Source organism: Hibiscus syriacus, unplaced genomic scaffold (assembly GCF_006381635.1).
Source record: "Hibiscus syriacus cultivar Baekdansim isolate YM2019G1 unplaced genomic scaffold, ASM638163v2 tig00111438_pilon, whole genome shotgun sequence".
In the NCBI taxonomy this organism is placed as follows: domain Eukaryota; kingdom Viridiplantae; phylum Streptophyta; class Magnoliopsida; order Malvales; family Malvaceae; genus Hibiscus; species Hibiscus syriacus.
The window spans coordinates 31,806-103,894 of NW_024063093.1; the positions used below are offsets into that span (position 1 = coordinate 31,806).

The window sequence follows — 72,089 nt, forward strand, 5'->3', positions numbered from 1 at the left end:
CATTTAAAAGGTCATTTTTGTTTTTTTGTATGTCTTATTTTGATCATTGATTCTGAAAGAGTTACACTTTCATCACTTATGTTATTGATTTATTATATTTTAATCATTGAGCTTTTTATCTCTCGTTAGTTCGATGTTGTGACATATTAGTAAAAATAAATAAATTTTAATTTGATATATAAATTTGACTTTTTAAACTTTAACTTATTCATTTTTCACATTCTTTTAGAAAAAACCCTAAAAACTCAACCGACCAAAGTTTTCTAAAATATCTATTTTAACCGAGTTGACCCTTAAAGAGTTTTTTTTGGGCGTTTTGCCTCTCAACTTTAAAATATTTACATTATTTGCCCCAATTTTTAACTCTATTAAATTTCTTTTGACCAATCAAAGTGTCATGTGACATTTTTAACCGACTGATTTTAATGAAAAGGAGAAATAACATGTTAAATCTTTTAAATTTTATTTTTGTTTAGTTTAATCTCTAAAAAATATTTAATCTAAAATTAATCTCTATTTATTTATAGTTAAGTCCATTTAACATATTAGTATCATCCAATAATATTAGAAAAAAAAAATAGGAAACAAAAATTCAAGTAGAGAGAATTAAACTTGGATATCATATTCATAGGAGATTAACCCAACATCTAGTTATTGGACCAAATCCTAAAATTGTTATATACTAAATAAAATTAATATTTAACTTAAAATAAGATTGAAATTAATTATATTTAATATATGTAGACACCCGTTTTTGTCCGGGTCTTTCCTATCTAATTTAATTTTAATTTTATTATTATTATTATTATTATTTATTATTTTTATTATGTTTATTAATTACATATTACAACATTTTGTGCAGGCCATCCACTTAAGCCCAACTACAATCAAAACCCAGACCCGGTCCAACAACCCAGTAGATGACCCGAACCGGCCCACTTGACAACCCAGCTAGGGTTTCATCTCAATGTTCCAGCCGCCTCATTTCTGGCCATTGGATCTGGACCCATCCAACGGTCCAGATCACGCAGAGCTTAGGGTTTGAAACCCTAAAATATCATCAGCTCAGCCGTTTGGCCTTCCAGCTCCAGCCGCCGCTTGACTCTTCAACTTCCCAGCCGAGCCTCACCCCCGACAGCCTCTGACGCCGGCCGCCTGCATCCACAGTGATTGAAGGGCCATCCATCAGTCTTTCCACAGTGAAAAGCAGAGAAATAAAATGAAAAAATCACAAGAAATCTCATCAAAATCCCAAAGTAATCGGGGTTGTCACTCAAGGCTAAGCATAGGGAATTATTCCCTATCATATCTAGCAGCTCATCGAATCCATCACAGGCATCAATAAAAGAAAATGAAGACAGAGGAGAGGGATTCATTCAGTGGGGGTTTGAAAAAAACATAAGAGGGAGAGAGAGAGACATTCGGGGGGGTTGGAAATAAAAAATCCAGAGAGTTTCGAACCCAAAATAAAAAAAAGAAAAGAAAAGAGAGAAGAGGAGAGGATCTCACCACGGTTTGGAGGTCGAGAAGCCCGACGGTCGTCGGTTGTCAAAACTTTCGAAGGTAAAACTCTCAGATTTAGAGAGCTAGGGTTACCTTTAGGTCGAGATAGTTGGGGATCTAGGTGGAGAGTGAAGAGAGGAAGGTTTTGGAGGGTTTTCTCCATCTCCGGCCACCGTTCGTCGCCGCGAGCACCGCCGCGGGCGTAGCCGGCGGTGGACAAATCTCTTCTCCGTTGAGAAGGTTGAGAGAGTTTTCTCTCTCTCCCTCTCTCTGTTTTTAAGCAATGAAAGAAATGAGGCATAGACCGAATTTTGGCTTGATTTTGGTCATTTATACGCGGACCAGAACGGCGTCGTTTAAGCCAAAGGGGTTTCCGTGTTTTCATATTAAGGGATAATCCCACTTTTAGTCCTTTCTGCTTTGTAACCTCACGGTTTAGTCATTAAATAAAATTATATTTATTTTATTTCGAGCCTTAATGTTTCAATATTGGTATTTTGGTCTGGTACTTGTTTGTTTTATTATTATTATTAATGTTGAACGTTGGCCATAGTATTTATAATTATTTCAATTTAGTCATTGGTTATGTGTTGTTTATTTCTTGTGAATGTTAGAATTTGGCCATGATATTTATGTTTCTTATATTTTAGTCACTGTTTGGTATTTGGTATAATTACTGTTTGAATCTTTAAGTTTCTGTTTATTCTAAAATTGACCACTGATTTTGTTCTGTTTTATTGTAGCCATTGATTAATCTAGTTTCTCTATTTTATGTTTCTGATACTGTAGTTTCAATTTACACAGTTTAGTCACTTGTCTATAAAGCTTAGTTATTTTATGTTATTTGCGTTATGGTTTGCCATGTTTGCATGTTTACATTTTAACCCATGTTATAATATTAATGTACATATTATGTTCCAAAGGTATTTGTGCATGTACAAATTTATTTATTTTTATCTTTATTTCATTACATACGCATGTCGTATCATATATGTCTATATACATATATTTATTAAATTTATTTTACCCTTGTATATTCGTATATATATATGTACATATATTACCAATGTTCGTTACATATTATTTAAATTGATTTATTTTAATTTGTAAATTATCTAGTTGTCAATATTTTATGTTGTTCATTTGAATATTTTCAAGAACAAAGATTTGTAGAATGAGCGTGGAAAGTACCACTTGATCGAAGTGATACAATCCGATACGACATTCGAACAAAGGTGAACTTGAAATAAAATTGATTTTATTTTTGCTAATTAATTATTTTATTTTAAGTTGAACAATGCGATGCATATTACTAAATAGCAATGTACTTTATGCGAAGATCGATTTTTTATTTTTATATTCGATTCACGTTTTTAATATAAATGAGGAGGGAATATTCTTTTATTGATAAGAAATAGTTCGAGTTAGTTTTCCCGATGGAGGATTGCTAATTTCAAGATTTCCTTTCGAGTTAAAGAATTTTCTCTAATTAAATAATTCGAAGCAAATTAATTAATGTTCGATAAATGGATCATAAATTAACTTTATATTCGATTTGTAATTTTCACCATTATGACAATGTTTAAGCGACACAGTACCAATTTTGGGCGCTGTGGGGTGCTAATCCTTCCCCACGCGTAACCGACTCCCGAACCTGTTTAAATCGAATCTTTGGTAAATGCATACTAGTTTTCGTCTTAAAAAAAACGATTTTTCTTAAAATTGTTTTAAAAAAAGACATTTTTAGGTATTCGACCTACCTAACCCAAAGGTCGATGGCGACTCTATTCAATTTATTCCAAATTAATTCCAAATCACCAATTTTTCTAAAATTAAAGTCATAATCGTTTTAAAAATAATATTTAATTGTTTTACCTAAAAAAAGGGTTATGACAGCTTGGCGACTCTGCTGGGGACCTTTTTTTTGAGAGTCAGGCTGTATGTCGTTTACATATTGTCATCTTGGTGGAAATTATGATTTCTAGTTTTTAGTTAATTTATGATCCATTTATTGAAGTTTTAATTGCTTCATTTTTAATTATCATACTAACACTTTATCTTTTTGCTTTCAGGCTGTCCAAATTTTTGTCGAGTTTTTTTTCTTTTCATTTTGAGTCAAAGGTAGGTATGTTCCTCCTCACACACATCACTCGCATTGGCATAACATAAGCTCTAGACACGAGCTTCGATCCAAATTAGTTGGGGTGAATGCTTTACTCTCGTAAGAATTTATTCTTCGTATGAGTTTTAGCAAATAACCCATGGGATACATACCTTATACCTTCGTAGGGATTTATTCCTCATATGGGTATAAGGCAGTGAATCCCCTCGAATTGAACTCGTCCCGTTTGAAACCTGTAATGGGTGAGGATCGAGGGTTTGGCAGCCCAAGGGGGCACCGACATCAAGGACAATTCGAGTTCTCTTTTCCTGTTAGAGCCAAAACCATGCATATAGTAAACCGTAGAACAATCACCCTAGGTATAAATATACCGAACCTCTTTCCGTCAGTAGGTACCCAAATTAGGTGTACACAAAGGAGGAGCGCTTCTGAACCTTTCATTTTGTTTTAAATTTTCCTGTTGAATAAAAGCATGCAAACTAGATACCATGCAGTTAGGACCAATTTCTTGAAAATAGATCATTGTGGGTAGAAAGCATGTCCGGGTAGGATTGCTATCTATTGAAAGCATGTTCGAGTAGATATCATGATAGGGTAGGTGTTATATTCATCTCTGAATAATATTTTTATTCGTATCAATTATTTTACATATACTAACTCGTTTTTATCTTTTGTTTTTTCACACTAACTTATTTATTTTGTTCGTGTCATTTTTTATCATTTGTGCATTGCATTGCATCATCATAATGCAAAAGTGTTGATCCGTAAGGGGATATTCGAGAGAAAATTTTCACAAGAAGAGGTGAAAATTTTCAATCAAGAAGTCGCATACACAGACATGCACCGAAGGCTAAAAAAGTTCAGAATACAAGAATGAGACTTGTTCGAAGATCGTGCAACATTCGAGATTAGAGAGATGATCCATTGAGCCAAAGAGTAATCCAGCAGTAGATTCTCATCTACAATCATTTCATCGCTATCCATCAAGGAGCGACGCACTGACTTCAGCACTGTTGGGGGCATTAATGGTTTCAGATTACAGAACGCTTGAGGGGCATCATTTTCAAGGACGAAGATCCGAGACGAAGCATTGATCTACTTCAGACTCAACCATCTAAGCGAAGTCAAGTCTTTAAAGTGGACTGTCTTGTAATGTGAAAACTTTTATCTCTGGTGAAAATTGTTCTAAAATATTCATCGTTGGGATTAATATTTTTGCATCTGCATTTTCATCATTGCATTTTATTCAACATTCATTTAAGCATTGTTACGTGCATTAATCATACCTTGTGGGAAACTTTGAGGAAGCGCTTCTAACTGTGCAACTGCATTCACACAGTATTGAAAATGGATGCAAAATTTGAGGAATTGAAGAAAGAGCTGAACGAGAGTTTGCAAAAGTTGCAAGCAGAGTGGGAGGTTAAAATGGAGCAGATGCAAAAGACCACCGTGGATCGTATCTTGCAAAACCAAAAAGACCTAGTTGACCAAATGGTAGCAAAGATGGCTGAGCTCAACCAAGAAAAAGGCAAAGAAAAGATTTCATTGACCCGTGAAACAGTTAAATGTGTGAAAGCACAGGCTAGTTCGCAACCAATTATCTCGCCCAACAGGATTCCTAGTCACCTAGCGACGAGAAGAGCCAAGAACGAGATCCCAGATAATTTGAAACAGTGGTGCAGAGAGACATTCCATGGAATGAGAGGACAAAACTCTCACAACGGGATGGATGCAACAGAACTAGTACTAGTTCCTAACCTGGTGCTTCCGCCCAAATTCAAGATGCCCGAGTTTGAAAAGTATAGTGGAACCAATTGCCTTAATTCACATCTCACGATGTTTATCCAAAGGATGACTGGATACACCAACAATGATCCGATGTTGACCCACTGTTTCCAAGATAGTTTGATTGGACCCGCTTCTAGGGGGTATAATCAACTGAGTCATACTCAAGTCCGCTCCTGGAGGGATTTGGCTAGTGCTTTTCTGGGCCAATACAAGCACATGATTGATATGGCCCCCGATAGAACAATGCTTCAGAATATGAAGATGAAGAATTATGAGAGTTTCCGACAATATACTCAACGATGGAGGGATGTCGCATCTCAAGTGCATCCACCAATGACTGAAAGAGAGTTCATCACTCTATTCATCGATACATTGAAGTCTCCATATATCGACTACATGATAGGGGTTGCCACTAAGAGTTTTTCTGACATTGTCATGTGTGGAGAAATGATCGAAAGAGCAGTCAAGAATGGCCAGATAGGAGGCACTAGTCATTCCGACAATGAGGAAAGAGAGGATATTAACATTGAAGGATCTTATCTAGCTAATCTGGGGACCAAACCTCATAAGGCATTCTATCGCATCAATCCAATCCCAATGACATATGAAGAATTGCTCCCAATGCTAGTTGAGAGGAACCTTGTGACTCCAGTTCAATCCAAACCAAGAGAGACCCCATATCCTGAAGGCCATGATATTAACGCCATATGCAGCTATCATGTTGGGAGCTCGGGGCATACCACCGAGAACTGCAAGACACTAAAGCACAAAATCCATAATATGTTTTATTCAGGGGTATCCTAATACTAAGCCAGAGAAGTCATTGCATCAACCACTTGTATCCATAGAGATTGTTTTGTTTGAACTCGTTTTTGTTCTTTCTTCAATATTTGCTTAAATATTTTTAATCTTTGATGACTGAAATGATGTTACCTTCTAAGGTTAAATAATTGAACAAATTTTAATCTTTAGTTCTTTGAATATCGAATGAATTACATATTCTTTTAATTCTTCAAGAATTATAGATTTTTGACATATGCCAAGATTAGACCTATTTTATCCTGTCTAAAACCCTAAAATAAAATCTCTCAATTTTTACCCGAAATAATTCCTGGTCACTACCAAATAACCAATTTTTGACATTCTATCTCTTTGAGACCTTGAAATATTCTTTCCACCTTGAAACACTGTATTTATTTTTTGAGACACAAAAGTCATACCCATACCTTTCTTTGAGCCAATAAAGTCACCATCGTCTTCTTAGACGTAAAACCAACATTTTCTACCAATAAAACTTACAGACATTGAGTACAAGATGTTCACTTGAACATAAACCTTCCTACAAAGAAGACACAGTGTGGGGCATCTCGCATCAATTTTCTGAAGACGAGCATGAGCAATTGAGACATGTTGAGAGCAAGAAGCGAAGAGAAAAAATAGAATTCATTCAAAATAATTCTATCATGCATTAATTACTGTTTTCATTTAAATAAAAATTAATCCTGAAAATCTATCCCCCTGGGGATACCTCTTCTGCAAGGACCTCTGTGTATGAGATGATGAACGGCTTTCTTTCTTTATCCCTTAACAAAAGGAGAAAATATCCCTTGTCCCCTTTGAGCCTGAATGATATTTTCTTTTGATTCAACCCTAACCAAGGATCACCCTCCATATTGGGGGGCAAGTTGGAGGAAATCTGCTCGTATGAGTGAAGACCATTGATCCAGATAAGATACCAAAAGGTGAACCAAATACATAGTGCAAAGATCATATTAAAGCGAAGAGAAAAGAAGAGCAAAGAGCAAAGAGAAAAATCAAAGCAAAAATCAAAGAAAAAAGCAAAGAACAAAAAGAGGACAAAGAACACAGACAAAGAGTCTCCTGACTCAAATGACGCATTGAGCTTCAAACCGTGAGATTAATCAAACACAATCACTCTAGAATCACTTGACTCGAAGATCATAAAACATCAAGAGAAAGACATGCGAGTAGATTCAAATTGAGCAAAACAAGATCGAAGGCATCAGAGTTAATTGATCCTTGGTTCAAATACCCTTAAAACACATGTTTGGGCCTTTTATCCCTTTCTTTCATAACCCTGAACCATGACCTACATTACGTGCCTTACAAGTCCCTTCTAATCATACATGGATTTCTAAGCGGAAGAGACTATCCTCATATTTCATCCCGCCTATCAGGATTAATATTTTACTTATAAAGATTTTCTAAAATCTTTAATGCATGATAGAGAAAAATAACAAAGGGGGGTTAAAGACGTAAAATTTTGAGTAACGTCTTGAAACCAAAGGAGGATTCGAGTTGAAAACCTGAAAGGGTGGCTCGAATATGAAGATTATTACATAGGAGACGATTGCTCAAATCCCTTGATGAGGCATCACACAACATGAATGAGAACATGAGAGTTGGGAGTCAGAGAACACTTCCAATAACTGAGTACAGAAGCTACTCCATCAGATCAGAGAACATCAAATAAATGAGAACACTATACTTTTGACCAAAAATAACCACTTGAGACTTTTTTATCCTTCCTTACTTAACCATCTCTCAAAGATAGCATTGATCTTGACACTTGTCAAATAGCTATAACTTATTGAAGGATTAAAAGAGTAATTAATTCTTTGATATCCAATGAACTCTTGTTTTATGATTTGTCAATTGTGAAACCTTGAAAGGAGCAATATTTTCAAAACTTTTGATTAAACATTTTTCAAAACTATTGATATTTTCAGACTTTTGAAAATAAAAGAAGAAGAAAAACATTTTCAAATAAGATAATCTCTCTGGAGGCGTATCTTGGAATTCAAAAAAATATATCTATCTGAAGCTCAAGATCGAAGCTGGGGCAAGAGAAAGCCAAATTGCTGGGGCAAAATTTGATGGGACAAACAAATGGTCTCAGGTCAAGGTTTGCAAGAGTACACCATGGTGAAAACGGACAAGTTGAATCAATGATAGAGTGAAGACTGCTCTCGCGATCATTCTCCTTCTAGATCGAGAAAAGTATACACAAACATACATCAACTCATACATACATGTACACATACATACATAATATATAAAATTTACATCAAATCATCATATATATTAAAGACATTTTTCTCCTCACTTGAGGACAAATTGGACAAAAAAATCAAATAAATTTCATCTTGACATCCATCATAACATCCAATATAGTCAGTCAAAAATGCATCATTTTGACCTCTCAGGAAATCAAAGCTCGGAAATGACCAGATGTCTAACTTGCAGAAACAATGATTTGGGCTTCCTGAAGTCAACAATCAAGACATTTCCTCAACGTGCATGAACAAACAGACTTTTTATCGCCTTTGAGGGTGTTTTTCTTGAAACAAAATTTTTGTCTCACTTGAGATATTTTTCCACAAATTTTGAGAATTTTAAAACAAATTTTTGTCTCGCTTTAGACAATTTCTTTCAAAGCAAATTTTGTCTCGATTGAGACAGCTTTCTAAAAAAAAAATTGTCTCGTTTGAGACAATTTCTTGAAAAACAAATTCCGCCTCACTGGAGACATTTTTCCTTTGAGATACAAACCTTGAATTTGATTCACTTAAAACAAAATTAATCTCACCTTAGATTGTTGTTTCTTTCAAAACAAATTTCGTCTCGCTTGAGACCTTTTCCCTTTGAGATCCAAATTTCGAATTTGTTTCACATTAAACAAAGTTGATCTCACTTGAGAATGTTTTCTCAAAAACAAACTTTGTCTCGCTTGAGACAATTTCTCTAAAAACAAATTTTGTCTCATTTGAGACTATATCTTAAAGCAAATTTTGTCTCGCTTGAGACATCATTTTCTCTCATAATACAAATTTCAAGGTTGTTGTACTTAAAGCAAAATTAATATCACTTGAGATTTTCAAAGCTGATTTGTCTCGCACGAGACAGTTTCCCCTTTAAACAAATCCTGAAATTGTTTCATTTGAAACAAAATAAACACTTTTGAAAACACCTTTGAGGTTATTTCCATATAAACAAAATCGACAATATTTGAATCTTTTAAAACGATTTTTTTGTCTCTCTTGAGACAGTTTCTCTTGAAAAAAATCTTTGAGTTTGTTTCTTTTGAAAAAAATCTTTGAGTTAGTTTCTCTTGAAAAAAAATCTTTGAGTTTGTTTCTCTTGAAAAAATCTTTGAGTTTGTTCCTCTTGAAAAAATCTTTGAGTTTGCTCCTTTTGAATAAAAATCTTGGAGTTTGTTCCTTTTGAATAAATATCTTTGAGTTGTTTCTTTTGAAAAATTTTTGAGTCTATTTATTTTGAAACAAAGTTTTGTCTCTCTTGAGACAATTTCGTGAAAAATCTTTGAGTCTGAAACAAATTTTTGTCTCTCTTGAGACAATTTTGTGAAAAAAAAAATCTTTGAGATTGTTTCTTTTGAAAAAAATCTTTGAGTTTGTTTCTTTGGAAACAAAATTTTGTCTCTCTTAAGATAGTTTTCTTTAAAAACAAAAATCTTTGAGTTTGTTTCTTTGGAAACAAAATTTTGTCTCTCTTAAGATAATTTCTTTTGAAAAAAATCTTTGAATCTGTTTCTCTTAAAATGAATTTTGTATCTCTTGAGACAGTTTATCTTGAAGTAAATCTTTGAATATGTTCATTTTGAAAATCTTTGAGTTTGTTTCTCTTAACAAAATCATCTTTGAGTCTATTTCTTTAAAAACAAATGTTGTCTCTCTTGAGACAGTTTCTAATGAAAAACTAACTTTTGAGATTGTTTCATTTGAAACAAATTTGGTCTCACTTAAGATGTGATCCATCTTTGAGTCTGTTTCTTTTGAAACAAAATTTTATCTCTTAAAGACAATTTCTTTTGAAAAAAATCTTTGAGTTTGTTTCCTTTGAAACAAAATTTTGTCTCTCGAGACAACTTCTTTTGAAAATACCCACATTTGAGATCGTTTAGACAATTTCTTTTAAAACTACCCACCTTTGAGATTGTTTTTATTAAAACAAATTTTGACTCTCTTGAGGCAGTTTCTCTAGAAATACAAAATCTTTGAGTTTGTTTCACTTGAAATAAAACCATTTTTGAGTCGTTTCACTTGAAACATTTTCTATTGAAGCATTTTCTCTTAAAACAAGATCATCGTTGAGCTTGTTTCTCTGGAAACAATGTTTTATCCCTTAAAACAATTTCTTTTGAAGAAAAATCTTTGAGTCTATTTCTTTGGAAACAAAATTTTGTCTCACTAAGATACCATTTTATGAAAAACAAAGTTTTGTCTCTTATGACAATGTCTTTCAAAAAAAAAAAATCATTGAATCTCTTTCTTTGGAAACAAAATTTTGTCTCTCGAGACAGTTTCTTTGAGAAAAATCTTTGAGTTTGTTTCTTTGGAAACAAAATTTACCATCTTTGAATCTGTTTCCCTTGAAACAAAATAAACATCTTTGAGATCGTTTCTCTTGAAATGAATTTTGTCTCATTTGAGCCAATTTCCCATGAAACACCGATCTTTGAGAACGTTTCCCTTAAAAACAAATTTTGTCTCGGTTGAGACAATTCCCTTTAAGCGCCGTCTTTGGGTTGTTTCCTTTGAAACGAATTTTGTCTCTTTCGAGACAGTTGCTTTTGAAACACATTATCATTGAGCTTGTTTTTCTTGAAACACATCTTTGAGTCTGTTTCTTTTGAAACAAATCTTTGAATCGGTTTCTCTTGAAACCATAATCCCTAAAGATGGCCAGCCGTCCTCATCACGTAGGAGCCGTGTCATCCCCTGACCAGATCTCCTCATCACGTAGGAGCCGTGTCAACCATAGATAACCAGCCGTCCTCATCACGTAGGAACCAAGTTATCACCACTCCTAAAGATGGCCAGCCGTCCTCATCACGTAGGAACCGTGTCATCCCTCAACCAGACCTCCTCATCACGTAGGAGCCGTGTCACCCTTAGATAACCAGCCGTCCTCATCATGTAGGAACCGTGTTATCACCTTTAGATGGCCAAGAACTCTTCATCATGTATGAGCAGTGTCATCCCTTGACCAGATTTCCTTATCATGTAGGAACCTTGTCGCCTTTAGACGACCCGAACTCTTCATCACGTATGAGCAGTGTCGTCCCCAACAACCAACATTATCCAATTTCTAAGTTTAAAAGGGAGAGAACCTGACAAAAACGTGATGTCTTGTCGTCTTTGCCCTATTCTTGTTAACACCAGAATGTGCAAAGAGGGGCAGCTGTAGACACCCGTTTTTGTCCGGGTCTTTCCTATCTAATTTAATTTTAATTTTATTATTATTATTATTATTATTTATTATTTTTATTATGTTTATTAATTACATATTACAACATTTTGTGCAGGCCATCCACTTAAGCCCAACTACAATCAAAACCCAGACCCGGTCCAACAACCCAGTAGATGACCCGAACCGGCCCACTTGACAACCCAGCTAGGGTTTCATCTCAATGTTCCAGCCGCCTCATTTCTGGCCATTGGATCTGGACCCATCCAACGGTCCAGATCACGCAGAGCTTAGGGTTTGAAACCCTAAAATATCATCAGCTCAGCCGTTTGGCCTTCCAGCTCCAGCCGCCGCTTGACTCTTCAACTTCCCAGCCGAGCCTCACCCCCGACAGCCTCTGACGCCGGCCGCCTGCATCCACAGTGATTGAAGGGCCATCCATCAGTCTTTCCACAGTGAAAAGCAGAGAAATAAAATGAAAAAATCACAAGAAATCTCATCAAAATCCCGAAGTAATCGGGGTTGTCACTCAAGGCTAAGCATAGGGAATTATTCCCTATCATATCTAGCAGCTCATCGAATCCATCACAGGCATCATAAAAGAAATGAAGACAGAGGAGAGGGATTCATTCAGTGGGGGTTTGAAAAAAACATAAGAGGGAGAGAGAGAGACATTCGGGGGGTTGGAAATAAAAAATCCAGAGAGTTTCGAACCCAAAATAAAAAAAAGAAAAGAAAAGAGAGAAGAGGATAGGATCTCACCACGGTTTGGAGGTCGAGAAGCCTGACGGTCGTCGGTTGTCAAAACTTTCGAAGGTAAAACTCTCAGATTTAGAGAGCTAGGGTTACCTTTAGGTCGAGATAGTTGGGGATCTAGGTGGAGAGTGAAGAGAGGAAGGTTTTGGAGGGTTTTCTCCATCTCCGGCCATCGTTCGTCGCCGCGAGCACCGCCGCGGGCGTAGCCGGCGGTGGACAAATCTCTTCTCCGTTGAGAAGGTTGAGAGAGTTTTCTCTCTCTCCCTCTCTCTGTTTTTAAGCAATGAAAGAAATGAGGCATAGACCGAATTTTGGCTTGATTTTGGTCATTTATACGCGGACCAGAACGGCGTCGTTTAAGCCAAAGGGGTTTCCGTGTTTTCATATTAAGGGATAATCCCACTTTTAGTCCTTTCTGCTTTGTAACCTCACGGTTTAGTCATTAAATAAAATTATATTTATTTTATTTCGAGCCTTAATGTTTCAATATTGGTATTTTGGTCTGGTACTTGTTTGTTTTATTATTATTATTAATGTTGAACGTTGGCCATAGTATTTATAATTATTTCAATTTAGTCATTGGTTATGTGTTGTTTATTTCTTGTGAATGTTAGAATTTGGCCATGATATTTATGTTTCTTATATTTTAGTCACTGTTTGGTATTTGGTATAATTACTGTTTGAATCTTTAAGTTTCTGTTTATTCTAAAATTGACCACTGATTTTGTTCTGTTTTATTGTAGCCATTGATTAATCTAGTTTCTCTATTTTATGTTTCTGATACTGTAGTTTCAATTTACACAGTTTAGTCACTTGTCTATAAAGCTTAGTTATTTTATGTTATTTGCGTTATGGTTTGCCATGTTTGCATGTTTACATTTTAACCCATGTTATAATATTAATGTACATATTATGTTCCAAAGGTATTTGTGCATGTACAAATTTATTTATTTTTATCTTTATTTCATTACATACGCATGTCGTATCATATATGTCTATATACATATTTATTAAATTTATTTTACCCTTGTATATTCGTATATATATATGTACATATATTACCAATGTTCGTTACATATTATTTAAATTGATTTATTTTAATTTGTAAATTATCTAGTTGTCAATATTTTATGTTGTTCATTTGAATATTTTCAAGAACAAAGATTTGTAGAATGAGCGTGGAAAGTACCACTTGATCGAAGTGATACAATCCGATACGACATTCGAACAAAGGTGAACTTGAAATAAAATTGATTTTATTTTTGCTAATTAATTATTTTATTTTAAGTTGAACAATGCGATGCATATTACTAAATAGCAATGTACTTTATGCGAAGATCGATTTTTTATTTTTATATTCGATTCACGTTTTTAATATAAATGAGGAGGGAATATTCTTTTATTGATAAGAAATAGTTCGAGTTAGTTTTCCCGATGGAGGATTGCTAATTTCAAGATTTCCTTTCGAGTTAAAGAATTTTCTCTAATTAAATAATTCGAAGCAAATTAATTAATGTTCGATAAATGGATCATAAATTAACTTTATATTCGATTTGTAATTTCCACCATTATGACAATGTGTAAGCGACACAGTACCAATTTTGGGCGCTGTGGGGTGCTAATCCTTCCCCACGCGTAACCGACTCCCGAACCTGTTTAAATCGAATCTTTGGTAAATGCATACTAGTTTTCGTCTTAAAAAAAAACGATTTTTCTTAAAATTGTTTTAAAAAAAGACATTTTTAGGTATTCGACCTACCTAACCCAAAGGTCGATGGCGACTCTATTCAATTTATTCCAAATTAATTCCAAATCACCAATTTTTCTAAAATTAAAGTCATAATCGTTTTAAAAATAATATTTAATTGTTTTACCTAAAAAAAGGGTTATGACAATATATTTTAAAATTAATGAGATTAAATAATATTTAACTTAAAGTGTTATCTTGTTTACTCTAAAAAGTTACACAATTGGTAATAGTTTTGGTTACAATCGATAACGTTACATCAATTTTTTACAACTTTTTAAGTTGCAACCATAATTATGTAATTTACATGATTTGCTATGGATAGCATAATATTTTAGGTTTCAATATAAAATGTTACTCAGTTTACTCTAAAGAATTACAACACTAAATAATATTTAACCAGCTTATATGCAATTAATTAATGATTTAATGGTAAGCTTTCTCTTCGTGTTTGATGCATCAGCTTATATGTATACATCGAATAACAACAGCAACCTTATTGAAGTTCAAGGGGCCAAAGAAGCCATTATTATAAGCAGGGACGGTCATAGAATTTTATATTAAAAAGAGTGAATTTATAAAATTTTAGAGAGTTAAAATAGATTTTCAATGGAAAATATATATAATACATAAGAATTTGAAACTTTTAAGGAACGATCGCTTCCACCCGCCTCCTCTCAGTTTATCCCTGACAATCAGATTTAGTGCACTCACATTCACATGTAACTTTACAATCAAACCCTGAACCACACGAATAGATGCAGTCCCTCGTACAAACGACGGGGGCCCAAATACATACTCCATCATGCTCATTACCAATACTATCATCATTATCATCATCTTAATCCCTATGCAACTCAGTTCAATCTTAAATCGATCGTCTTATCATAATTATGATTATCATGAACATGGGTTGTTCTAAGTTGAGTTTTTTTTTTTTTACTTTCTAAGCATAAGATATAATCTCAACATAATATCTTAGTATCTTGGAATGTTGCTTGTAGAGCAAGGGATGTTTTTATTTGATATTTTTCCAGGAAAAAAAAAGGATTAGGTTACATATATTACCCATACAATTGTATTATCATGTTACAAACTTACTGCAATTAACTAGTGGTGTGCGTTCTCTTCTTTCCTGATCCATCAGGCTGTCGAGGAGGAGCAGATGAAGGCCGAGGAGAAGTCCCATAACCTGCATCCACATAATGTATTTTAATATATATATATATATATATGTTTCAAATTACCCAGAAATAATAATGTAAATATACCTGGAGCATGAGTGGAAGCCTTTTGAGAGTTTATGGGGCCAAAGAAGCTAGCAGTGGTAGATCTAAGACACCTCCATTCACACTTGACGTGACACCCGAATCCTGAACCACATGAATTGATGCAGTCCTTCATACAATCGACCGCCATCACGACCGCACCGTGCTCCGTCATGCTTATCGCCATTACTATTATAATCGCCTTTATCCCCGCAGTCGACATTCCTCTCTTCTTCTTCTTCTCCTAGTCGTCTTCGATGTTAGAAAGCAGCTATTGGTTTGGTTATAAAGGAAAATTAAAAGGCTGGATTTTGTTAACCTTTGTGTTTGCATTTTGGTTATCTTTTAAAATTTGATGAAGACTAAATTTAAACATGGTTGTTTTTGTTCTGTACCCATATTTAGTCATTTTTATTGTTAACAAAATGATGAGTGTTGAGAAAAAAAGTGAATCCTTTTTTTTTATAATTCAAGAAAAAAATGTAAACAAGGATTCAAAATTGTGGTCCTAATGCAACGTAACGCTCGCATCGCAACAGAAATATACGATGCAATACGATATCGACAGATTTAGCTGCTCAAAGGATCAGTGACTTATGTTACACGAATATATATGGGGAATTGACCATGTCATTTGTTCAAAAGTCAAAAGTACTCGTTTCCTTGTTTAAAAGAGTTTGATAACATGGTTGCATTTTGCAATGGATGAAAATATAGCCGAAGGTCAGGAAATGCAGCAATGGCAGCCGAAACCAGTGAAGATGCAGAAGATGATTGCAAGTCAAAGATGGCACAAACTATCAAATAACCAAAAGTTATGTTACTCAAACTCGAATATAAATGTAAAAATACGATTATGCGACCAAAATAGTTATTTTCATTCCTTCTAAGCTTCCCCTTGGAAGGTTTATATATGTCTGATTACATAGTATTCAAGAAGAAGAAGAAAGTCCTAGCAACATATTTGAGACTAGCTTCTGCTTCATACTAACAATTCCATGTCCCTTCATCCCAACTTGGATCTTCTACTTCATTACTTATGCTGGTCCCGGGAAACGGTTCTTCGAATCCTTCGTTCATCCTTTCCGGTGGAGGGCAGCCCTGATACGAGTTGTTTTCGTGACAATGCCATAAGAGCTTTTCCCAATAAGGATCCTGCAAATTTCAACATCAAGAAATCAATTATTTCCATGAAAATCCAAGCTTGAATAATGGGGGTGGGGGTTTATGTGTTTTATACCTTACAAACGATGTGTGGATTTCCGATAATGACGAGCAACGATTTAGCCCGGGTGATTGCAACATTGAACCTTTTCGGATTACTGAGAAAACCCAGACAGTAAGTTCTATCGAAATCATTATGTTTGATTGTCGATCTCACCGTAGATACAATAATGACCTCCCTTTCTTGGCCTTGAAATTGTTCAACACTGCCAACTTTTACATCTATCAAGTCCCAGGTTTCGAGCACTTTCTTGATCTTGAGGACCTGCTGACGGTACGGTGTTATTACTCCAATATCCGACTCGTTTAGATCAGTACTTGCTCTTAACTTATTGATGATGTCAACGACTTTGCTTGCTTCGATTCGGTTAAACCATGATGGATTATTGCCTTCTCTCTCATCACATCCTTGAATGCCGAAGAATAGGACTGGAAATTCCTTATTTGGAAAGAAATCGACATTTGACATTATCGAGGAAGAATCTTCTTCTTTACATGCAATCAACTCGCCTTTGTAGAAAAGCCTTGAAGGGAGATCTAGAATTGCCGGATGACAACGGTAATTCCTAACCAACTTCGTTACATAATTGTTATCTTCATTGCAGTAGGCTTCACACTCGAAAAGCCTTTCGAGATAGGATTTTCCCAATCCAAGAGACTCCGCATCTTTCGAGAATACTACAGGACCAAGCTGCTTTGGATCTCCAGCAAGGACAACAACTGTTTCCCTTCTGCTAAAGTTAGCTATAGGAACCATGCTTTCTGGTTCCGAGGCTTGGCCAGCCTCATCAAGGAAAATGTGGGAGAAATGACCACGATTCACCCCTTCTGCATAAAGTAAAGTTGAACTCGTATAAGTTGATATGATGATTCTATAACGCTTGAGAGCTTCCAGTGGTGGACACTTGAAAACGGACAGTTCGAAGTAGGTAAAGCGAATATAATCTGGTGGAACATCCTCATAGGAGCGACTAGTGGCGTTTAGCCTAAATATTTGACTCTCTTTAACCTCCACGTTCTCATTACTGATAAGTCTTTCTAATATGTGGTCTGCAGCACTATTTGAAGCTGCACATACAAGAATCCGACCATTTTTCCTTCTAGTATATATCTGTAGAATTGCTTCAACCAAAGTCTTGGTTTTACCAGTGCCAGGAGGGCCATAGATCACATAGGGAGGAGCTCCTTTGCAAGCAAGTATCATCTCGACGGAATGCATCTGTTCCTCATTCAGAGAACCGGAACAAGACACAATCGGAGGACTTTTAACCAACATCCTTTTGTTCAATTCCGATGGAAAGAGAAGATTGTCTTGTAAAGACTGTGCTGCTTCAATAGCTTGGTACAACCTCCTCATGCCAACCCGGTTATATGTAAAGTGAACATTGTATAAGTTTCTGTCCCGGTGAAGGGTGTGAAATTCTTCTGCAAATCTCAAGAGCACTTCATCAGCTTCAACACGATAGATGTAGCCCTGAAACATCCCCAAAACGAATCCACCAAAGTTCAGATCAAAGAATGCAATAACGATAACAGTGAATACGGAAAAAACAGCCGGTTGATTTTTGGCTATAACTGCTATAAAAAACATCCATTGAAATCGATTACCATCTCAGATATTGGTTATTTGTTAGCATCCCAAAATGAGTTTAAACATGCATCACCAATCAAAGTTTCTCAATGATATTGAAACACTCAGACGAGTAAATGCTTCTCTGGATTCAATGTTTTCTGTTGGAAGAAATAGCATACCTGATATACGCGACAATCTGAATTGTCGGAGGCAATCTTTGCAAAAATAAAATCACCATGTACGAGTGAAGGCCTCCTCTCAGCTAATCCAGGGACCTCGAGAGCTACAAATTGCCGTCCTTTCGTCCTCATCATGACACATTCCATGTTATGAGCCCTCATTTCTTCCTGCAATGAAGTTAAAAATCAACATGAAAAAGGACCACACAATATTATCATCTTCGATAAATCAACCATTAGTAGCTACCTCTAAATGCAGTTCTTCCATTACAAGCAATGTACTGAAGAAAGCAGCATAATTCTCCTTTGTCAAACCTTCTGCAAGAATATCAGGCATATGTTTATTCTCTATTAACTCCCTGATATTTTTCGGGATCGGATATTCAGCAATCTTGCATTTGTATCCTCGTTTTGTTGGCTTAGCTGGGCGAGAGGAAACAACATACTCATCAACAGCAAATTGGTTTCTTCTTCTTGGAGCTCTCCTATAAGGCATAGTAGAAGCCAGAGACTGCGAGATGTTATCTTCAGCCAATAGAAAGACTACTCGTTCAATCCTATTATCATCTACATCGAAGTGTACTACAGTTGTGTGCAAACCCATGTCATTCGGTTTGCAAGAGAGCCAAATGGTAAGTGTCTGTCGGGATTGAAGTACTCGATCCTCGAGAGAGTATCCCTCTAAGAACCCTTGCCTATTTTCTGACTGTGAATCAGCTGAAGGCGGTTCCATTAGAGACAAAGTAAACGAATCTGCCGGATTTGAGCAGAATATCCTCACTCCCCAGAGTTCTACTGGCTCATCGGTGGTGTTCTCTAATGTAATCGGCCACTTCGAAGTTTGTCCAACAAGAATGGATTGAGGCTTCCCTTGACTGAAAGGAAAGGGAACTGAGATAATAACCGGATCCCCTTCATTTATGTCATAACTTTGAACAGACTTATCATCAGCAAAATCAATAAATCCGATCTCGCCTTTATCACTTATGACCGAGCATTCATCATCCCAACCATCATTCCAACACGAACTCATCGCTAATGGATTTTGATGCTAGCAAAGATGATGACAAGTATCAAACACAACGCATTGTAAACCTCATTACCATAACAAAAATCTATAGACACACAAGATTACAACATCCATATTCCACTTAATCACAACCCTGGTCTTAGTACCCTAGACAACGAAGATCATTATCTATCACGATGCAATACTACCAACATTACTTTCTGCTACAAACATTAATCTGCAGCTCCTTGAAAGGAAACAAAATTTGGCAAACGAAACACGATATCGCATTGCAGGCCTATAAACAAAAACTACTAAAGCAAATGGGAAGATTTATATATATATAAACATATATCAAAACCTGATTTAAGCAGCAATTCCTAGTGGAGACAGTGTACTGTTTACATTGTTAACCTAATTCAAGTAAGGTATTTAGTATTTACAGTTCTTTCATGCATCATAAAAAACGATCAAACAAGTATACAATTATAGATACTATTCTAAGTTTCAACAGAGTGTAATCCATCAATGCTACAAGATGTTCTAAAAGGGGAAAATAGAAGTCATACCAAGCAGGAATAATATTTTTTATATACAAATTAAAAAAATTATAAATTCTACACACATACACACACAATTCCCTCTTTGACAAAATAAAATGGACTTAATCATTAATATAATAAAATTAAACATGGAAGAATTCATATCTAAAATAAAACAAAAGGAAATGACAAGTAGTAAAGTACACACCTTTGATTGAAAACACAGCAAAGTTGAAACAAAAAGTAAAGAAATTTGTGAACTTTATGTTGAAAAAAAAAACCCCAGTTTACTGAACAAGCAATCTACGCTAAAGCACACTTAAAACTGGGGGTTTTAAGTGAGAATTTACTGCTCTCGAGATTTCTTCAGAAGAACAGAGTGCAAGTGGAAACTGATGAAAAAATATATTGTTTTTTTAATATCAAAAAGATGACTTTTGCTTTTCCAATTGCTGCAACTTAGAAACGAAGTTATTTTAAAAATCAAATAAAAAAAAGATAAAGAAAAAAGTTTTCATCACGTCAAAACTGTGGCATCTTGATGAGACACTACCAGGTACGAGATTAGGTTTACCCATAGTCTTGTAAGAAATGGGTCGGACCCATATATTGTGAAGTTCCAAGCAGATTGTGACACGTCAGATTCCCAAAGAGATTGCTGAAGAAAATGATGACGTGGCAAAGCATGATTGAGCTCTTGGTCTTTAGGTCAACAAAGGATAGAACCAAACCAATATTTCTAATTTTTTTCCAATTATAATCAAATTTTAAGGGTAAAGTATAAAAATGTCCCTTGGTTACAGGATATCATTTTTTTGTCTCTTGACTATCAAAAGTTACAAAATTGTCATTTGACTATTCATTATGTTCCAAACTTATTCTTTTCTATTAAAAAATTAACGACAATCTGAGCTAGACGTTAACTTGTTGACTGAGATATGATAAAATATGATTCCATAATCTCAAACAACTGTCATATTGTAGTCAGCATGTTAAAGTCCAACTCAAAAGACTATTTTTAACGAAAAATGACAAGTTTGGAACATAATAAATAATCTGGTGACTATTTTGTAATATTTAATATCTAAGGGACTCGATAAAACAAGTCTTTATAGTCGGGATACCATTCTGTAACTTTTAATAGTCAAGAGACTCAATAAAGTAATATCATATATTCGAGGGATCATTTGTATATTTTACCCTTTTTATAAACACTTGTATTTGATCTATTAATGAATTAATTTAATATAATACTTGGGAAATTATTATGAGAGTAATGTCTCAATTCAGTTTAATTTATTTATAATATCAGAATTCAAATATATAATTTTAGGACAAGTTTAGAGTATACGTCGCACACCTAAACACACCATTAATATGACACATTGATGCATACCACTAATTAAATTATCTTCATTAAATAAATAGAAAAGAATATAATTACCTATACACAATTAATCATTTATTATTATTTAGTTTAAATTTTAATAGTAATATAATTAAATTGTATTTTTATTAAAAATTATATTTAATTTATAAATTTTTTTATATTGAAACACTTAATCTATATAAGTTTGTAAATGCATCCCCGTAACTATCAAAAATCATCCACCGAATCATCATTTATCACCGAAAAATTGTCGTTGACTACCATTGTTTATTACCGGAAAATTATTTTCTTCAAATATTAAAATTTATTTTTTTTTCACATTGCGATTTTATCTTCTGCAAATTTTCAATTTGAAAACACTGTTATCTCTTTTAGATTCATTAACACCCAATGTTAATACTTTTTCATTAACACACTAATCCTGAAATATTCTCTCATATTTAAAATAGATTAAAGGTTGATAATGGTAAACTAAACTTCTCGTTTGAAATGAGAATATTATGAAATATTCTCTCAATTTTTAACAAAAAAAATAAACATAAAATCAACGGGTCATGGATCAATTGATGGGTTGTTTCGTGACCCGACTGGAAACTGCCTAGTTGCTTTATCTAGGTTCATCAGTCACACGACTGTGCTGGAGGTGGAGCTCTAGGGCATCCTTGAAGGCCGCAATATCGCATGGCACAACGGCTTTGAACGTGTCATAGTGCAAACCGACAATAGTGATGCACTTCGCCTACTCTCTCCTCCGTCCATCGACAACCATCTCGCGCTGGTGAGGTCCATAGCTCATCTTTAACTCAAGGCTTGGTTCATTGAATTCAAGAAAATTTATCGTGGGGGAAATAAAACGGCTGATTTCATCGTAAAAATAGGCGCTCCCAAGGACGGTTCAGTTATGGTCTTCGATTCCCTTTCGCCTCAACTTTCAGATATCGTTTATAGAGACACTCCTGGTCCTTCCTATGTTCGAGTAGGATTAATAGGCATGTGATTTGAACCCAACGGGTTTTGATCCTATCCGACCTGATCGAATTGGGTTTTTTTTTATTTCGAGGTCGGATCGGGTTGAATTTTTTTAAAAGGTGTTGTTTAGGTGGGGTTAGATTTAGATTTAGGATAAAAAATATCCGACCCGAAAAATATAATTTTACCTTATATATATATATAAATAATTACAATAATACCCCTATCTATATTATTATTTTTAATTAAATCACTATTTTTATTGAATAAAAATAATATTTTATTATTATTTAGGATCGAATCGAGTTCGGATTTTATCTCAAAAAATCAGATCGGGTGGAAGATATATATTTTTCGGGTCGGATCGAGTGAATGATGTAAAATTTTCGAAATGAAACGGATTAGCCGAAACTCGACCTATATCTATCCCTAAGTAGGATCTTAATATTATGGCTTTGTCCTCTTTTGTATTAAAAAAAAAAACAAAAAAGTTAGTTTGACTCAAATTTTGTTGAATCTAATCTTAAAAGTGTGTAATACAATTTATTTGTTAATAATAAAAATTAGGGACAATGAGGTGAGTAAATTAAGAGTAAAATATTTAATTCGAGTAATTTTTTTATAATAAAATAATTATATTTATATACAAATATGAAAGATAATAGGTAGAAATTGAGTCGAGTTGCATATAATTTCCTTTTGTGTGATTTTTTTTCATTTAGATTTTTCACATCTAAATTTTAGTGTATATTATATGATTAAGTTGACAATGCCATTAGTAGATATTGGTGTTCTGTGAAACGTGGGAGTTGAGCAATGAACATGCTAACAGTTGGACCTCCATTATTCATATTTTCGATAAAAGTGCCTAGATAATGTATTTGGGAATGAAAATTACTCTTACAAGTCATTATTGGTGTTTGAATCTAATCTTTAAATATAACAACGATTTCTTTAATCATTAAAATAAATTAATTCGTATAATATTTTTATAATTTTATTTTATCAAGTAAGATGGTAGGTACATTATTTAGGGCAAGTTGGCTAAGCTACAAACGTACGAGAACATGATTTTGAGTAGAAATTATTGTGTAGTTTTGATGACTTCTACTAAATGCTATAATAAAAATCCTAATTTAAAAAGTAATTTTCATTATAATTAATATGATTTTTTCTCTATCATTATTCAAAAACAATTTCCTATATTTTTCATTCTTTAAAGGTATTTTTATATATATAAAAAAACATGATCGGTGCAAATAGAGCCATGATTGAATTATGAGGAGAGAAAGTTGTTTAATTTTAAAATAAATAGGATCTAAAAAGTAATTAAATCATAAAAAATAAGAAATTAAGGGTTTAATTTCATTATTTTTAAAATTCAAATGTCTTAAAAAGTAAGTAAATTAAACAAATTTGAGATCAAGGTTTAATTTCATTAATTGTAATGGTTTTTTAAATTCAAATGTCCTTAAAAATAATTATACCGAAAAAAATAGGAAGGACAAGGGCTTAATTGTAATGGTTTGAAAACCATTAACAACTTATAAAGTAATTATACCGTCAAAGTTGACAGTGTCATTGCCCCAGGCTATTTGACATAACTGACACCTTTTTTTTTAAATTTTCCCTCTCTGGCACCGTTTGATCAATATTTCCAGAAGTAGCACCCTTTGTGCTGAGTTGGCAAAGGCGCGTCCCCGGGGACGCGCTTTACCCGTGTTTTCGCTGAGTTGGATGCCACGTGTGGAAGGCGCATCCCCGGGGACGCGCCTTTGCCAACTCAGCAGACACGTTTTTTATTTAATAATAAATAGTTTATTTTATATTATTATAAATTAATAATATATTATGTAAAATGATTCGATTATAATGTAAGAATTATCAAATGTAAGAATCAGCAGACACGTATTTTATTATTATTATAAAATGTTTCGATTATAGGAAAAATGTATTAAATTATAATATTACACATATGGTTATATTATTATTTTTTGATTTTGATTATCGATCTATTAATTTTATCAGTTAATTATTTAAATGTTATCAATCTAGTCATCTCATATCAATATTTAACGAAAATATTGATGTATAAGTTAATAAATTAGTATAATTACATATTTAATCTTCAAGACTTACATATTTTATAAAATTAGTCTTATTAAAAATTTAATTTAATAAATTTAATCCTCCAATCAGAACATGAAATGTGTCATCGTATACATAAATTTTTTAATAACTTTTAATTTTTTTAATTTAATATTTTTCTCTACTTAGAAGGTGGAATTATTATTATATTTTAAAAAAAATTATAACTAAAAATATTAATTATTATATTAAATAAATATATTAAATATATTTATGTATTTAAAAGTTAAAAAAAATTATTTAGGTGTACATACATTGACAAATTATATAAATGCAATAACATTAAATTATTAAAAACAAAAACATTCATTTAAATACAATATTAATTACATAAGAGTTAACGGTTATATGATGATAACAGAGCTGGACATTTTTTTCTATTGTGCCCGATGTTTCTACAATGCCCACATCGTTTTTGTTCTGTTGACTTCTCTCGAATATCCATATCACAATGTATTCTAGTAGATTTTGGACGACCTGAGTCCCTCAATAGCAATGGATCTGGTACAATTGTAAGCCAAGTTTGAAACTCAAATTCATATACCTTGAATACTTGTGAAAGTTGGTATACGGGATCAACATAATTTTTGTAGTCCAAATGCGAATGTGAGCAAGCAGCAATGACATGAGAGCATGGATATTTGAGTGCCTGAAAGAAACCACAATCGCACCACCTCTCTTGCAGATTAACTCTGAAAGAGTTAGCTTCAATCCCTTGCAGGGGACGTGGCATTTCGGTTACACGAAACAATTCAGTAGGAAATCTGTACTGAAGTGAAGATAGTCTTCTCTGGCCTGCTACACGAATCTTTAACGAAATTTTTGTGATTAACTCCTCAATTGTGATGTTTCTCTTCAAGGTTAAGGGGATATAATGATCTGACTCAAAAACAACCCCCTCTTCAGTTTCCTTAATTTCTCCATCATACAAAACAACAGCAGAAAGACGACTCATTTTCAGAGAATTTGAGAATTTAGAGTTTGGGAATTTGAGAATTTGAAAGATTGTGAACTGAAGTTTGTTTTGAAAGTTTATAATACGTTGCATATAATAGTGTCTATAATCGGAGTATTATTCACATGAAGGCGCGTTTCCGGGGGCGCGCCTTCCATTATTTCGTCAGAGAATATGTTATCATTGCCCTATTATGTCACTCATGTCCCTCGGGGACACTAGATATATCAGTACCTATTATTTCACTATTCATATGAAGGCGCGTTCCCGGGGGCGCGCCTTCCATTATTTCGTCAGAGAATATGTTATCATTGCCCTATTATGTCACTCATGTCCCTCGGGGACACTAGATATACCAGTACCTATTATTTCACTATTCACATGAAGGCGCGTTCCCGGGGGCGCGCCTTCCATTATTTCGTCAGAGAATGTGTTATCATTGCCCTATTATGTCACTCATGTCCCTCGGGGACACTAGATATATCAGTACCTATTATTTCTCAGGGGACATGAAGGCGCGTTCCCGGGGGCACGCCTTCCATTATTTTGTCATAGAATATGTTATCATTGCCCTATTATGTCACTCATGTCCCTCGGGGACACTAGATATATCAGTAAATCAGGTAAATTATAACCAAAACTTAACTTCTTTTGAAAGTTCAACAAGTTAAGAATAACTTAAATTAAAACGTTATGTGAAGTTTGAATAAATTAGATAAAATGTTATGGATAAATTGAATAAATGTGAAGTGATAAGTTGATTGTGACATTGAAATTGTATGGAATGAGCATTGAAATGTGACATTGAATAAATTGCCAATTCACCCCCCTCTTGGCCGATTTCGTCGATCGATGAACTCAACATAAGTTGATTTTAATGTATACGTTTTAATATATATGTTAATGATAAAATCATATGTATGGATAAATTTAATTTCAATTTAAGTATTGTGAACTATAATTGGAATATAACTTTTAATTTCGAATACAATTGGAATATTAAGTTGAAATTTAATGTTAAATTTCGAATACTATAATTTATATTTTAAATTTAAATTTGAATAATATTATTTTTATTTTTATTTTAAATTTCGAATAATATAATTTATATTTTAAATTTAAATTTGAATAATATTATTTTTATTTTTATTTTTATTTTAAATTTCGAATAATATAATTTGTATTTTAAAAACATTTATCAAACATTTAATGTTAAATGTGAATAAAAATAACATTAAAAAATATGTATGTAACAACCATGAAACATTTAAATAACATAACCAAATTACATAAAATTCTGAAATATAATTATTTAAATAACATTAAATATAACTGGATCACCGATGTCGTCTTCTCGAATGAGTTCCACATGGCGGTGGTTGTCTATTTCGTGGAGGATTTCTTCGTGGAACTTGTTCTTCAGTCTCCTCATCTTCACTATCATCATCAGCAACATTTTCTTCATTTGGTGTAGATGACGCTGAAGGGGCTGAAGGGCCTGTATAAAATAACGACCCTGGAGGAGTGCTAGTAACAATCCCACCGCTCCCCGGGAACTGTGAAAACTGTGGAAACATTGGCATCGTTGTCTGTGATCCAGATGGAGATTGAGGTGTCTGCGGAGAAGCACCACCAGCCAAATAAGATGCATATGAACCATATGCTGGATCATTAAACATAGTCGTATATGCACCTCCATATGGTATAAAACCCTGCGGGCTAGGCATGTAACCTGGCGGGCTAGGAATGTAACCCTGCGGGCTCGGAATGTAACCCTGCGGGCTCGGAATGTAACCCTGCGGAGATGGCATATAAACTGGTGGGCTTGGCATATGAAGTGGAGGGCTGGGCATGTACCCCTGCGGCATCGACGAATAAGGATGTTGTGGTGGGAGTGATGTAGAACCGGTAGCGCATTCTCTCCGTCCACACGTCGGGGGACGATGATATTGAGACGGTTGACGTCTTTCTCGGCGCCTAGGAATGTTAACCCCTCGTGCTTCCGCTGAAAGTAGAAACGGCTTCCCATTTTCATTAAACCAGTCCATATAGTTATCCGTAACCATATGACCAGTTTCAGCGTAATATTATTGAGGGGCCACCAGTGTATATCGGTTCTCCCAAAGCGCAATCCAATCTATGTGTCTCACCACCCAGTTAACATCTTTCTTCCCTCGTCTATCTATGTTATGCACGTCGTCTAAATTCCTAGGAGCTCCAGGAATATATTGCGTACAACCATACTGACGGAGCACGCGATCAACTGGATGCCACTCAATAATAGCATAACATATAAGAGGTATAACCGATATCCATACCTCTAATGACCCACTAAGGTGGGGTGGGATGCAAGCTTTCACTTCATCGCTCGCATAAGGTATCCACTGAAACTGAAATATAAATATACAATTCAAATAAATAAAATATTCTAATTATATCTAACATTTTAAATTAAAATATTAATAATTAAACAAATTTAAAAACATACCTCAGACCCAGCTTTCGTATCAATAAGTAAACGAATTTCCTCTAACCCAGTAGGTATACTTTTATGGTCCTTTCTTTTCATCGACCACCTATGAAATATAATATAAACTAAATATCACCCTATTTAATTGAAAATATTTAAATCAAAATTTAGTTCGAAAATTACCTCAACAATAAGGGGAATACGTATGGTTCATTCACGATCGGGCATAAGAAAGGCATGCGGAGCCACACCCATGATTGTAGAAGCAGAAGACATCCACCGATAGCAGTTTTCTTATAATTCGTCGCCCGACACATTTCTCTAAAGAGAAATGCCAAAACTGCAGCACCCCAACTATATCTTCCAGCTTCATCAAAATCGATCAGATGCCGCAACCACATACAATGCACCTGGTTGCGAGATTTGTCGGGCATCAATATTCCTCCAATTATTCGTAGAATATATGCCCGAGCACATGCCTTTGCTTGATCCTCTGAAACATTTTCATTTAAAACCTCAAAATTAGCTTTTAACCAAGATAAAGCTATTCTACCTCCATTAAACTCTAGCGGAGCAGCTCCAAGATAATCAATGCACATTGATTGCCAATCACCATCCGCCATACCACACATCATATTTCCGTCGACGGGAATCCCCAGATGCATAGAGACATCCTCAAATGTAATTGTCGCCTCTCCACATGGAAGGTGAAAAGTGTGTGTCTCGGGCCTCCACCTCTCAATCAGTGCAGAAATTAGGACAGGTTCGAGTTTGCAACCGCCTATAATTGTTGCAATATACCCGAACCCGGCAGAAGCCAAATATGGCAAAATACGTTCCGGTGTCGGTATACATGGATTTTTAATAAAAGTCTCTAAAATACGATCAGCATCCTAAATAATATACATTATAAAAAATAAAAATTAATATAAATTCATAATAACTTTAAAATAAAAATAAATTTAAATATTAACATTAATTATAAAAAATATTACCATATCGCTAAAATGTCTGGAGATATGATCAATATCCAATCGCAACAGCATTTCGTTTTCCATTATAACTGTAGACAAAACAATATAATTAGCAAAAAAAATTAATAATTCTAAATAAATAATATTATAAATATTATTTTAATAAAAATATAATATTTACATAAATATATTAATATAAAAAATAATAACTATTTAAAAAAATACTAACATAAAAATAAATTTCTTACCACTAATAACAAATTTAAAACTCAAATAGTTGGAGAATTTGAGTTATATAAGAGAGGAGAAGATGATTTTTGGTGTGAAGAATGAGGGAGGGTTGAGGGGGTTTATATAGGGGAGGAGGAGGGGTAGTTAGGAAAAACGGATGGGGGCATTTATGACATTTAATGAAAGGCGCGTCCCCAGGGATGCGCTTTCCACACGTGTCTGCTGAGTTGGCAAAGGCGCGTCCCCAGGGATACGCCTTCCACACGTAGCATCCAACTCAGCGAAAACACGGGTAAAGCGCGTCCCCGGGAACGCGCCTTTACCAACTCAGCAGAAAGGGTGCTACTTTTGGAAATATTGGTCAAACGATGTCAGAAAGAAAAAATTAAAAAAAAAAGGTGTCAGTTATGTCAAATAGTCATTGCACCATACCACCTATAACATAGATCCATCCGTGTCTATGCACACTTAAATTATCCATCCCTGTCGAGTGTCAATGCACACTTATAATTAAGTACATTGATACATGAATTAAACGATTTTGTGATTAAAAAATTATTATTATTTCTTAAGATTTTATATTCGAACATAACGTACATAAGAATATAAGTTTTTATTATTAATTAATTAAAAATATTTAAACAGATATTACATTTACTAAAAAAAATTACACCGACAGTCACCCTACTGTTTAAGCACAGTGCTCAGTACATGTCTTCTCTCAAAACTGTCGGTGGCTGTCGCAAGCAACTCCTTTTGGCTTTCCTAGAGATGATTTATACGTACAGAGCAAGCCATTGGGAACCGTAAAGTAAAAGAGACTTTCCTATGCAGATGCAGGTATGGATTAAAACAAGGCTGAAAACAAGGCAGGAATCAAGGCTAGTTTCCTCATTAATCAATCATGTTAATCAACCGTTTTAGCAGTGAAGCTCAAAATTCTAAAACAAACCATTTCAATATATATAGGGATCTTGTAAGTAATATTTTACTAAGTTACATATCCTTTCCACAACCCTGCAAACCACCCTTAATAAAAAAAAATATGGTGGCACACCTCACTCGTAAACCCTTTCTTTCTGTCAAAAACATGAAAACCAATAGAATCAAATCAAAAGATAAAAAATAGCATCCCACACATTTCAGTTTAACTGTTAATTGTTAAACAAAATCAGACATCCTTCTCCTATGATGGCCAAGTTTAACTCTTAAGTTGGGATCAGATGATGTGACCACCTTGCCTCTTGGCGACGAAGTTGGCTTCGTGGGTGCTGAGTCGTTGCATTTCGGACTCTCTATGGTTTGACCATTCGTGTCTTTGAACCGGGAACTCCTCGTTGAGTGTCGTAAAAGCGATCGAAATCGATTGTCTGAAAAGCTAAGGGATTGAAAACCTGGGACCTGCATTGAACTTCTGGTTCCAGGTCTCAAGGTTCTTGCCCTTGCGATGATCTCTCTTTCCGCTGCGATTTGCCTTTCTCGACTAGCCACGGTAGAGGTCATGAACCGAGGGAGGGACCGATGAATACTTTGTTGAATTGGTTTCTTAGTTACTCTAGGTGTTTCAACGACTTGAATTTTTGCATCATGGCAGTTTTCGGGATTCTTTTCCACAATCTTGTCTGGTATCCCATAAGCAGTTGCATAAAGTTTTCGGTTTTCGCTTAATAAGAAATCAGTCCTACTTATTTGATTCGCAAGTTTTCGACATTCTTCTTCAACTTCCCTCATGTTCTCTTCGAGCTCTGATATCCTTTTTTCTCTTAGCTTCTTCAAGTCCTAAACGATCATAGTTTTATCAGTAACAATCAAAAGAATGTACTATCAAAAAAAAACTTTCTGCAAATCCTATTATGGTACCTCAGGTAGTCTTCTATTGGAATCAATTGCTTTGGCCCTCTTTGCAAAGCTCAAAGAACAGATGGTTTCCTCGAGATCGTCATGACACGGACTTATGTGAACGAGCATCAAAATTTTCGAACCGACGCCTAAATGAACCGGATATACGAGTTACAAAGTTTTTCAACATAACATCAAACTGTAAAACCCTTCTAATAATACTATCCCAATGCAAAGTGTTTAAAGCATTGAAAATCCCCACAATGGAAGGCAAGGCATGTGATAATTTTACCTAGGGAATCTTTGAGGATTTGAGTTAGCTTGCTATTTCTGCAACCAAAAGGAAATAAAATATCATGGGGAATGAAAGAATATTTCTATATTTTAAGGCATATAATTAGTTCTTACAAACATTCCAAGAACATGACCGGAAACAAAACCGAGAACTTGCCTGTAAGGCACATGTCCCCTCTTCCTTCTTAGAGCTGCAATAACATCACCTAAAGCAGAAAGTGAAAGATTTATGGCCCTTCCTTCATCAAGGGTATGTCCGGTGGCTCCGGTTTTGAGTAATCGTTCACTCCCTCCGAGATCAACCATCCATAATTTGCTTGCTTTCGGTTTAGCATCCGGAGTATCTCCAAGTCGAGAAATGACGATCCTTATTAAGCTAGATATATACAAAGTCAAACTGATAACTTAATTGACAATTCAAATCAATCCTTCAAGAAAATTTAACTTTGAAATCAACTGGGGAACCCACCAGTGTGACCTGCTGGATGCCTCGTTCACATTGGTCCACGATGTCGATCTAGCACGCCTGCCCTTTGCGTACCACCATCTTGCTTTTGCAAAATCTGGTATTTCAACCTGTGTCAAACCCTCAATTTCTACTGACCCCTTTGGATCTGTTTGAATGTTTAGATTACTGTAGTGGAGTTAGCCAAATCATGGTAAGCTCTCTGATGAATGGCCTCGAAATTTTGATTTGTGATCTATAGTTAGGATGGAGAAAAAGACTATTACCATTTGGCTACTGTCTCATTATCTCGCGAAGCAGGTTTTGAAGCTAGTAGATCTCTCAGATTCCCCAAGTAAACCTCCAACATGCTCATAGAAAAAGTAAAAGAAGATGACTTGTTTGAAGACACTTGCTGGAAAAGCTCTTTTAAAGCTCGAGGAACGATTCCGGGTTGATCCATCGTGCCATCCTGAACAACCATCCAAATCCATCAGATTAATTCTCATAAATGCAAGAATAACACAAGTAAAATTCTCAAATTACAGACCATTGTAAAAGTCTTCCCAGTACCAGTTTGACCATAGGCAAAAACGCATGCATTGTGCCCATCAAGTGCAGATCTAAGGATTGGTTCAACCTCAACAAATACATCTTCTACAAGGATTTCAAGAAAAATCAATTAAATTCTCTTAACATGTTACTGAATTCGGGGGGGGGGGGGAACCGAGTAAAATCCAGCACTAACCTTGATTAGCTTCTTGATGGAAAACCTTATCGAATCCAAACTCTTTTCGACTCCCGCATGATCCAACGACAACCCGATCCAGTTCACTCGAAACAGATTCCGGGGTTCTCCTCTTGTCTGTCCAAAGGAAAGGCCTAACTCGACAGAATACTCTTATAGTACCTGCATATTGAAAACCAATCCTTTAAATCATGTTCTTGAGACGACGACGACTACAAGGAGAAGTTAATTTACCTTTGATGTCTAATATTTTATTCAACATTTCTCTTCTTTTCTCATCTACTGACCTTTGCATTGACCTCAATTCATCAATTTCTCCTAAAAGAAGCAAATGTCATCAACAAATACAACGACCTCAATTGTAACAAACTATTTCAAAAAGCTCAAATTTCTACCTTGTAACTTTTGTATGCACTGCTCAAGCTGAGATTTTTCGTGCTCAGGAACCACATTGACATCACAGAAACCGGTGGAAAGCAATGGAGAATCCGGCGAATCCGATACCGGAGGCAATCCATTAAAAAAATCAGGATTGGATCCCACCGGAGAAGATGATGCTAAAGACTCCTTAACATCATTGGAAAGCAATGTGATTTGCTCTGTTTTAGTAGCAATCAACATTCTTGTTTTTCAAATAATCAAAGTGCACACAGTAGCAATAAAAGAACACTTCTCTTTGCCTTGAGAACACAGAAAGGGCCAAAGAGATTTTCCGGGGAAAAAAGGAGAGAATTGACAGAGCAATGAATGATAATAATTATCTATTACAAAAGGGAAATACTTAAAGGATCCACTTTTCTATTTAAGAAACGTCTTAAGTTGGCAAAAGTACAATATACGCAACAGAGAAAATAGCTTAGATGTCCAATGCCTCAAAAAGCAGAAGAAACAACTCAAACCAGCTAAAGATCTAAATTTAGGAATCAAATTTTTTATAAAAAACCCATAAATTATTTTCTAAAAACAACCCTAGAAAAAACTAGCTTAACCATTTCAAGGAGCTCAGTAGGCACAAAATCTGATCAACAAAGCTAGTAAGAAAAGAACCAACTTTAAAGGAAAAAACCAGGCATCTTACTGCCTCAAATAGAACCCAAAAACAGGAAGAAAAAATTGCACTAGTAATTATGAAGGCTTGGACTTTAACAGGTAAAAAAGTCAATAGTGGGATAGTTGAAATTTTTAAACACAAAAAGGGGATTTTTTTTTGTTGAGAAATCCCAGAATGAAAGATGAAAAAGAAGAATTGGGTTTCTAGTTATCAGTTATTTTCAATGATTGAATGGTGAAAGAAGAAAGGAATCTGATTTGTTTTGGCAAAGCTTTTTCCTTTTTCTTCTACTGTTTTTAAGCTTGTTTTGTTAATTGGAAAAACAAACATGTTAAAAATTTAAAGAAGTGAGAATATACTTAAGTTTTGATTGGTCCAGATCTAAAGATGGAAGGCTTATTTTTAATTTGGTCATTAATCTATTCTAAAATAATCTTTTTAACCATTGAAATTTTGTAAGTTATATAATGATCATTAAATTTTATCAAATTATTACAAGTTTATCTTTAAATTAATTAAAATACATCGCTATTTTATAACATATAGTGATCATTTTATAAATGTTTAATAAAATTAATGATCATTTTTTAATTTTTAAAAATTCAATATCCAAAAAGATCATTGTAATATAATACAATGACTATTTTTTTTATTAAACTTTGTATAAATTGATATTTAAATTTATTAAAATTCATCATTATTTTATAATATATATTGACAATTTTGCAATATTTTTATAAATTTAATAATTATTTATAATGTATAGTGGTCATTAATAATTATTTTATAAATTTTGCAATTTTAATAAATTTAATGATTATTTTATAACTTTTAAAACATTAATGTCCATAAAAAGTAGGGATGGACACGTGACACGAACTCGATGGGTTTCGACCCAATCAGTTCGAGTCGTTTTAGAAAATTTGAGTCCAGGTTTGAGTCGGATCTAGTTTTTTAGATGATAAGTTTGGGTTCAGGTTCGAGTTTAAGGTGAAAATACATGACCCTAAATTATAACTTATATGTTTAGGGATTATTGTAATAATATCTCATTTTATATTTTTTTCAAATAAGTCCCTATTTTATTGAATAAAATGATAATTTTATATTATTTCGAATCGGGGTTTATCTCAAAAATCGAGTTGAATTTTGGTTCAGATAAAATTATCCTAAACTCGAATTGAATCAGATTTTGAATAAAAAATATAAAAATTTTAAGTTGGATCGAGATTAACCACAAACTAAATTCATGCTCATCCCTAAGAAAAAGATCATTGCATTATAATTTAGTGACTATTTGAAACTTTACTCTTTTTACTTTGGGCCTTTGCAGTAAGGAGTGGAGGGGCAAAAGTGGAATAAGAAAGTGTTGTCTAAAATATTTTGACTGGACGACCGAAAGTGAAAAAACTTGGATCGGATCCTACTACACGGTCAGAGTATACTAAGTAAAATAAAATAAAACTGGTGTCACGTAGCTATCCATTGATTTTAGATATATAAATATAATAAAATTATTGAAAACGGTTCCTCAAAAAAATATAAAATGTCACTTTTAATTCTATAAATATTTTTTTTGTATTTACTCCAATTTCTCATTAATAAAAATTAAAATATAATATAAGATGAAATACAAAAATAATTAGAGATGATAATATATTAAATTATGTTTTTTATCGATTTAAATTTGATCGGAATGCTATAACTTTCAACCCAATATTCGATTCAATTTGAGTTTAGAGATATTCAACTAGACTTAAAATTTGAATTGAATTTATAGTTTTTTTTGTTATCATCTCAGTAACAAGAATTTGTCCTAATTAATATGGACTAACTGACATCGCATACCTGGTTTTAATGGGTAAGCCTCTTAGCGAGATTTTTCTGCATACACAAGACCTTGAGCTCGAGTCATGCTTAAGCGATATTAAGTTGCTTACCACTTGAACCAACCTTCATGTAAATTTTAGAGTTAAAATTTGATCTGACATAAATATATAAAAAAAATTATTCAATAAAATAAGGAGAATTTAAAAAGTTTTAGAGACAATATTACAATAATTATTCTTAAATATATAGAGAATAATTATATTTTTATTAGTATGAGTGATTATAAGGTAGTATATATTCGAAAAAATTTTAATCATTTGATAATGAACACTTAAACATGATATGCTCAAACCTGGGATTTGGAATAACTACTATCGTTTAACCATTAAAATTACTTACTTCATGTAATTATATTATTTTTAAATATTAAATTAAGTTAAAAAATTTTAATAAAATAAAATTAACTCAATTTAATCTCATCATTTATTAAACGTGATTTAACTCAATCTGAATTCGAAGATTAATATAATTAAAATTATTATAATTTAAAAATATTATTTAAATACGTACTGTTGGGAGAAGACAAATATGTATATGTGACCGTCAAAACTTACTTACAAATGTGTGACGTGTTTGAATTTGATTGGATAAATGTTAAATATGGAGGAGTGTTCCGATGCAGGAGATTGAACAAATTATTTCCCTAACGGTTTATACATAGGTACTGAAAACTTTCCGTTAACGGTATGTAATAATGGCGGAGTACTACTTTGAGGGAAAATCTAAAAAGGCCGACTTAACCTAAAATATTACAAAAAAAAAATTAATATTTTAGTTTAAACACAATTTAAAATGTTATATTATTTATAATATTTTTAATCATCAAACAAAAAAAATTAAATTTTACTGAAAATATTATAAAAAATATAATATTTTAAGTTACCACTTAAAGTGTTATGAAAAAGATAAATAACATTTTAAATTACGTTCAACCTAAAATATTTTTTTATAACATTTTAGGTTGTACTTATTTATGTCCTTTTTTAACAGTGTCCTAACTTGCCGGATATCAGAACCGACCTACTTTGAGGATTTTTTTTTTCAAATATAAACCATTTTTCTTCAAAAAAAATTTACATCATTTAAAAATATTTAGGGTAAATTACAAGTTTGATCACTTCCTTTTAAGTCTAATACACTTTTTTCACCGAGTTAAAAAATTATATTATTTGATCACTTTTTTTTAATTAATTAAAACATAGACATTGGTATTTAAACATCGTTAATTTTTAATTGATTGTTGACATGTCACAATGAATATATAAAATTAAAAATGTCCAAAACTGAAGCCCAAGCCATTTGGGCCCCTACCAATCGTCTCATTTGACCAAAATTATCTCCATCTGTAATCCCCTAAATATAGCTTAGACATTACCATCGAATCTTAAAGTTAACATTAATCACCGAAGTGATCCAGAAATCAATTCAAAAATAATTATCATATATTAAATCAGATTTACAAATAATTTATACAGTCATTATCACTTTATAAGAAAAATATTTTTTAAAATTATAATTTAAATCTGAAACTATGATCTTCCTGATGTCGATTCAATCCTAACATCTTGAAGTATCTGAAAGGGAGAAATAAAAGGGTGAACTATAGAGTTCAGTGCGGTCAAAATGTGTAGAAAAAATAGAGTATTCAAAATATCAAACTAGTATACACAATTAATTCGAAAACACAGACAAATCAGAATGCATACACGAGCTAGGAAGCTCCTAACTACCCAATCATCCGCTAAGCTTCACAGAACGAATTCCCCAAAACTCGTAATCAATCGAACACCAAACAAAATGCGATGTATCGTATAAAAGTTTTGATTTATCAAGACTAAACTATTAATCCGAAATTTGGGATGTGAGACCATCTCTTTCTTCATCTCTAATATGCATTTGACTAGAACATGGTGAAGGAATAGCATCCGTAAGATTATCAAGGATCTATCAATTCGAAAACCTCAAATATTTAGATTCAACTCGATCATTATCCCTAACAACAATTACGGAGGTTTACATCAGTTTGAGACGGTTGTATAAATTTTGAGATTCATTTTTACCATCAAATTGTATATAAACAGTACCATGTGATTGAGTGAGTCATGCACGTCCATTGCCAAAACTTTGAATATATAACTGGGTTTTTTTTTTTTTTAATAATGAATGCCTTGAAGACTATGATATTGGGTTAAGTGTTTTCTTATTCAGTTCCTTGTTAATTCGTTAAAAATTAAAAAGTTAATTTGTGGAAGGCCAACAAATTATGCCATTCATTTTAAATTAATCCTTATATTTTAAAATATTCTATTTCAGTTTTTAAACTGTCGATTTCATTTCAATCAGATTCTATTATATCATGCTGCTATCAATCCTGTTAAAAACTATATTCCAATATAGAATGTTTTTAAAGGAATGTTAATGATAAATTTATTATTATAGTTTAATTTTAAAGGAAGTCGAAAGATTTTAAACTAGTTCAAGAATATTTTTTTATGAAACAAATACTAAATTCACGTTTAGGAAGAGAGAAAAAAAAAGATGAATTATAGATTTTAGGTTTTTGTGGTCATCGTCGATAGTAGTTGATGGTTACTGATAGGAACGATGGTGAGTGACAACTAGCGACAAGAGATTTTGATAGAATTTATGATTTAAATTGATATTTTATCTCAAGTTTAAAGTTAAATTAACATTCTATATAAAATTTAGGAATCAAATTAAAAATTAACTTATTATTGATTAATGTGTCACATCATTAAACTATCACGAGCTATCGATTCATTAATTAAAACATAACAAATTAATAATATAAATGATCAAAATTTAATAAATCGATAATGTAAATGATCAAATTATAATATTTTTAAATTTAATAAACAATAGTGTACAAATATGAAAAAGAAAATGATTAATTTTTTTGTTAACCCATAAATTTATTTCCTCAATGTGGTCCCACTTTTAATTTAAACGACGTCGTGTACCCGGTTTTTTTACAAGCCCGATGAGCCTCTATCCCCTCTCCTCCTTCCTCTAGTCTTGACTTTTCCGTTTTCACTTTCCTGTTCAGTATCTCCCGAGAAAGTTATTTTTCCTTACATTTTATTTATTTATTTTATTAATGACCATTTCTTCCCACATATTTAAATCTCTTCGTTTTATTCCCTCTTTTTCAACAGAGAAGATAAAAAAGAATTAAACTATGAATTGAATCTAAATTTCTAGGGTTTGATTTCATCGCTCCCTTCAACGAATTCATTTTCGCGTCCATTTTTTTCACGGTTGTCCTGGTTAGTTCAAAGCCTCTTCCCGCTTCGTTTCTCGTCCATTTTTTTGATCTATTGAGTTTTTGTTTGGTGGATATTTTAGATAGATTAAAACATATATTAATTCTTCTATTTTTTTCAATATAACTTTTGTTGTTTTCTTTTTAGTTTTGGACAATTATGGTTTGCATTCCCGATGAGTTTTTAACAATTATATCTTTCTCTAATGAATATGAAAAAGAAATCTGTTTTAGTTGCAATGGATGCAAATGTAGTCATTTTTAAAATGCCAATTTGTGTGGAAATTTGGATTTGATGAGATTTTTGTGTTTTGGTTGTATATGTTTCTATAGAATCATGTGTAAGGATTTCCATTATATATATATTTTTAAAATGCCAGTCTGTTCAAGACAGATAGGTTTGGTCTGCTTTGGCTTTGGTGCATATCAACTGTTTTGTCCTCTACTAAGTGATGTTTGGTTGTAGAATGTAGGTTATTCTAACTTAATATAGTTTGGTGATATTAAAGTGTACAAAAACACCGAGATATAAGGGTGTTGAAGTTTTTAATTTCACTTGATTGGTTATGTAGGAGCTACTGCAATGCACCGTGTGGGCAGTGTGGGAAACAATACCAATTCTAACCGCCTACGTAAAGAAAAGAGGCTGACATATGTATTGAATGACAGCGCTGACACAAAGGTGAAGTAGTTTATGTTTTGTTGTTATTGTTATTTTTTTCCTTCTTTAGTTCTTTCATTACTTTCCCACTTTTTTTTCCTTTTTCAAGTGAACAAGTAATCTTCCTTGATATGCATCTGTCAATCTCATGTAATTTGCATGTTCAGATGTTATTAGGGATCTAATTTGTGTATTTGGCTTTTTCCTTGTAATGCCTCGTTTTAGATTATTAGTGTTTCTGCATCTTTGGTTTATATGCCTTTTCTTATCCATTTATGCAATCAAATTTTAGATAAAAAATAAATTATAGAACCTTCAACCTTGTATTCATTTTTATATGTCTTCTTATGTGGGGGGCTGGGGGCACTGGAGTTGAAGAATAATTCACATAATAACCATTTGAACATATTTTCATTTGTGCTTTTATTCTTGTGTAGATTTGTAATACCATGGTATATATTTATCATTAGATTCAGCGAGATTGCTTATTTTATATTTGCTATGTTGATAAACTTGGCATATCTGAAATCTACTTTGGTCGAAACTTCTTAATTTCCTTCTCCAAGGTAATGTTGTGCTGATTTCTTTGTTGAATGCATTTATCATTAGGGAGTTATGGTATATTGAACTAAAATGGAAATGGTGGCTTGTGTTAGTTCATTCTATTATCCACACATCCATCATTAATTTAGGGCCATGTTTGCAATCCAATTGGATTATTCTGCTAATCCTTTGCTTTATACTATAAATTTTGTCATTATCTTGAACTTTAGTTGAGCCTTTTATAATTTAATTTAGGTACAGGCACTAGGCACTGATGTTTCTCTGTTGTTTTGCAGCATTGTGCTGGCATAAATTGTTTGGCATTGCTAAAGTCATCTACCTATGATGGGTTCGATTATCTTTTCACTGGAAGCCGTGATGGCACACTTAAGAGATGGGCACTTGGTGAAAACACTGCCACATGTTCTGCTACGTTTGAGTCTCATGTTGATTGGGTACCTTCTTTCTATCCATGATAATGTACTTTTAGTTATTAGCCTGACCTTCATACTTTAGCCAATATTTTTTTGTCGCTAATTTGTGGTTAGGAGGTGGTGGAATTTTAATTTATTTTCTAATTTGGTCCTCTAGAATGACATATCCCTGACGTGATATCAAATATGAATTGTTGCTTACTAACCAACCAAGCAACCAGCTCACCAAAAGCAAAATCTAGAGCAAGTATTGTACTTTGCACTTCAGTTACATCGATTTTCAATTTGAATGTTTAGGCCCTTTATCTACCTTCTCCTGGTCCAGTTTGTGGAATTCACCATCAAAATATTTTACATATATAATATGTGATATATCTGTAACTGTATAAGTTATGATTGAAAATAAGGTTATTTCCTTGCTGTGCAGGTTAATGATACTGTTATTGCTGGTGACAGCACACTTGTTTCCTGCTCGTCAGACACTACATTAAAGGTTTGTTTTTAATTAATGTGTTATCAGTGTCGTATTGACTATGTCAGTTAGATATTGACATGTGCTCTCTCTTTGAGAAATACCAGACGTGGAATTGCTTGTCTTATGGAACTAGCACCAGGACATTTCGTCAACACTCTGACTATGTTACATGTCTAGCCAACGCTGAAAAAAATGTAATTTCTATGTCAAGATTTTCAGTTGATTTTATTAGCTGAATGCATTGAAGGTTCCTGCAGTGCAATATTGCAATTTAACTTTCTTTTTTAGTTTGGCAGCGTAATTGTCCTACAGGTTATGGTGCTTATTACTATGGAAGTCACTTTCTGATGATCTTTTTGTTGTACATCTAGGCCAATGTAGTTGCCTCTGGTGGTCTTGGTGGGGAGGTTTTTGTGTGGGATATTGAAGCTGCAATTACTCCAGTGTCTAAGTCCAGTGATGTAGTGGAAAATGATTGTTCCAATGGTATAAATGGTTCGAAAAATTCATTACAAATGTCAAGTTTGCGAACAATTGGCTCTAGTAATGGCATTGGAACACACACAACCCAGTGTCATGGATATGTCCCTATTGCCGCTAAAGGGCATAAAGAGTCTGTTTATGCATTGGCAATGAATCATAATGGATCCCTTCTTGTCTCTGGTGGAACTGAGAAGGTAGTTTTTGCTTCTTACTTTCTTCAATTTTTATGATAATGACATTTGTTCTCCCTCTACAACTTGTAGAGATGATCTCATCTTTACCTCTGTTGGTCATTTGATTTATTTAACAATTTTTCAGTAGTTATTTTGTTTCCCCTCATTTTCATATAGGTTGTGCGAGTTTGGGATCCAAGAACTGGTTCAAAGAATATGAAACTAAGAGGGCATACAGATAACATTAGGGCGTTGCTTATGGATTCTACTGGCAGGTTAGAACAATGAGTTCTACTCTGTAATCTTTATATCTTAGTGAAAAAGTTTTAGCTTGATGTTAGCCGTAGGCATTATTGTTATGGAGCTTTAGTAAGCATTATAAAATGCATATTTTTAACCCAATTATTTTCTCTTGCAACCGCTGAACTCTTCTTTGGCAAAGAGATAATCAGATAAATAGATTGGTTGATGTTGATGGGTTCTTCCTTGATTGGCTGCTATTAAATTCTGTACTTTGATTTTATTTTCCACTGTGAATATTTTGTGAGTTTTTGACAGAAATTTTTTCTTTCAGATATTGTTTGTCAGGGTCCTCTGATTCTATGATCAGGTACATGATTTGTGCATACATTTTGCTCTTGTGTTACCAGAAGCCTTTTTCAATCATAAAGAATTTAAGACCTTTCTTTTAAATGCTCTTAATTTTATTTTGCAGGCTTTGGGACCTCGGTCAGCAACGTTGTGTGCATTCATATGCTGTGCACACAGATTCTGTTTGGGCACTTGCAAGCACCCCAACATTTAGTCATGTTTATAGTGGTGGTAGAGATCTTTCTGTAAGTATATATTCATACCAAACCATTTTAACCACATTGTTTATCAATTTTGCAATGTTTTGATGTAGAATTGAACAAAGAAATTTTATGCTGATCTAGGATGATAATTTAGTGGAAATAACAAAATAACTAGGGATTTTGATTTTTCTTTTTGAAAGAGGTATTTTGATTTTATATGGGTTGAAATTGGATGTATTTAATAAAAAAATTGAAAGCAATCCTAGGCTGTGGTGCTGTGCTGCTACTTTACCAGTTACTCAAGAATATGCGTTCTGAGCTTCATACCTATAATTCCTTAAACTTTGCACCAGGGAAAGGATTGGCACAACAGTAACTCAAGATTTTGTAAAGCTGTTGTTTAGTACTTGAGATATGTCATGCTCATTCATGGAGTTCTACTCATAATATTCCAAAAGATCATGGGATTCAAGGGTTGGGAACTTCCTAAATTTACTTGATGCAACCCATAACCAACGAATAGAAACTTAATAACATACAACAAACTCATGTAAATATGATTTCTAGTGTAATATTCTTCAAACTCCAGTAGGTTTTGAAATAACCATTATATTTTGGCATATTAAAATGAAGGAAAAGAGAATGAAATAATACTCCTCAATTTTATTCAATGTAACTTAATGTTAAGTATTGATAATTTATATTCTAGCACAAATAGCTTTTTGAATAATTCTGGCATCAAATAAAGTCCATATTTTCCTTGGTATGAAATCTTGAAATTCTTACCATCCTTTTCCGTTTCATCTAATAATTAGTTTTAACTCTCAACTTGTGTTTCTTTTGTGCATACGTCAGTTATATTTGACAGACCTGTCAACAAGAGAGAGTCTTTTGCTTTGCATAAAGGAACAACCAATTTTGCAGTTGGCATTACATGATGATAATATATGGGTTGCAACTACAGATTCTTCAGTTTCAAGGTGGCCTGCCGAAGGACGAAATCCTCAGAATGTCTTCCAAAGAGGTGGTTCATTCTTGGCTGGGAACTTGTCTTTTTCTAGGGCAAGAGTTTCATTAGAAGGGTCTACCCCAGTAAGTATCGTGTGAGTGCATGGGTGTGTGTGTGTATATACATGCTCATGTTTTTAATTTTTTTCTTACAGAGAGTCACCTTTTTATCATGAGAATTTGTCTCATAAATCCTCATTTTCTCTTTATTAGTTTGCATCAAATATTATTAATACATAAAATCTGTACCATGTAACAGTTATTTTCTTTGTACGCTTGAATTGTGGTGAATTTGGTGCTGCTCTTCAGGTTGTTAATGATTTTCTTCCTTTTTGTTCCTTGCTCATCAAACCCCGTGAAAAGTGAACAAATACTAGATTTTCTTTTTATTAGTAATGATATGCTTTGTTATGGATATCTCTTTGAAGTTTGGCTGTCTTGAATTTGTTTAACATTTATCTTGTATGCCCTTCCCTTCATTGATGTGCTGATGTTGCTGGTTATTCAAAGGCCTCTGCTTACAAAGAACCAAACTTTAACATTCCTGGAACTCCAGCAATTGTTCAGCATGAAATTTTAAATAACAGAAGGCATGTATTGACAAAGGTAAAAGTGGTTGCACTTTTATTTGTCGGTTTACATTCCAATTATTGTCTTGGGAAATTGCTTTTGAAATATTTATGATATTTATGCTTTTTTAACAGGATGCTGCTGGTTCAGTAAAGCTCTGGGAGATAACCAGAGGTGTCGCGATTGAGGACTATGGCCAGGTGAACAAGATTCTCTCATCACTTTTTCCTTTTCCCCTCCTTGGTAGAAGTGGTCTGCACTTTGCTTTCTAAGCACCTTTTAACAATAGACACTTTTATATTCATGGTTCTGTTTTTTCCGTATATATTTGTCCATTCTTATATTTGATGCCCAGGTTTCATTTGATGAGAAAAAGGAAGAGTTGTTTGAGATGGTGCGGTAACTATTTATTTGATTTATATATGTTGATTATAATATATCTTCTATATGGAATTTACTTTGGATATTTGCTTAAAACCATTCTAGGTAATCATTCCTGCATGGTTCACTGTGGATACCCGGCTTGGAAGCTTGTCTGTTCATTTAGACACACCCCAATGCTTTACTGCAGAGATGTATTCTGCAGATCTGAACATAAGTGGAAAGCCTGAGGATGATAAGGTAATGAAATTTTCTTTTGATTGTGGTTCACTGCAGAGATGTTCACTAATAATTCTTTCTCTGTGATTATAATATTCATCTGTTGTCTCCATTAATCATGAAGGGGGTTTTTAACGAGGCCGACTTTCTTATCAAAAAAAGATAATATTCATCTGTTGTTGACTTGTCTTTTGCAGGTTCATCTAGTTCGTGAAACGCTGAAAGGTCTGCTGGCTCATTGGCTGTCCAAAAGAAGGCAAAGACATTGCTCTCAGGCTTCAGCTAATGGAGACGTTTTGTCAGGAAAAGATATGGCAGCAGGAGGTGCTGCTCATTCAAAGATCGAGGTAGATGGAAAGGCTGAAAATGACTCCACAGTCTATCCTCCTTTTGACTTTTCTACTGTTTCCCCTCCCTCAATTATTACGGAGGGTTCCCAAGGAGGTCCTTGGAGAAAGAAAATTACTGAATTGGATGCAACAGAGGACGAGGAATTTCCTTCGTGGGTTTTGGATTGCATATTAAATAATCGTTTACCACCACGAGAAAATGCCAAGTAACTTCTTCAACCTCGTTAAACTTGGCTTAATTAGACTTTAGGAGACAAGTTTGTTAGGACTTAGGAACTTAATGAATAGCCATTCAAGTACATTAATTGGCCATGCCTTTTGTTTTGTTGTGCCTTAGGCCCTTATCATCATCATCATTTTAGGTCTGTGGACATGGGAATTTCTCTTTATTTACAAGAAGATGCACTTTCTTTATTCTGCTGCACTAGAGTCAGAACTCAAAACCATGTGATGAGCATCATTTAGTCCTTTTCTCCACCCTTGTGATGAAATTTTACTTTTCATTTTTGCAGGTGCAGCTTCTATCTTCATCCATGCGATGGTTCATCTGTTCAGATTTTGACACAAGGAAAGTTAAGTGCACCTCGCATATTGAGAATGGATAAGGTATGCTTTTTAGTACTTGCAAAAGGAAACTTCTTTTGCATTGCATGTGTTTGTACAGAGTAACATATGTTGTTAGCATACATACTTAGAACTCCCGGGTTAATACTTAGTCTAGCATCTATTCATATTTTTGTAGCATGTCTTGAGGGGCAAAAGAGTAATGTTGTATCTTAGGATACAATACATTGGTTGAACCTTTAACTTAGCTGTTGCAAATACAATATAGGAAAAAAATTAGAATAAAATAATCTTTTGAATTAGCTTTTCAGAGTGCACTGCTACGTATATTAGAGCAAGATGCCTTCGTGGGTTGTTTAATTTCTTTTCATATCTGGTTTCAAATTTTGGTATGAGATGGTGTGTTGTAAGAAGATTTATGTAGTATTTCTTTTCTTAACCTTGAGGTCGTGGTTTCGAGTCCCACGGAGGGCATTTCATAATTTGGAGGTTTCCCACAGAAGCTGCTCTTAACCTGGCGTTGGGGGCAGCCTACTATCTTACCTCCCCCTTATCCCATTACATATGGGAATAAGGGTAGCTAATTTATTGTTTTTCTGGTATTAATAATTGACACAACTGTTCTGGTTATCTAGGTTGTTAATTATGTCATAGAAAAGCTGGTGCTTGACAAACCAATTGATAGTGTAAATATCGATGGGACATATGCTCCTGGACTTGGAGGACAATCGCAGTCTGGATCGAAGCCTTGGCAAAAGCTTCGGCCTTCTATTGAGATTTTATGCAATAACCAGGCAAGTAGAATAGTTTTAATGTGTTCAGTTCAAGTTCTATCATTATATTCTGGTCAGTTGTACTGCTAAAAAAATCTTAATATGCGGTTTTAGACAGTGGCTTAGCTAAGGTTCCATCATGCTGTATGACCAGCCAGTCGTTTGCTTTGCCCTGCTATATCTTCCAGGTATTATCTCCGGACATGAGCTTAGCCACTGTGCGGGCTTACATATGGAAGAAACCCAAGGACTTGGTACTTAATTATAGAGTGATTCAAAGCAAGTGATTATTTTGACTTCTGGGACCAGGTGAGTGACAACTTATTAATGTTTTAAGTTTTCTGTATTTCTTTTAAAAGAATGGCGCGTATGCAAAGTTTACTCTTTGGGAAATATTATTTCTTGTGATAAATGCAGGAAATACTTTGGATTCATTTTCTATCTTGAAAGAAAAAGTTAGGAGGTTGGGGTTATATGTTGAGAGATGACGATATGTCCCGTTATTTTAACGTTTCCTCCAATGATTCTGTTAATTTAACATTGAATCAGATAGTCAGCTTTCACTTCCTTCCAATTGGTGAAAAAACATTTTTAGTTTCTTGTTGAGATGTGCGCATGTTTGATATCGGTATTAAGCAATTGGCTTCAAAATATAGTTTGAACTGTATCCTCTCTTATCTTTGGGCTGCAGGTTGGCCTTCTGATGGAAATCTCATGCTTTTGCAAAGTGTTGGGACTTATATTCTTCTGGGGTTGCCAATCATTATCAGAAGTATCTACGAGATCCTTGGATATATCGAAATATGATTGGTTTCTGATCCCAGGTGATTCTCTAGTCTTTCTCAAGAGAATTCTGGATAACGTTAGACATGCATATTTTTGCCATACATCAGAAAAAAAACCGTAGGGCAGACATGCAAATGGCATAATCGTTTATTACTCCGGGGGAGAATCAACCGAAAGAAAATCAGGTACTTTCCGGGAAAACGATGATGTCGGAAGCTCTGTTTATTTAATCACGGGCTACAGTATATGGTCATAGAAACCATAGTTATGAAGTTGAATGATTTTCTTTATTTTATTATTCCGGGAAATAAAACAAGCATTTCGCATGGAGTTGGTCTGATTCGATATCCAGAAAATTTCCTCTTAATGCTTTCCGGAGGGCAAGAAACGAAAACTTAACGACTTGACGAGGTAACTTACAATAGCCTGTTAGATTTGAATTCATAGAGACTCGGAGGAGAGAGAGGGTGTAGTTTTAGTTTGTCAAAGTTTATGCTTCTTTAATTTGTTTAAGGGTTGTTTTTGTTTGTTGGGTCGCGTGATTTAAGGGATTGTTTATTGTATTAAAAATAAATTTTAGAAAATGAATTATATTTTTTGAGAAACGATTTGCGAAAATCATTTGATGTGAAATCGTTTGTGGTGTAAGTTTCTTTCCCTTCAAACTTGCTTGATGAACATTTTTGAAAAATAAATAAATGTTCTCTCAATATTCATTTAAGATAACTTTGTTTATTTCTATAGATATAAGTTATTGCATTATAAAATAATACTTATGTTATTCGGGTGTTCAAAATTATCCGACTCGTAACTCATTAATCTAGAAAAAATTAATAAGATAATTTCCTCTATTTCTTTTTCTGGTCGGCTGACCCATTCATTATCACAACTGATTAATTTCTTTGATTTTTTTAAGTCTTAAAGTAAAAATTAACTCTTAAATTGTATATTATCTTGGTTTAGGCCCTTAAACTATTATTTTGTCAAAAAAATCATTAAACTATTATATATAATCATTTTAAGTCTTTTTTGAAATGTCCATCCAGCTCAGTTGGTAGAGCACAATGCTCTTAATCTTGTGATCGTGGGATCGAGTTTCACGAAAGGCATTTCATAATTCGGAGGTCTCCACGGAAGCGGCTCTCAACCTGGTATTGGGGGCACAGCCTACTATCATACCTCATCCTTACCCCATTACATATGGGAAAAAAGGGTCAACTAATTTAATTTTAAGTCTTTTCATATTTTTCAGTTAATAAGATGTTGACATGTATTTGTTTTGATCAAAATAATAGTTTAGGGACTTAAAAGTAAAAAAAGGTATAATTTAGAGGTTTATTTTGAAAAATAATAATTTAGGTACTTAAAAGTAGTTATATATAACAATTTAAGAATTTATTTTAATAAAAATAGTTTAGAGAGTTAAAACAAAAATGATATAGTTTAGGAATTTATTTTTCAGTTTAAGCCTTCTTTTTTTATTATTAATAAGTTATCTTATCACTTTTGAATCCTTCAAGTGATCTCAATAGTAAAAGAAAAAATTGTTCTATCTAAAGATCCTGAGTACGAGCAGTTACATCTGTATGATTTTTTGTGCGTTTAGATAAAAAAATTGAATAAATATTATTTTATATTTATATTATATTATTAAAAAAATAATTGAAATAGCGAATGATTTCGATTTTTTCAATCGTACATGTGGTCCATGATCAAAAAAAATTTCAAAAAGTTTCCACTTATTGGGAGACTTGTGCATATGGGTTGCTTTTTTTGATTACTGACATTTTGCTCTCACATTACAATTTGGACCCAAACAAAATATATTACGTCAGTGAGTACTCAGATTTCCTTCCTCATTTCACAAGTGGTGGTGGAAAATAAATCAAAAGATTGTTGGTTAAATTTGACAAAATATCAAGCCTAGAAATAATATTTTAGAGTGTCACAAGATATAACTTAATGTAGGCTACGAGGATCCCTCATTATAAGTGTTATCGAATAGAGTTAACGGTTAACGTATCGATCATCAGATGGTGGCGACATCCCTTTGTAGGGGGGAGGTGATTTTTCTAACGCTTAATCTTTTTCATGGATTTTGTTGTTCATAAAAATAATTCGTTTTCATTTAATTCAAAAAAATAATATTTTATTTAAAGTTTATGAGTTAAATTAATATTTTATCTAAAATTTAAGATTATATTAATATTTTTCTACGAATTCAAGAATCAAATTAAAAATTAATTAATTTTACTAATGTATCATGTTATTAAACTGACAGAAATTAATAGTTAGAGACAAAATTAAATAAATCAAAAAGTAAAAAATAATTAAAATAGAATTTTAGAACTAATGATCAAAATAAGATAAACCCAAAACAAAAGAAATTAATCTTAGGTTTTTTCTTACCCTTTAATAAGACTTAGCAAAGACTGAATTGTTGAATTCTTCCATTTTTTTTTATATAATATTACTTTGTTGAGTCCCCTTACTGTTATAAGTTATAAAATAATTTATGATTATAGGATATTACTTTGTTGAGTCCTCTAACTATTAATAGTTACAAAATGGTCCCTAGCTATTCATATGTTCAAAACTTGTTATTTTCTATTAAAAAATGACAGTAGTGTGAGTTAGACATTAACCAGTTGACATATGATATTTGTTCTAGATTTTGAGATCATATTTTATCATATCATAATCATCAGGTTAGCGTACAATTTAAATTGTCATCGATATTTTAATAGAAATAGATAGGTTTAATCCATATAAATAGTCTAGGGATCATTTAACTTTTAATAGTAATGAGACTCAAAAAAGCAATGCATTATAGTGTAGGGATTATTTTATACTTTTTAATAATTAAAAGACTTAAAAAAATAACATCTATATTTGGATGACCATTTGTTTGCTTTACCCTAGGGTAGTTATGCTGTGCGATGGTTAAAAAACGGCGTGACTGATTAAACAAGTGACTGGTTAAAATTTACACCGGTTTTGTTATTGTTGTGCATAACAAAACCGGTAAAAATTACCGAAAACATCATTATTTTTACCGGTTTTGTTATTATTTTGGCATTTTATTGGGTTTCTTAACAAAATCGGTAAAAGCGCTATCGGTTTTGTTATTTTTTACCGGTTTTGTTATTGTTAGACATTTTACCAGAAATGTTAAAAAATATTGATGTTTTAGGTAGAAATAATAATGTTTTAAGTAATTTTTACCGGTTTTGTTATGTCAAACAATAACAAAACCGGTAAAAATAGATTTTTTTAATGACAAAATTAGTAAACAACAAAGATTTATAATTATCAGTTTCGATGTTTTTGAGATCGATACAATTTTAAATGTATCGACACTTTATGCGGGCACCTTGTTGGACATTCATTCTGGAAAAAAGTATCGACACAAGGTTAAAACGGGTCGATACATTATGTAAACCTATTTTCTCATAAAACCAGTATATTTCTACCGGGTACATTGTAAATTTACTTATTACATTGTAATTATCAATTTCGATGCTTTTTGGATCGATACTTTTAATAAATGTATCGACACTTTTAATAAATGTATCGACACTTTATGCGTGCACCTCGTTTGGCATTCATTCTTGACAAAATGTATCGACACTTTTTTAAGTTGTTTCGATACATTATGTTGGCCTATTCTATCATAAAACCAGTATATTTATACCAGTTACATTGTAAATTTACCTATTACATTATAATTATCGATTTCGATGTTTTTGGGGTCGATACTTTTAGAAAATGTATCGACACATATGTTTACCTATTCTCTCATTAAACCGGTATATTTTACCTATTAATTTATAATACTTAACTTCGATGTTTTGATGATCGATACTTACAATAAATGTATTGACACTGTTTTGAAAACTTTATGTTTGAGAACCATATTGGACAAAATGTTGAAAACAAATCTTTGTGTTTACTAATTTTGTCATTAAAAAATTCTATTTTTACCAGTTTTGTTATTGTTGGGCATAACAAAACCGGTAAAAATTACCTAAAACATTATTATTTCTACTTAAAACATCAATGTTTTTAACATTTCCGGTAAAATACCAAACAATAACAAAACCGATAAAAAAATAACAAAATCGGTAGCGTTTTTACCGGTTTTATTAAGAAAACCGGTAAAATACCAAAATAATAACAAAACCGGTAAAAATAATAATATTTTCGATAATTTTTACCGGTTTTGTTATGCACAACAATAATAAAACCGATTGCGCTTTTACCGATTTTATTAAGAAACCAAGTAAAATATCAAATTAATAATAAAACCGATAGAAATAATAATATTTTTTATAATTTTTACTGATTTTATTATGTATAACAATAACAAAAATATTTTTTTTAACACTATATTAAACGCAGCACATAAGCATTTCCAAAAGAAAAGGTAGTTGCTTTGACGGTAAACAAAGGGCCCCGGGTAAGGTCATTGAAAACCTGCCACGTGTGAAGCTGCCATTGCCGTAGCAGTCTACAGTTTTTCCAGCTTTGGCGTTCACATAGTTTACGTGTCCTAAATTTAGCCTCTACATATAAAAAAGGAAAAAAGGGCAATTATATATAAAAAATTAATATCAATAGAAATCTCATTTTTTTCCAGTATTTATCAAAATATCATCTTTTTTGTCAACGTGGCAATAAGACGTATTTTACATAATGTGTTTTGCTCACGTGATATCTCACTCAATAAATGCTTGTTTTATAGGAAGCGTCTTGTATTGATCTGATTGTTCATCTAGAAAATACTTCTACAAAATATGCTTTTGTTTTTTAAATTTTTTAAAAATAAATAATTTACAAAATATAACATTCGATTATAAGATAAAAGATTAATTCGAATATAATATTAAATATATGGTATTTAATTCAAATATAACTTAAAATATTTTAAATTAATATAAAAATTAAAAAGACAAAATTATATAAACTAACGATGTCTTATTCGTGAATGCGTTCCATAGAACAGTAGTTGTCTATTTCGAACAAAATTTCTTCGTCTAAGTTGCTCTTTATCTTCATTCTCAACATCTTCACGACATTAGCTTCCTCTTGTTGGTTCAGAGACAATGTCAAAGAAGGACCTCCATGGAATAATAAATACAAAGGTGTGTGATCGACAATCCCACCGCTTACTGAGAATTGCAAAAGTTGTGAAAAAAATGACATTGATGACTGGGTCGCATAAGGTGGTGGTGTTGGTGGAGGAGCACCACCCGCCAGATACTATTCATATGAAGCAAACGTTGAGCTCAAACTACCATAAATTTTTAACAGAAAAAGACGAGTTTGAAACGTATGACAATTAGATGATCATTTTGTAAATTTTAATAATCGAGAGACATCGAGGGACCATTTATAACTTTTAATAGTCGAATTACTCAATAAAATATTATCTTATAATCGTGAGACCATTTATATACTTTATTTTAAAATATTAGGCGAATCTTGAGACCCACATGGATGATGAAATAAATAAGTACCTCATGTATATTATCATTTTCATCTAAGTACCTAAAATATTTTTAGATCAAAGTATATAAGGTTATCACTTTGGTCAAATAGATACCTAATGTATTTTTTTAATCAAAATAAATACCTAAAATATTTAATCTTTTTAATCTAAGTTCTAAAAAAATTGACACATTATATTAATTAAAGAATAATTTAGGTACTTAAGTGAAAAAGATAATATATTTCAGATACTATTTCGACCAAAATAATAACTTTAAGTTACTTTAATTGAAATATACTTTCAGTACTTAGATGAAAAATTGATATATTTTAAGTATTTATTTATGATACAAATCTATAAAAAAATTCTAATTATTATTTAAAAATTAAATTTTAAAACTTTAAAAATATAATAATTTAAAAATAAATTTAAGGATAAACTACACATTTAGTATCTAAACTATTTATTTTGGTCCGTTTTAGTATCAAAACTTTATTTATTTTTCAAAATCACACCTAACGTTTAGTTTAGGTTTTAATTTGATACCCGTCGTTAAAAAATTAACAAAATTGATGATGTGGCATTTTAATTTTTTTTTCTAATAACGACGTGACATTATCTTATGGTGACACATCATCATTACTATTAAGTTTTTAATGACGAGATCTCAAGATTAAATACAAGGTAATATTTATTCAAATACTCTTATTTTTTTTTTACAAAGAACACTCATACCCCTGTATATACAGTGTTCGAATCTAAAACCTTAAAAAATAATAATAAATCTCCTAATCATTGATAAGATTTAGTTGGTAAGTTGATTGAAACAGATTTAGGTATACTTTCCATAGTGCAAACATAACTAGATAAACACTCAAAACCCCCAAATCGACAAAAATCCAAACCTAAAAGGTCGGAAGTCACCCTTTTAGACGTATCGCTTTAACCTTGAAAAAGAACTAAAACCTAGAATGACATTTATGTAAATAAATAACAACTTCAAGCCCACTATACAACCAAACCACACCCGCCGTTTTTTTACTTGGTAAACTATACCATTGACTATTAAACTATTCACTTTTTTACTTTTACCATTTATCTTTTAATATTATTAATTAGATCATTTAATTATTTAATTATTATTAATCAAATTACTAACTATTAACATTTAATAGAAATATTGATGTGACAGATAATAAAATTGATATAATTATATATCTGATCCTTAATACTTATATATTCTATTAATTTAATTCTAATTTTAATTTAATTCAATAAATTAATCATTTAATCAGGAGACAACACATGTCAATACATGGTTTGATTCCCTTTAAGTGCAAGTGGTTTGATTAGGTAGAAAAATTATTTAATTAAATAAATTAAAATTAATAAATAAAATATTTCAATAATGTATTGATATGTGTCACCTCCGATTGAATGATTCATTTATTAAATTAAATTAAAATTAGGATTAAATTAATAAAATATATAAGTAGTAATGACCAAATTTATAATTATATCAAATTTTTAATTTCTACGTTAACACTTTTGTTAAACTTTAACGGCTAGTGACTTGATTGACAACAATTAAATAGTTAGTCTAATTGATAAAATTGAAAGATCGATAATAAAAGTAAAAGGAATAAATAGTTAAGTGGTCTATGATATAGTTTACTCTTTTTACATTTATTTCTCAGTTCTTGAATTTTAACCGTTAAGGAAATACATGCAAAATCCAGTGCATAATTGCTGTAAGAACTTATCAGTAAAATAACCATGGTGTCGTTGGCTGCATCACAGCCACAAAGATGAACACTTTAGCCATAACAATACAAAATGAGAGTTCGGGCGAAATCCAAAACCATCTTCTCAATCTACCTTTTTTTGTATAATATATAAAGACGTTTAAGTAACAAATACTAATGCTTCATCAATCGTTGTTCACTGTCATTTCAGTATTTTTGTCTCATTATTGCACTGAATTGAAAACAAATTCCAGAAATCAAAGTATCTTTCTCGAGAGACTTTGAACCTTGTTTTGCTTTCTGGGTTCCACACCAACAAATTTCTTGCTCCTACACCAATTCGTTTTGTTTTATGTGTGTGTGTTCGTTAGTAGTATTCGAAGTAATTGTTTTAGCTAGAGTTTTCTAGGCAGAATTATAGGTGTGGAGTGGTGGTTAATTGCGGTTCTTTTCAGTTCCTTGTGCTTTGAAAAGTGTTCAAAGTAAGTTCTTTTCCCCCCTACCAACTATTGCTAGTTGGAGAAAAAAAGGGTCTAAACCGGATGCAATTTTGGTGCTTGAAAATGGGTTTTTAATAAGTTTCACTACTGTTGTTAGTTGTGTTTCAGTTTTGTTCAATTTGTGAGTTCTGAAAAGGGTTGAGACTTGAGAGAGTTACTCATAGTCATGGCATGTGCTGTTACTTTCGGGGTTTCGCTTTGTTTCGGGATAAATTCGAAGCCGAAGTCTCGTTTTCGAGTGAGAGTCGAGAGGTTAGCCGGTGATGATTTATCAGTGCATTCATCTGATGGGGTGTTATTGAATGGAGGAGGTGTTCCTGCAATGGGAGAGAAAGAGAAAAAAGGGTCATTTCTTGATGGTGGGAATGGGAGTTTAAATTTAAAGCCTAGGACTGAGAAAAAATTGGTGACGCAAAGGGTAGTTTTTAAAGAATTGGAAGTGTTGTGGGATGATGGTTATGGAACAAATACTGTGAAAGATTATCTTAATGCAGCAGAGGATATGATCAAGCCCGATGGCGGACCGCCTCGGTGGTTCTGCCCTCTCGAGTGCGGTCGGCCTATAAAAGATTCTCCCGTGCTTCTGTTTTTACCTGGTGATTGTTTTTGGCTGTTCTTTTCTTTGATTTTGTTTCTTTGCACTCTGTGTTTGATGTTTTGAAAGTGCATAATGACAGCTTCACCATGTCTTTATTTGTTACTGATGTAATTGCAGGGCTTGATGGTGTTGGGATGGGCCTCATTTTGCACCATAAAGCTCTTGGAAAGTAAGTAGTGTTATCCTTCCCTACTATGCTTGTGCCTATTTACCTGATTATTTCCTTTTCAGTGGTAGCTCAGACTCGGATTCAAGTTTCGGATACGCCTTCGACAAATTTTGTGTGTGTATTTGGATGGTCCTTTGTGTGTCATATATAACTACAACATACTGATACTTCAAGAAAAATGAAGAATCAAAGTAACATAGGCAAATCAGTTTTATGGCCACCTTTGTGGCATTTGTATAGCATTCAGCTGAAAAATTATTTCAAAATTTCAATGGTGTTTCGTGAAAGATCCTCCACTTACCTCAAACAAAGATATTATCATGATATGGTTTTTAGTATTTTCCTGCTTATTAGCTCATATTATACTGTTCATAGTCATGTTATATATATATATATATATAATGGTTTCCATTGAAGATTTTTGCTGAGTGCAGGGTTTTTAAAGTTCAGTGCCTTCATATTCCAGTCCAAGACCGAACACCTTTTGAAGGTTTTAATCTTTCATTACCTTTGGATTTCAATTTTCGGGACTTTGTCAGATGCTCTATCAAAAGCTCTTGATAAATGCCTTTCTCTGTAATTTGCATCCTTGTACTGCATTTTGAAGGACTGGTGAAACTTGTCGAAGAAACAATTAGGAATGAGCATGCTTCGCATCCGAATAGTCCAATATATTTGGTGGGAGAGTCATTTGGAGGATGTTTATCGCTCGCTGTTGCTGCTCGGAATCCGACCATTGACTTAGTGGTGATATTAGCTAACCCTGGTGTGCCTTTTTCTTCATCGGATTTTGTTAAATATTTACTTCATGGATGAATTGTGTTGCTGAAATTCCATGTGGCTGATAGATTTTTTTCCCATTTTATTTTAGCTACATCGTTTGGCAGGTCACAGTTGCAACCATTGTTCCCTATATTGGAATCTGTCCCTGATGAACTCCATATTACCATCCCCTATCTTCTGAGCTTTGTAATGGGTATGTTTTTCTACTGTAGCATGCTTTATATAATCAGATTGATTCAGTTCTGATATTGTTATTACCGTTTTTAATGCGTAAAGGTGATCCGGTGAAAATGGCTTCTGTCGGTATTGAACGTAGACTTTCACCGATGCAGAAGATGGAACAGTTGTCCAGAAACCTCACTGCAATGCTCCCTCTTCTTTCTGTAAGAACCATTCTCAGCTAGTTGCTTCAATTTATGTGTTTTCGGTTATGATTCATTCTGTTTTGTTACTGGCATTTGCCGCCTGTCCGAGCCCAAGTAACAGGTTTAGTCTGAGTTCCGCGTTTTCTATTAATCTATAATGTTCTTTTCCTTTATTTTCAGGTTATGGCCAATATTATGCCAAAGGAGACACTCACGTGGAAGTTGAAGTTGCTTAAATCGGCTTCTGCTTATGCTAATTCGCGTCTCCATGCTGTTAAAGCCGAAGTACTAGTGCTTGCAAGGTCTTTTATTCTCTTCCTACTTCCTAGTTCTGTCTTCATCTTCATATTTTCAATGACTCTGGTGAGTTTTTAATGGTTTCTTCATTTCAGTGATAAGGATAATATGCTCCCTAGTCAAGACGAGGCTCAACGTCTTAAAAACTCGTTATCAAATTGCATAGTCCGTCGCTTCAAGGACAATGGACATACCCTTTTACTAGTAAGCATATGTCTTAGCATCTGCGCTGTTGGATGTTATATAACTGAAGCATATCTGTAGTTCCCAAGTCGACCAAAAGACGCTTAGGCCTATTTCGATTGGAAAACGGTTATATCTATTTTGGAGATACATTTGATGTGAACTTGTAGCTCTGCAGAACCCTGAATAATAAATATTTTTTCTGTGATGGTACAGGAAGAGAGCTTGAATTTACTGACTGTCATTAAAGGTACTTGCAAATACCGGCATTCCAGGAAGCACGATTTTATCTCGGATTTCTTGCCTCCCAGCATGTGGGAATACAGATATGCATTTGATGTAATAGCCGGGTAATTTCCACAAAGCAATGTATTGTATGCAGAAGAAACATGTTTCACCAACTCCGGCTCATATTTACTTCCACTCGAAACTGCAGATACATACGATTCGCTTCTGGTGCGACCATGTTCTCTACCATGGAAGATGGAAAGATAGTGCAAGGACTTGCAGGGGTTCCAAATGAAGGTCCTGTGTTGTTAGTTGGTTACCATATGTTGATGGGACTCGAACTTTCTTGCCTTGTCGATGCCTTCTTACGAGAGAAGAAGATTATGGTCCGCGGAATAGCACATCCAGAGTTGTTTTGGGGCAAATTGCAAACTTCATCCGATGAGTTTGCTTTCGGCGATTGGGTTAAAGTCATGGGTGCATTGCCTGTATCAGCCAACTATCTGTTCAAAGCTTTGTCTACGAAATCCCATGTTCTTCTTTATCCCGGTGGCGCCCGCGAGGCACTCCATTATAAGGTCAGACAGATTCATAGTTCACAGTGGTCGGATCTAGCCGAATTCATGTTTGCATTTCATTTTCTTATGACATATTGCTTTCTCATGCCAATATTTATGATGTAAATTCTCATAAAATATTCTCTTTATCATTGCAGGGTGAACAATACAAATTATTCTGGCCAGATCAACCTGAATTCGTTAGAATGGCGGCACGATTCGGGGCCACAATCGTACCTTTTGGGACTGTAGGAGAAGATGATATAGCGGAAGTAAGTTGTTCATACAAACTCTTTATCCTTTCGTCTTCGAACCGTTCGAAAAACGCTAATATCGTTGTTCTTGCTTATGATCTTTTTTAGCTGGTTCTTGATTACAATGACTGGATGAAAATCCCTGTGATCAATGAGAGAATAAAAGAATCCATTCGAGACGGTATAAGAATAAGGTCGGTACACGGTCTCTCACTGCAATGTACTTATCTTCAATGCAAATCTCGTATTTTTCGATTCGGTCTCGGTTTCATACGAATAAGTATAGTTAAACTAGGGGTAGAGTAGAAAAGGCTTCCATTGGCAATAGCTACACTTGGAATTAGTGGAATAATATTCTCTTATTTATATAGGGATGAAACAAAGGGAGAGGTTGCCAACCAACAGCTTTTTATTCCGGGGATGTTACCGAAGATTCCGGGTCGTTTTTACTATCTGTTCGGAAAACCGATAACGTTGAAGGGAAGGGAAGATTTGCTGAAGAACAGAGAAGATGCAAAAAGTTGTATTCGCAGGTAAAATCAGAAGTTGAACAATGTATAGATTACTTGCTGAAGAAGCGAGAGGAGGATCCGTATCGGAGTGTAATCGATCGGACGATCTATGGTGCACTCTACTCTTCTGTGGATCAAGCTCCAACATTCAAGCCTTGAAGGAAAGGAAAATTACTCAAGCATACGCATCTATGATTCTATTGTGAGCTTATTTTTGTAACAAAATGCATAGTTTATGCACTATATCCATTGCCGATCTTGTGCAATATAATATTTTTGTAACAAAAATGTATGTTCTTTCAATGAGAAATGAAGTTTAGGTTAACATAATTCGCATTGAAAATTTATTTTGGGACGTTAAATTTAGAGAAAAATATTTTAGGTGTCAAATTTGGAAATTATATAAAGAAATTTTGTAAGTGGACGAAACTGAATAATATATATTAATTTATGTTTAAAGATACTAATATTTTATTTCAAAAATATGTTAATTTTATTTTTATATTATTATTTTATTTTTAAATTTTTTTTGAGGTGTCTCAATGTATGATGGCTCCGTCAAGACTCAACTCGAGATTGAAGAATGGGAATTCACATAATTCATTCCCTCGCCCTTCACCTCTCCTAAATTCGCCCCCTCCTAATCCTCCGTTTGTCTCTAGTATATCTTAGACTTTAAAAGTCAAGTATATAGGTTTTTAATAAATTATTCATTCATTCCAAATAATTATATGAAAATAAAATAAATTTATTGAAAAAATCATTAAGTAATAATTGACTTTTTATATATTTATGCTTTTCAAATTATTTTAATTTCAAAATATTAAAAACATTTTTAAAAAAATAAATTTTGCTTAAAATTCGAATCAACATTAACTGAAGTCCTATTTTAATACATTTGTCAATCTAAGTTCTCTTGAAACCAACTTAAGATTAGGTGAGTTCAGTTTCTCATAGGGACATACTCAATTTTTTATGCTAGGTGTGATGAACTTATAAAATTTTAAGAGAATATAAACTTATAAAATTTTAAAAAAACGAAAAACAAATTTCAATAGAAAATATAAAAAAATCTAAACCATATAAAAAATTTAAATTTTTTAAAGGGACGATCGCCCTTCACCTCTCCTCGTCTAGGTCCATCCCTGATTCCTTATTGATATAACTATTAGTTAACAAGATATCTTAGTGGTTCACAATCTATAAATGAGTCGAATTCATGGTTTCACAGATCTATTCCTAAACCCAGAAACAAAGCTAATCATGCAACTAAAGACTAGAAATTATAAATATTATTGTGATTACTATGATGTAATATTACAATAGGAATGTATTACTTAATTTGGTTTGTTTAGCATGGATGTAAGATTATAATGTTTAATTAGAGGAATACAATAAGATTATTTGAGTTAGGGCGGTAAATGAGGCGAGACAGATCGCGAGCTACTCGAGATCGACTCAATCAAGGCTCGATAAATACTCGGTGAAGATACTAATTTTTTACCCATTTTTTATTGATATTATTATTATTATTTTATTTATTATTATTAAAATTATTATTATTACAAACAGGCCAAAATCGGGGCCCAATTACAAATCTGGAAGCCCAACCAGATGGCCCAACTAAAACCCTAAACTAATTTGGGGTTTCAGCTAGGGTTTTCTAAACCCTAGCTCCCAACCGCCTCAATCTTCCAGAAGGCCAGCCGCTGCCTCTGTTCAGCCGCCACCTCCACGTTGACGCTTCAGTTGCTGCCATGCCGTCGTCAGTGCCACGCCACATCACCGAGCTTTCCAGAAGGTCAGCTGCCCCTCCCCACGTCGAAGCCCTATGGTGAGTCACCACTATAGTCCGATGACTCACCTAGGGTCGCCATTTGAGACCGGTCCGAGAGCCACACCGTCGATGGCTATAAAAGCCATCGACCACCTGCAGAAAAGAGAAGAAGGCAACAGAGAAAAACAAACAGCCACGAAAAAAGAAGAGAGATACGAACAGACGAGGAAAACAGAGGAGCAACAGACCACAACAGAACCCAGCAAGACCCAAACACCAACAACACCAACAAACTACCAACGATCTCAGTCAACAATAAATAAAAAGGAAGAGAAAAAGAGCAACTTACCTTCAGAGTACCCCAAACGTCGCCGGAAACCACCGAAATCCGAAGGTAAAAATTTAGATCTACGGAATTTGAGGTTTCTTTAGAACAAGGGGAGGTCATATTCGGGTTTAGGAGAGCACGACCTTCGTTTTGATGTATTTTGGCATTTTTCGGCCACCATGGATGGTGGCCGGCGGGGGGTAATTCCTAAACAAGGTGGCCGGCCGGGATTGAGTTCTCTCCGGCGGGAAAATGTAGAGAGAAGCCAGATAGAACTCTGGTTCTCTCATTGTAGAGAGATAGGAGGGAAAGAAGAGAATGGCCTGAAGGGCCGATTTTTGGGCTTAAAAAACCCTTCCCGAACGACGTCGTTTTGGGGGAGGGGTATGTCCGTAATTTCACCACTAGACAAACCATTTCCGCGACCCTTCAAGTTTTGTAAACAATTCATTTTAGTCACTGAAATTGACTTTTATGCCTTTTAATTCGTTATTTAAATTTTGTTTTTATTATAATTTAGTCACTACAATAAATTTCCATATATTTTAATTTAGTCTCGTAATTTTATTTTATATTATTTTAGTCCTTTCCAGTATAATTACAAACTTTAGGGTAAATAACCGATTTAGTCCCTTATTATTTAATTAATATTTATTTTAATCCTGTATAATTATATAGGTTAAATTACATTGTTACTATTTATGTTTTATAATATTTTGAATTTGAGCTTTTAATTTTAATAATTGATATTTTAATCATTGATTAATAATTAAGGGTTAAATTACTATTATTAATTATATTTCAAGTTATGTTCATTAATTTAGATAATTTATATTTTAATACTATATGATTTTTTTTCATTTATTTATTTATTTGCAATATTATTTTATTAATACTTTTAATATATATATGTAAATTATTACTTTCATTATTGTTTTTATTATATATATATATATATTGGTTTAAATAATAATATTTATTTATTTTTAATATCAAAGAAAAGGACAGTCTTAAAGCAACTAGATGTCATATTCTGATATTTTAAAAATAAATAAATATCTTACTTATAAAAACCAGAAAACACATATTGTTTTATTTTATTAGAAAAAATTATTATTTTTAATATTTAAATATTAAGAAATGGCAGTCTTAAAGCAACTGGATGTCCATTTTATGATATTTTAAAATAAATATTTTACTTTTATCAATTATATATATTAATCTAATTTTTTATTATTTTTAGATAAATATTTTATCAATATTTATTTATTTTTTATATATTAAGAAAAGAGTTGTCTTAAATCACCTAGAAGCCCTTTTCTGATATTTCTAAATAAATAAATATCTTGTTTAATAAAAAAATATATATTAATATATTATCTTAAAATTATATTAATAAACTTAACAAAATTATGAATTAAATATTTTTTTGAACTTTTAAATTTCCAATAATAGAGACAATTTATAATTAATAAGTACCAATTTTGGGCGTTGTAGGGGTGCTAATCCTTCCTAAACGTAACCAACCATGAATCCCTTTTTATTTCTAAAAAGAATGAATTTTTGGTTAAACGCATATCAGTTTATCTTTTAACTGATGTTTTCTTAAAAAACTCTTTTAAAAGGTAATTTTTAGGTATTCGACCTACCTAACCCAAAAGGCCGATGGCGACTCCCAAACCATTTTTTTAATTATTTTTTTATCCACATTATTTTTCCCGCCAAGTAAAAATTCGTGTCCGGACGAAAACCGGTTACAAAAGCTTGGCGACTCTGCTGGGGATTGTCAAACTTTAAAATTAATTATAAATTGTCTATATTAATTAGAAATTAAAAATTCATTTATTTAATTTTTAATTCTTTTCTTTCAAATTTTTATTACTTATGATTTTCATAATATTTTTTATATTTTTTATTTTTACTTTATTTTCAGATATTAAAATTTTCATTTAATTATTTGTCAAAGGTTTGAATATTTCTCATCACACACAACACTTGCATTGCATAACATAAGCTTTCTAATCAAGCTTGTCCCTTTTAAGTGGGAGTGAAAGCGACGTCTTCGTGAGAATTTATTCTCTGTGCCAGACTTAGTAAGTAACTTTCGGGGTTCATATGTTATATTTCTTCGTGAGAATTTATTCTCCGTGTCAGGCATAGAGAAATGTGTCCCCTCGAATTGAACTCAGTCCGCTTAAGTCTGTGATGGACTAGGATTGAGGGTTGACATCCCAAGGGGACATCAACAAGGACAGTTCGAGTACCTTTACTCCTAGAACTGAAAACCTACATATAATAAACCCTAGAAACTCTCCCGATCTGAAACCATGCCGAAATTTTGTCAGTAGGTATACATAAAGGAGAAATAAGCTCTAGCTTTTAATTTATTTTATTTCCTTTTCTTTTTCCTGAATAAATGCATGCGAACTAGAAATCATGCGGTTAGGTTAAATTTTCCAAACAAAGCATGGAACTAGAAAGCATGAGGTTAAGATTTATACCTTGATAGATATATTTTTTTCCATTAGTTGGTACTAACTATTCTATTTTTTCTTATTTTTTCATGCATGTTACATTGCTCTAATCTGTTCATATTGATTTCTTTTTTTTGCATTGCACGATCATGTCATAAACAAAAGGTGTTGACTTGAAAGTCTGTTCATCAAATTGGAAAGAAATCGTAAATGGACAAAAAGTTTTATGATCAAACAAAATATGATGTGGCCAATGAAAGACATCCTGAAGAAACTCCGAGGATCGAGGGAAGTTCTGTACATAGAGAATCGGTTATATTAATACCAAAAGTATTACACAAAGATCCTACCAGATTGATACCAAAAGCAGTCTATGGTAAGAGCATCAGTCAGGGCATTCAGATTAGTGGAGGTTTTTATGAAGCTCAAGCATGTTATTTGAAGGACTTGAACGACCAAAATAAGAAATTGAGCACAAAAATGAAAACCATGCATGAAGATTTTCAGAAGATCAGTCAAGCCTTTCAAAATTCTGGCCTAGGAAGTTCCTCAGAAGAGTGGATAACAGGGGTCACCAAGCTGAAAAAGAACTGCAACTTATATGAAGATCTTGTTCAAGAACTTTTTGGACAGAAATGTTCTCTTACAAGGGAAAATAAGAAACTCCAAGAATTGATACAGAAGATGAAAGAGAATGTCATGGAAGAAGCAGCAGTCCAGACAAGCAATATGACCCATAAGCTGATAGACCAACCTGATTTTATGAGGAATTGAAGCAGACTGATAATTCAACTATTGAGCATGAATGGAAATTAACTTGGCTTTAGAGAAGTTAGGAGGGAAAGTTATCCCCTATATGTAAAGTTCTGCTGAAGTTAGGACTGAAAGATGTCCCCTATATGTAAAAATTTTGTTTGATGCACGAAAAATTTTGTGTTAAATGAAATATGTTCTAAAATGATCACTCTTGAGTAACACCTTTTCATACATGCATTTTCATTTTGCATCTGTACATTTTTACATTTGTATTTATATTTACATTTTTAAACTTACATCATGCATTAAAACATATTTAATTAAATAATAATGTTTATTTATTTTCAATATCAAAGAAAAGGGCAGTCTTAATATAACTGGATGTCCTATTCTGGTATTTTAAATAATTTACATTTACATTTTTACATTTGCATTTGCATTTGGCATCTTTGCATTTTTCTGTCATAATAAATTATGTTGAAAACATTTTTGATATTTCGATATAACAAATTAAGTTAAATGAATTTTAAGATTTCACAAATGATTTTACAAATTCGATTCAATTAACCGAATATCAAATTATTACTCCAAGTTTTTCAAGATCAATTTTAATCCTTACTAAATGTGTAAAATTGTGATTTGTACTTAAACTATTTTTGAAATAATTTTCACAAAGTATTTTGAACCAAAAACAAGCCTTAAATCAATTATTCAAAGGCATGCACCGATGCATCAGTCAATGCATCGATGCATCGATGAATTAATTAAACATCGAATGCATTCCATGCACCGATGCACTCTCCATGCATCGATGCACTCTGAATATTTTCAAAACATCGAATTCATTTGATGCATCGATGCACAAGCCATGCATCGATGCATCAGGCTATTTTTCAAACATCGAATGCATTTCATGCATCGATGCACACTTGGTGCACCGATGCATCAAGTGTTCCAACGGTCAAAATATTTGAATTTTACACGTATGCACCGATGCATACTTGATCATGCATCGATGCATGAGACGCTCCACCTAGAAAAATTAATTGTTTTCACACTTAAACGGCTCTATTATCCCCACTAATTATCACCAACGTTGAATTGATTCAAGGGGTATTTAAACAAGTTCTGGAGCCATTGATCAAGAATAAGAAACATCAATCAACTAGAATCAAGAGAGAATCAAAGAGAAAGCATCAAACCTCAAGTTTGAGTATTTCAAGCCTATTTTTCATCCAATATTCATTTGCTTTCAAGAACACTTTTGTACTCAATTGTATTTATCCTTGAGTGTTCTTTTCTTTGTTCTAGAATTGTGCAAACATCTTAGCTTGTGAGGTTTTCTTGTAAGTTTGCAAATTTGTAATCTTCTCTTTGGGAAAAAGAGTGTTCTCAAGAGTTGGGGTATACTTTTGAGGGATTTTGTAAGGTTATCTCTTTGGCCTCAAAAGAAAGAACAAATTAGTGGATTTGTTGGAAAATCCTTAGTGTGGATAGCTAAGGTAGTGGACGTAGACTTTGTTTGAGAAAGTCGAACCACTGTAAATCGCTGTGCAATTACTTTAAATTTTCTGCAAAAGCTTCCACGAAATTTTTAATTGCCAATTCACCCCCCTCTTGGCCGATTCCGTAGATCGATTAACTCAACAATTGGTATCAGAGCCTCACTCATTTGAAGGTTTAATCGCCTCTTGAGTCGATTCGGGAAGAGTTACATCGATTACCAAGTCATCAATGGCCTCCACTTCAAATTACGACTCCGGTCTTGATTCGATGCCCGTCAACAAGCCTCCTTTCTTCAATGGAGCTAATTACGCCTATTGGAAGAATAGAATGATGTACTTCATTCAAGCAAGTGACATGGGAGCATGGAATGCCGTAGAAGAAGGATACATCAAGCCTATCACTCATCCAAGGTTGTGGAGTGAAGGAGAGACAAGAATGTTCCAGCTCAACTCCAAAGCCATCCATATTATTTTTTGTGCTCTTGGACCAGATGAATACGGAAGAGTTTCATCGTGTACAACCGCTAAAGAAATATGGGATAAGCTTCAAGTCACACATGAAGGTACATATGAGGTAAAGAAATCAAAAATTAGTATTCTAACGCATAGCTATGAAAATTTCAGGATGAAACCAAATGAAGACATCAAAGCTATGACGGATAGATTTTCAACGATTGTCAATGGTCTCAAATCATATGGAGAGATCATCTCAAATGAAAAGCTTGTGAGGAAGTTAGTCTACTCCCTCCCAAAATCATGACAATCAAAGAAGACGACAATCATCGAGTCTAAGGACCTATCGTCCTTAACTCTTGAAGAACTTATCGGTTCACTCCTCACTCATGAGATGATGCTCGAAGATGAGGTGGACCTTGATAAAGTTGAAGAGACACCAAAGGAAAAGGAGAAGAAGAAAAAATATTGGAGTTGCTCTCAAATCCACAAAAGATGAGAGTGATTCTAATAATGATGATGATGATAAGGAAATGGCATTGTTTGCTAAACGGTTCATAAAAATGATGAGACCTTACCAAGGAAGAAAATTCAAACGAAACGAAGGCCTCAAAAATGAACCAAAAGAGAAGGACCCAATCATTTGCTATGAATGCAAAAAGCTGGGGCATGTCAAATATGATTGCCCACAATTGAAGAAAAAGGGTCAATCAAAGAATAAGCACAAGGCTCATGTGGCTACATGGAGCGATGAAGAAGGTTCCGATGAAGAGGAACAAGAAGTAGCAAACTTGTGCTTGATGGCATTCGGGGAAGATTCTAAGGTAACCTCTAACTCATCCGTTTTTGATGATTTATCTTATGATGAGTTATTTGAGGAGTACAATGGGTTGGCTTCGGATTATGAGAAATTGTTTTTAAAATATAAAAATTATGTTTCAAAATTGAAAAATGAAAACAAACTCATATCCAAAACCAACAACGATCTTGAAAGTAAAATCAAAGACTTGCAAATCAAACTAGAAGAGTTTGAAAAGAAAAATTTAGATTTGCAAAATTTACTTTCAAAGATCAATGATGATCATCAAAAGAAAATTGATGATCTTAAAACTTCTTTTGATAAATTTGGAACAAAACATTTTGAAAAAGGTGGAAATTCAAAATCCAACTTTGTTAGAAAAAAGTTTTAGAAACTACAATCATAGAGGTTCCCAAAGAACCTCTAATGGAAAAATCATTAGAAGTATGTGGGTTCCTAAAGAACTCATCACTACTAAAGATAAAAATATCCTACACAAATGGATACCTAAAGGGACTAGGATTTTGGAAACTAATGAATATGGACCCAAAAGAATTTGGGTACCAAAAATCAAAAATTAATCTATGTTTATAGGGAAAGGAGCATTGCTACAAGGCACGGGAAACAAATTCAAACTCATGGTACCTTGATAGTGGATGCTCAAGACATATGACCGGAGACAAAAGCCGGTTCATTGAGCTTAACGCCAAAAATGGAGGAGAAGTGACTTTTGGAGACAATTCAAAAGGTCACATTGAAGGTATTGGTACAATAGGTAATACCTCTTCCATACAAATTAAGAATGTTTTATATGTGAATGGATTAAAGCATAATCTATTGAGTATTAGTCAATTATGCGATAAAGGATTCAATGTCTTATTTGAAATTAATGGTTGTAAAGTCATTGACATTGCATCTAATCGGATTATGCTTGTTGATCATAGAATAGGAAACATTTACATGGTGCATTTAGATTCTATTGATATGACTAATTTATGCCTAGTTGCTAAGGATGAGCATGATAGTTGGTTATGGCATATGAGACTAGGTCATGCTAGCATGAGTGTTTTGCAACGGTTAATTCAAGGAGACTTAGTAAGAGGGTTGCCTAAGCTTAAATTTGATAATGATAAAATCTGTGATGCTTGTGCTAAAGGAAAACAAAAACGAGTTTCTTTTAAATCTATTAATGATGTATCAACTAGTAGAGTATTACAATTGATTCATTTAGATCTTTTTGGGCCAACTAGAACTACTAGCTTGGGAGGAAAACAATATGCATTTGTCTTGGTAGATGACTATTCTAGATACACTTGGGTTCTATTCTTAAGTACTAAAGATAAAGCATTAGAAAATTTCATCACATTTTCAAAAATAATCCAAAATGAAAAAGGTTACTCTATCACTAGTGTTAGAAGTGATCATGGAACTGAATTTGAAAATCTTGGATTTATTGAGTTTTGTAATTCTAATGGTATTAGCCATAATTTTTCAGCACCTAGAACCCCTCAACAAAATGGAGTTGTTGAGAGGAAAAATCGAACTTTAGAAGAAATGGCTAGAACCATGCTTTGTGAAAATAATTTGCCAAAATATTTTTGGGCGGAAGCCACAAATACCGCTTGTTATGTTGTAAATCGAGTAAGATTAGGCCAATTTTAAAGAAAACTCCATATGAAATTCTCAAAAATAAAAAGCCTAACATTAGTTATTTTCATCCTTTTGGATGTAAATGTTTTGTTTTAAACAACGGTAAAGAAAATCTTGGCAAATTTGATGCTAAAAGTGATGAAGGAATTTTTCTGGGTTATTCCTTAAATTCTAAAGCTTATCGTGTATTTAATAAAAGAACTTTAGTTGTAGAAGAGTCTATACATGTTGTTTTCGATGATAATCCCCTTCCAAGGAAGGATTCTTCTGTTAATGATGATGTAGGTATTGTACAAGCAAATGACGTTAGACATGACGTTGGAGAATCATCATCAAAGGAAGAAACAAAAGATGAGGAAACTCATGATCCCCTCGAGAATCCAACCATTGAAGAAAGGGAAGTATCTTTTCCAAGAGAGTACAACTATGTCAAGGATGGTGAAATTATAGGTGATCCATCAAAAGGGGTAACTACTCGATCTTCTCTTAGAAATATCTGTAATTATGTTGCATTTATTTCATGCATAGAGCCTAAGAACATCAAAGAAGCATTAAAGATGAACATTGGATTATGGCTATGCAAGAAGAATTAAATCAATTTGAGAGAAGTAAAGTATGGACATTAGTTGAAAGGCCTAGTAATAAATCTACTGTAGGTACTAGATGGGTTTTTAGAAATAAACTTGATGAAAGTGGTAATATAGTGAGGAACAAGGCTAGACTTGTTGCTCAAGGCTATACTCAAGAAGAAGGCATAGACTATGATGAAACATACGCTCCCGTAGCTAGGATGGAAGCAATTAGAATGTTATTGGCATTTGCATGTTTCAATGAATTTAAATTATATCAAATGGATGTTAAAAGTGCATTTTTAAATGGTTTTATAAAAGAAGAAGTGTACGTGGAACAACCTCCAGGTTTTGAAGATTCAAATTTTCCGGATCATGTTTTAAAATTGACAAAAGCTCTTTATGGTTTAAAACAAGCTCCTAGAGCTTGTTATGAAAGATTGTCAAATTTTTTAATTGAAAAAGGTTTTTTAAAAGGAAAGGTTGACACTACATTGTTTTTAAAGAGAAAAGGTAAAGATTTATTAGTAGTTCAAATTTATGTTGATGATATAATATTTGGTTCTACTAATGATGTTCTTTGCCAAGAATTTTCTAAGCTAATGCAAAGTGAGTTTGAGATGAGCATGATGGGGGAGCTCTCATTTTTCTTGGGACTCCAAATCAAGCAAAGAAAAGATGGCATCTTCATTATTCAAGCTAAGTACGTCAAAGATATGCTCAAGAAGTTTGGACTGGAAAATGGGAAACCTCATAACACTCCAATGAGCTCTTCAACAAAGCTTGACTTAGATGAAGGAGGTAAATGTGTAGATGTTAAATTATATAGGTCAATGATTGGCTCTTTGCTTTATCTAACTGCAAGTAGACCGGACATTATGTTTAGTGTTTGCTTATGTGCTAGATTTCAATCATGTCCTAAGGAATCACATTTACTAGCTGTTAAGAGAATCTTTAGATACCTTAAGGACACTCCTAGTTTAGGACTTTGGTATCCTAGACTCTAGCTTTAGCTTGCATGCCTTTTCTGATGCGGATTATGGAGGATGCAAATTAGATAGGAAAAGCACCTCCGGTACTTGTCAATTCCTTGGAAATATGTTGATTTCTTGGTTTTCAAAGAAACAAAATTGTGTTGCATTATCTACCACTGAAGCGGAATACATTTCAGCCGGTAGTTGTTGTGCACAAGTTTTATGGATGAAACAACAACTTTTTGATTATGGAATTGAAGTAGGTACCATTCCTATCAAGTGTGACAATACTAGTGCTATTTGTCTCACTAAAAATCCCATCCAACACTCTAGAACTAAGCATATTGAAATAAGACATCACTTCATTAGGGACCATGTCACTAAGGAAGATGTAGTTCTAGAATTTGTTGATACTTTGCACCAATTAGCGGATATTTTTACAAAACCCTTAGATAAAGAAAGATTTTGGACACTTAGAAGAGAATTAGGTTTAACTGACCTATCTTCACTTAGTGTTTAAAATAATTTAGCACTTTTAATAAATACTGAAAAATGCTTATAGTAATAAATTGTATTCTTGCTATTAGTTAGGGGGAGTTTATGATTCTTAATAAAAATTAATTTTATGTTCAAATAAAGTTTGAAGATTAATTTGATTGATTGAACATAATTAATTTTTGATATATGAGTTGCCATTACCATTAGAGCCAAATTATTTAGCATTTTAAGTGTTTAAAACGGATTTTTGACATTTTTGTGCTTCATGCACCGATGCATTTAACAATGCATCGATGCATCCTTGAATATGCATCGATGCATAAGAACATGCACCGATGCATCCGTCGGGTTTTAGGTTTAAAATCTTCATCTTCTTCATTTTTCTCAAAACCTAAAACATAAACTCACGACCGTTCGTCCCACTCTCACCTCAAATCTCTATTTTTGCTCAAAATCTTCGGGAAAACATCGAATTCTTCAAGTTTTTCATCCTACAAACCTGCTACACTCATTAAATCACGCAAAACATCTCCTCATTCCCCTCAATCCGAATTTTTCAAGGTATTTTCACAAAAACTCTATTTCATTAAATTTTTGAACTTAGGACTAGTTTAGATTAGTTCTAGTTTGAAATAATTATCGGGCATTGGCTATATGATGATTCTAAACTAGTTTCTACAACGAATTTCATCAAAAACGCATAATTTTTCAATTTTTTTTGGAAATTTCGAATTTAAAAAAAAATTTGAAAATTATTGATTCAATTGTGTTGTTTTCATGAAAACTATGCGCATTATGATATTAATTTTAAATAGTTTTCAAAACTTTGCCCATTAGGATTATGTTAGAGAACCTTGAATTATTGAGGACTCATTTGAGTTTTGGGATTGAATTTTGTGCATACATGTGTTTTTAAATTGCAGGTGATATTTCTTTTCCGATTTCCCTAACCATGTCTAATCCCAAACACCCTAGATCATCCTCGAGTCGGTCTCACCAAAACCGTCCTCCCGCTCCTAGACCTCAAAATCCATCCAATATTCCTTCATCCCTCATTAGTACTTGTTTTAACATGCCTGAAAACCGTAGGGATGAATTATACTCTAGGTACATGAACTCCTTCCAATCCTATCATATTAGGGAAGAGCGTATTCCTTCTATACAAGCTATGATAAAACTTGAATTTGAATACCTCTCAATTCTTCGCCGATGGAAGTTTGATAAACTATTTTCTCTTCAACCCATCGTCTTTCACCAACTTGTCCGCATCTTTTATTCCAATGCGGTTTGTATTCAGAACACAACTCAGTGCGGTACTATAGCGATTAGATCCTATCTTTTAGGACAATATATCACTATTACTTCTGAATCCATCGCATCTAATTTTGGTTTAGATGACGAGGGTTTATTTAATGAGAAGGAAGATGTGGAATATCCATATCTTCCTAATGCTAGTGTCAGTACCTTTAGGTCTCACCACGATCGATTTCTTCACTTAATGATCTCTTGGTGGTTTAGACCATCCACAGGTCGGTACTCCACACTACGTACTACAGACTTATGGTGGATGCACTGTATAAAGAACAAAAAGAAAATCAATTTTCCACATATTGTCTTTAGCGCGCTTGTCGATATCATAAACATCATTTCCTCAAAGCATGTAGAAACCCTACCTTATGGTTGTCTACTAAGCAATTTGTTTATCAAACTCGGCCTAGATGTCTCCCTTGACAATCCTATTCCGCTCCAAAACCCAATCAATATCACATCCTTAAAGAAAT

The 72,089-nt window shown here is 33.3% G+C and overlaps 3 protein-coding genes and 1 pseudogene across 8 annotated transcripts; 2 read left to right on the plus strand and 2 right to left on the minus strand.

Annotated features, from left to right (window-relative positions):
- Positions 1-16,272: 16,272 nt before the first annotated feature.
- Positions 16,273-20,365, minus strand: LOC120163254 (probable RNA helicase SDE3). 2 transcript variants are annotated; one of them, XM_039173230.1, is made up of 5 exons: positions 20,151-20,365; positions 18,639-19,442; positions 18,392-18,559; positions 16,656-18,113; positions 16,273-16,570 (listed from the first exon to the last, which is right to left on the minus strand). In XM_039173230.1, the coding sequence occupies exons 2-5, from the start codon at positions 19,422-19,424 to the stop codon at positions 16,403-16,405; spliced, it is 2,580 nt and encodes an 859-aa protein (XP_039029161.1). In that variant the 5' UTR covers positions 19,425-19,442; positions 20,151-20,365; the 3' UTR covers positions 16,273-16,402. The 2 variants fall into 2 exon arrangements, with proteins under 2 accessions (XP_039029161.1, XP_039029160.1); XM_039173229.1 differs by lacking the exon at positions 20,151-20,365 and having other exon boundaries at positions 18,639-19,650.
- A 9,834-nt stretch (positions 20,366-30,199) lies between these two features.
- LOC120163258 (kinesin-like protein KIN-14U) lies at positions 30,200-33,449 on the minus strand. The gene is made up of 10 exons (XM_039173235.1): positions 32,801-33,449; positions 32,640-32,723; positions 32,406-32,567; positions 32,208-32,314; positions 31,945-32,129; positions 31,682-31,846; positions 31,370-31,588; positions 31,211-31,248; positions 30,940-31,067; positions 30,200-30,858 (listed from the first exon to the last, which is right to left on the minus strand). The coding sequence occupies exons 1-10, from the start codon at positions 33,024-33,026 to the stop codon at positions 30,241-30,243; spliced, it is 1,932 nt and encodes a 643-aa protein (XP_039029166.1). The 5' UTR covers positions 33,027-33,449; the 3' UTR covers positions 30,200-30,240.
- A 5,077-nt stretch (positions 33,450-38,526) lies between these two features.
- LOC120163255 (WD repeat-containing protein 48-like) lies at positions 38,527-47,378 on the plus strand. Of its 5 annotated transcripts, none has more exons than XR_005519637.1 (19): positions 38,527-38,633; positions 39,202-39,311; positions 40,130-40,288; positions 40,695-40,760; positions 40,847-40,936; positions 41,114-41,419; positions 41,576-41,673; positions 41,973-42,008; positions 42,114-42,234; positions 43,048-43,284; positions 43,711-43,806; positions 43,905-43,970; positions 44,126-44,164; positions 44,257-44,391; positions 44,568-44,926; positions 45,233-45,326; positions 45,920-46,078; positions 46,246-46,634; positions 46,749-47,378. XR_005519637.1 is itself a non-coding variant. In XM_039173233.1 (19 exons), exons 2-18 carry the CDS (start codon positions 39,213-39,215, stop codon positions 46,342-46,344), a joined length of 2,259 nt encoding a protein of 752 aa, XP_039029164.1. In that variant the 5' UTR covers positions 38,527-38,633; positions 39,202-39,212; the 3' UTR covers positions 46,345-46,366; positions 46,475-47,378. The 5 variants fall into 5 exon arrangements, 4 of the variants coding, with proteins under 4 accessions (XP_039029164.1, XP_039029163.1, XP_039029162.1 ...); XM_039173233.1 differs by having other exon boundaries at positions 46,246-46,366; positions 46,475-47,378; XM_039173232.1 differs by having other exon boundaries at positions 46,246-46,366; positions 46,749-47,376.
- Positions 47,379-54,438: 7,060 nt separating this feature from the next.
- On the plus strand, positions 54,439-58,685 carry LOC120163256 (annotated as a pseudogene).
- Positions 58,686-72,089: the final 13,404 nt, after the last annotated feature.

What these genes read in the sequence shown, in the direction of transcription:
- LOC120163254 (XM_039173230.1), bottom strand. Translation starts at nt 19,424, where the DNA reads ATGAGTTCGTGTTGGAATGATGGTTGGGATGATGAATGCTCGGTCATA. An exon ending in TGGAAGAACTGCATTTAGAG is followed by an intron (nt 18,560 to 18,638) that starts GTAGCTACTAAT and finishes ACTTCATTGCAG; the next exon opens with GAAGAAATGAGGGCTCATAA. An exon ending in CAGATTGTCGCGTATATCAG is followed by an intron (nt 18,114 to 18,391) that starts GTATGCTATTTC and finishes GGGATGTTTCAG; the next exon opens with GGCTACATCTATCGTGTTGA.
- LOC120163258 (XM_039173235.1), bottom strand. Translation starts at nt 33,026, where the DNA reads ATGTTGATTGCTACTAAAACAGAGCAAATCACATTGCTTTCCAATGAT. An exon ending in CCATCAAGAAGCTAATCAAG is followed by an intron (nt 32,315 to 32,405) that starts GTTAGTGCTGGA and finishes AAATCCTTGTAG; the next exon opens with AAGATGTATTTGTTGAGGTT. An exon ending in GCATCCAGCAGGTCACACTG is followed by an intron (nt 31,589 to 31,681) that starts GTGGGTTCCCCA and finishes GTATATATCTAG; the next exon opens with CTTAATAAGGATCGTCATTT.
- LOC120163255 (XM_039173231.1), top strand. Translation starts at nt 39,213, where the DNA reads ATGCACCGTGTGGGCAGTGTGGGAAACAATACCAATTCTAACCGCCTA. An exon ending in CTTATGGATTCTACTGGCAG is followed by an intron (nt 41,674 to 41,972) that starts GTTAGAACAATG and finishes TTTTTCTTTCAG; the next exon opens with ATATTGTTTGTCAGGGTCCT. An exon ending in AGGAAGAGTTGTTTGAGATG is followed by an intron (nt 44,165 to 44,256) that starts GTGCGGTAACTA and finishes AAACCATTCTAG; the next exon opens with GTAATCATTCCTGCATGGTT.